This window comes from Triturus cristatus, chromosome 1_1, assembly GCF_964204655.1.
Source record: "Triturus cristatus chromosome 1_1, aTriCri1.1, whole genome shotgun sequence".
NCBI classification, from domain to species: domain Eukaryota; kingdom Metazoa; phylum Chordata; class Amphibia; order Caudata; family Salamandridae; genus Triturus; species Triturus cristatus.
Genome location: NC_140579.1, coordinates 599,131,663 through 599,203,751, shown reverse-complemented (window position 1 = coordinate 599,203,751; position 72,089 = coordinate 599,131,663). Strand labels below are relative to the sequence as shown.

Here is a 72,089-nt window from a genome sequence, read left to right as displayed (position 1 = left end):
CCAGACAAACATCACACACTGGCCAGTCCGAGCAAGGAGATGACAGTTCTTGACATGTAGGCCATGCCCGCCCCACCCACCCCCTACATGAGACAAATCTGTGGAGACACAGGAAGCACTTACATCTCTTAGTCTGGGTGAAATACACATGGGATGCAACAATTCAAGATTGCACACCAAATACCCAAGGTGCGCCTGTCCTAATAATAATCTACAAATGGGCATCATCAGATGATTGCAACAAGACACACAGGCAATGGCCACCGTGAGTTTGTACTTTGAAAATCAGGTCAGGCTGGACAGTGGACACTTGTAATACATCTCACGTCAAGAAACATGGTGCCAGGGGACAATGGCACAGAGCACAACCTATGCTGTAGACACAGAGATTGTCGACATACTCGGATTACACACATGATACCTAGGAAAAGATGCCCCTGGGGACAGTAGTGGCCACACAACTCCATTACCCTGAATGGGAATGACTGCAACACACGCTAACATCCCTGCACTATGCCTAACGCACACTCATGCACATCATGTCACAGGCCACCACATGGGACATGCCTGCTGGAAGGCCTGGCACTCGAGAGATTAACTCCCATGTCTGGACTCAGCATTAGTGCCAACTGACATGGAACCCAAAAGTCCAGAACTGGACAGGGCACAGGCAAGGTCACAAAACCTGTTACACACCACCCCCACACATGATGCTGCAGGCATTGTACACTTGGAGAAGGTGTCAGGCTACATAACCTTGTGATGGAGTGACTACACACAGACCAGGGAACACATTGCAAGGAGGGGAAGGGAGGCAGGAGAGCACTGCAATACTGTGGGGAACAGGATCTGCACAGCACCATAAACCCTGGAAGTGTATCCATGGAACAGTGCACTTACAAATGCTGGTGAAACACAACAAACACACACATGTACCTACCCCCTTCCGGCTGCTGCATGTCCTGTAGACGCCTGTCCAAGTCAGGAAAGACCACCGCCAGCACACACGTTTCTGGATGTGGGAGAGACGGCGGCGCCCACGGTTCTTGTGGCTCTCAGGTGAGTCCCCCAGCAGGACCCGTGCGATCCTCCGCGTCCAGCACCGGATATCCTGCCAGCGTTTCCTCACCTGGGACAGGTGCCGCCTCCGACCATCCGCACTCCTCACGGCGCTGACGGCGTCCAGCCATATCTGCTCCTTGGCAGAGGCGTCTACCTGTGAGGATGAACAAGTGACACTACATCAATACACCTTGCACATGTCACGGGGACACAGATTAGAACACATTTGCTGTTTACAACAAGGCATAGTGTGCATCCAATGCATTGCAACTTTGTCATAGGGACATGATCCTGTGGGGGAAGGCCAAAAGCAGTACGTGCCATTGAAAGGACACAGGTGGAATGAGGGCAACTACACAGTCAATGAGCCAGGCTCACACTGTGCATCACACCCACCCCTCCTGTCTCAGAGCACTGCTGGGAGGACTCTGCACCCACCCCTCCTGTCTCAGGGCACTGCTGGGAGTGATAGGCCCCCACCCCTACTGTCTCAGGGCACTGCTGGGAGGACTCTGCACCCACCCCTCCTGTCTCAGGGCACTGCTGGGAGGACTCTGCATCCACCCCTCCTGTCTCAGGGCACTGCTGGGAGTGATAGGCCCCCACCCCTCCTGTCTCAGGGCACTGCTGGGAGTGATAGGCCCCCACCCCTCCTGTCTCAGGGCACTGCTGGGAGGACTCTGCACCCACCCCTCCTGTCTCAGGGCACTGCTGGGAGACATCAGGCATTCCCCCCCTGGGACCCCCCCTACAGTACATAGCATGTGTGTCACACCTGGACACAATGGCAGAAGTCACAGTCACTAAAAAGGGACACAGTCTGTGCCAGTGGACACTGCACTCACCTGATAACCTGGTCGCCCATACAGCATGGGGTACCGTGGGAGGATCACATCCACCAAAGCCATGTTCTCCTCCAGGGTGAATGGCTGTGACCTCTCCACAGCCCTTGACATGGTTCCAGGGAATCAGTAGCAGCAGCTGGGTCGTGGAATACAAAGATGTGCAGGCAAGTGCTCCCTCATGGGACCTGGCTGCCTTATATCTGCCTTGCTGGCCCATCTCATGCACATTAATTCCAACTGACTTCTGCTGTGCACCTTCCAGAACAAATGCAAAATTTGAACTTGGTCTCCATGACAACCAGCATGCATGTAGGCCTTAATACTTGTCCCTCATGTGTCCCCTATGTAATTTGGAGCTTCACACACAGGTACGGTGCGTTCCGGGGCCCTAGGGCACCCCAAATGCATTGCAACGGCCCGTACACGCGTGCCTACGTTCACTATCACTATGGGTGTCCTCGCGTATGCGTACACGTAGTGATAGTGAGCGTACAGGCGTGTGTACGGCCCGTACCACTACGAGTACACATACTCGAGGACACCCATAGTGATAGGGAGCGTACAGGCGTGTGTACGGCCCGTACCACTCCGAGTACGCATACGCGAGGACACCCATAGTGATAGGGAGCGTACAGGCGTGCGTACGGCCCTACCACTATGGGTGTTCTTGCGTATGCGTACTCGTAGTGGTACGGGCCGTACACATGCCTGTACGCTCCCTATCACCATGGGTGTCCTCGCGTATGCGTACTCGTAGTGGTACGGGCCGTACACACGCCTGTACGCTCCCTATCACTATGGGTGTCCTCGCGTATGCGTACTCGTAGTGGTACGGGCCGTACACACGCCTGTACGCTCCCTATCACTATGGGTGTCCTCGCGTATGCGTACTCGTAGTGGTACGGGCCGTACACATGCCTGTACGCTCCCTACCACTATGGGTGTTCTTGCGTATGCGTACTCGTAGTGGTACGGGCCGTACACATGCCTGTACGCTCGCCATCACGATGGGTACACATACGGCAGCACTCCCATAGTGATATGGGAACGTACACAGGCCCTCTTAGCAGCAGTACGGCGGTTTTCACACATCACAGTGGTGACAGGCGCCACACAGGAAGGGATAGGGCGGACATACTTGTCCATGGATGGACATACTTGTCCATGGATGGACATACTTGTCCATGAATGGACATCAAGGCATCGTCTGTGCATTACTACATGTGTGGGGCACAGGTGTGACGGGCTGTGATGTGGAACATTACTCCTGAGTCGAGAAGGCACCAGATGTATGATGAGATGTGTACAGATGTACTGTGTGACGGTGCAATGTGTGCCAGGCATGCCCTTGACTCCTTTGACATGTGTGCATGTCGTACTGCACACTTGGGGTGAGCGTCACTAATGGCACGGACACCAACACACGGAAGTGTCCCCTGATGCCCGGTACAGGGGTTGCCACACCTGACTTGTCACTACCCACGGTGCACAATGTGACTATGTCATGTATGTGTGGGGGCTTCCCATCAGGTTGATGTTGGAGCACCCTCAAAAGCTGCAGCTGTTGCAGCAACCAACATGTGTCTGTGTGTAGATTGACATTGCACACTGTTCCGCACACCATGCCACATGTGGTATCGGATGTGAGGTGCACATGTATGCATGGGACACGGAGTAGCGTGACAAGGACATGTCTGCATCCTCACAATGAATGTGTGGTGAGTCATGACATGTGCACCTTCATGGCAAGGTGTGTGGGCTGTCCTAGTGTAATGTCATGTGACCTGTGGCTCTAGTGTTCCGCTACCAGTCTCTGCAATCGGCATCCTACTTCTGCTGATGTGTGGGCGTATGTCACTCCTGTCTTGCGTCTGGCTGTTCACTTGCACTGGGACACAGTTATTCCCATGGCATGGCATGGGGAGGTTCTCAATCTCCGTGTGTAGCTGGGTCTTGGTAGGAGTGTCACCTTGCATCCATACGTGTCCTGGGCATGTAGCACATACCTGACTCCCTATGTAGCATATGTGTATTGACAGATTAACATGTGCTCAGTACATATGAATTGTTGTCGTAGTGCACTCACTCTTCCTTGTCACTTCCAAATTACTGCAGAGCGCCGCCTCTTGCCCGACCAATTCCAGACTTGGCTGCCATGCGGGAGAATGACAGCATCCGGTGCTACCGCTTCCCCCAACCGTTGATTCTGGAGTTGACGGCGAGACTGGCACCACACCTGCAACCGCGGCACAGGTATCCTATGGCACTGACACCCCAGCTGAAGGTAATGGCTGCCCTACATTTTCTTGCCACGGGTACCTTTCAATATACCCTAGCTCATGTTGGTAGCATGTCCCAGAGCATGTTCTGCCGTGTGCTGCATGATTTCTTAGAGGCCATGTTGATTCACCTGGATGACTTCATCAAGTTCCCAACCCCTGAACAGTTGACTGCGGTCAAGCGTGGATTCTATGCCCTGGGAGGGATGCCCCATGTCATTGGGTCCATAGATGGGACACATGTAGCTTTGGTACCACCACACGCACGGGAGGTGGCGTACCGCAATCGGAAGCACTACCACTCCATCAATGCCCTTGTGGTGTGTCAGTCCAACATGGTGATTTCACATGTCTGTGCTCGTTTTCCAGGATCAGCACACGATGCCTACATCATGAGGCGTAGCAGGATGCCTGAAATGATGATGCAGCTGCGCAACGAAAGAGCATGTGTTGTTGGTGGGTACAGTCTGTCTGTCCTGTATTTTGCATAGCCTAGCAGCACGACCGCTTCACCACTTCTAACGATGTCCATGTGCTTCCCATGTAGGGGACGCTGGCTATCCCAACATGCCATGGCTGCTCACACCTCTCCGCAACCCCATCACGCCGGCCCAGCTCTGCTACAACACTGCCCATGGCCGGACAAGGCGAGTGATAGAGAGGACGTTTGGCCTGCTGAAGAGCCGATTTCGGTGCCTCCACAAGACCGGCGGCACGCTCCCATATGCCCCTGCGAAGGTCTGCAAAATCTTCATGGTCTGCTGCATGCTGCACAACATGGCAGTTGAGAAAGCTGTGCCACTCATCCTGGATCAAGATGACGAGGACCATCCACCCGTGGAGGACGAAAGGCTTGGCAATGGGGCTAGTGATGTGGAGGATGTGGAGCCGCAAGAGGACATCCGGACTCGGCTCATACGCGACTTCTTTGCTTAGTGGTGAGTACCAGTGTCTGAGTGTGCACGCATTGGTCCCCGTGTGGCATGTGTTGTGATGTGTGTCTCCACCTGCATGTATGGCACGTGAGTCAGAGGTGTGTGTGGGTGTGTCACTGGAGTGATGGTGGCAGTGATGGTTGTATTTCCCCAGTCATAATTGTGACCTAGCATGTTGTCAACCATACATGTGTCGAGTAAATGCACATGCAAGTGGCTGTGCTTTTTGTGGCTGACTTCTTGTGTGTCTCTCTTCCCCAGGTACTTGCGCATGCCGTCTGCTGGTTGCATTGTTGTGGCACTGCTATTCCTCATGGACACGTCATCGTGGGCTGACTCAGCGTTACAGGCACGGACACGTTTGGAAGTCTCCATAGGGTAAGGGATGCATCAGGGGTGTATTGGGTGTGGCAGTTGTTCACGATGTATGCACACTGCCCCTGTCGATGTTTGGTTCCTCTGCAGCCATGTAGCATCACCATGGGACACGACATGCAGCTGTGTACACCTGAATAGATGGTCTGCCTGGTTGACAGTCATCAGTGATGGGATAGTGGATTGTGATGATGGCATCAATGTGTGTGACACTGCCCTCGGACACATACGGTTAGCATTGGCTTGACATAGTGTGGGACTTCCACATCAGCGGATCAATGGTGTATGGCAGTCTCTCCGTGAGCAGCTGTGGGTGTTTAGCTGTTAGCCGACAATTGCGTGCCAGTTCCATGGCAAACACACATTTGTGCTGCAGAAGGGGGGTGCCAGTGTTGGACCCACATGTTACTCCACAAGATGTGTTCATGTGTACTTCAAGTTGCCTCTGCAATCCCGAAAACATGACTAATAAAGGTGTCCCTATGCCTCCAAGGTGCCTCTTCTCAGTCAATGCTGGTGTGTTGCCACGGTGCATCCAGCATGTCTGGCATGGTTTTCCCTGATAGTGGCTATGTGTCGATGTGTCGAGTAGCAAGATGCAAGCTGTGTGTGTGGGCTGAGACTGTGTATTGGGCATGATGTCCATGACTGTGTGGGTATTGTGACATGTGCCATCCCCATGCATCCAACGTTGGCCAGGCCCCCATTCTCTGCATCCACCGGACTCAAGCTTGCAGGACATGGTTCTGCCACCTGTCTACACATACCTGGGTGCCCCCCAGGACACTGGACATGATCCCTGACCTCTGTGCATGACTGTTGCTGTACTCAATGTGTCTGTCAGCACGGTTGTGCGGCCACCCCCTCAGCTGGTTGGGCCCATCACGGGTGTGTATGGTGCTCCATGTCTGTCTTGCCTAATACACTGTGACCCGTGTGTCCTGTGCCAGACTCAGGCCCCAGGGTGTGGATGGTTGGAGTCAAAAGAGAGCTCAGGCATGTTTAGACTTTACAACACACATGTAAGGTAATTATGCAACCAGCAGGCATCTTCTCTTCATGGTGTGAATTTTTATTTTGGGGGGGGGGGAGGGATGAAGTGAGGGGCTTTCCGGGAGTTTGGAATCCAAAGTTCAGTAGGGGAGTTGGTGTCCTTGCCATTGGAAATCCTCATAGTCCATGCCACAGTCTTTGTCAACATTGGTCAGACAGTGACCAGCAGGGCCATGTGGCAGAGAATGTCTCTTGATGCTGTGATGCTGTTGCTCCAGTGGGCCAGGTGCCAGGCCAGGTGTCCTGGGAGATGGTGATTTAGCGCCGACCCTCACGGTCCTTTCCGTGGAAGACCCGGCCTCCTGCGGGGACCCTCAGCAGCAGGCCGTGACGATGTTTGGGATGCTCCGTCGGATGTCTCCTCCTCCTCCTGATCCCTCCCTGTGGGTGGTGATGTTCTACGCCGTCTGGCACAGGGAGGGTTGCCCATGTTGTCGGCCATCCGACGGAGTGTATCGTGAATCCCCTGGAACACCGTCACTTGCTCAGCCTGTCTGTCCTCCATCCTCCGTTGGTGTTGCAGTAGACAGGCATGTTGCTCGGCATGTTGCTGGGCCTGCTGGGTCTTAATCTCATCGAGGATCCCCTTGATCTCATTGAGGGTGGACACAACCTGGGCCATGCCCGTGGTGTCCTGCCAGTATGTGTCCATGATGTTACGGACATGGGCAAATACTGGTTCCCCAGCCAACTGGTCAGGCTCGTGCCTCCGCCGTCCTCCACTCCCACCACCCCTGCCCACTTGCACCTGGCCTGCCCTTGTGGGTACATCGGGTCTCCGGGACCCCTGAGGGGTGGCATTGGCGTTGTCGCCTGCCTCCTCCTGGGTGCCCGGGACACCGTGTCCCTCCTGGCCAGCCTGGCTGCATTGTGGTGGTGGGGCAGGGATCCTGGGTGTCTCCTGGGATGTGGCAGGAGTGGGGGTGGTGGTTGGCACAGTTGTACCTGACGCAGGTGCTGCAGGTGGTTGGACACCAGAGGTGCCAGGTCGGTCAGGGTCGTCCACAGAGTGGTGAGAGTCGTCGCTGCCGGTGTTGGGGGATGAACCACGACGTTGACCTGTGTGTGAGAGAGACAATGTTAATTTTGGTCCATGCAACATCCATGTTTCATCAGTTTCAAAGTTGGCACTTTTCCTCTTGGAATTAGGATCTGTCTTGCATTCCACTCACAGTGCACTTGTGCATGGGTGTGTCCCTTGGGCACCACTTTGGCCCCTTTAACTATGTGTGGCACAGTCTTACTTGCTGCGTCAAGTGTGACTGCAGTCAGCAGTGGAGTGGGCAGGTGTGGCGAGCCATGCATTGGCGCCTTCCGTGTAGCACTGTACATGTGCACATGGAGTGGATCCACACACTTATATAATGCAGGTAGCTGTCGTTGTGCTCGTGAACAGGTTGTGACATGGCCCTGTGTTTTGCCATGGTGAAGAGGGGGGGTTCTGGCACTGGCCACCCTTGGCTACATGCACGCAGTCTACCTGCTGACGAGCAGACATTCCCACACACCACAAGGCTGATTTGCTCTCCCTGTGTCTCCCTCCCTCTCTGTCCCCCTCTCCCTCCCTCTCTGTCCCCCTCTCCCTCCCTCTGTGTGTCAGCCTCCTCCCTCTGTCCGTCTTCCTGTGTCTCCCTCCCTCTCTGTCCCCCTCTCCCTCCCTCCGTGTGTCAGCCTCCTCCCTCTGTCCGTGTCCCTGTGTCTCCCTCCCTCTCTGTCCCCCTCTCCCTCCCTCTCTGTCCCCCTCTCCCTCCCTCTCTGTCCCCCTCTCCCTCCCTCTGTGTGTCACCCTCTGTCACCTCAGCCCAGCTTCCTAGACACACACTTTTTCCAGTCCTTTGAATGGCCCTTGGCTTGTTGCTGTGAGTTTGTTTCTGATCTCCAGGCACCCATTGGGTGTAGTGTCTGTGTGTGCGCTGCTGCTGTGGTTGTGTGTGCTGCCACTCTTTCACAGTGTTGGCTGTTCATTAGCTGCTGTCATGTGCAAAACAGTGCCTTCACCCCCATGTGTTGATGCAAGGCGTCCGCCATTTGCTGGCGAGTCTTTCCTGTGTGGGGACACACTGTTTGTCTGGCTGTGACCTGGGCCATATGGGCAGAGGGCATTGTTGTCTGCTTCTGAGTTGCACTATGTGATTTTTGGGGCCCACCCTCCCGCCATCCGGGTTACCGTGTCATGTGTTGGTGTCTTCTGTGGCCTGTGACTTGACATTGTCCAGCTGGGTGCATGGGGCATGGTGGCGGCAGTGGCATGTGCGTGTTCATGGAGTGTGGTTGAGTCATGCGATAGGTTGGGGTGGTTGCGTGCCTGTTAGTGATTTTGGTTGTGGATGAGGTCCCCCCATGTGAGGTGCGTTGTTCGTGTACTCACCCAGGTCTCGGAGTCCTCCTAATCCTTCGAATGCCTCCACCGGCTGTATGGCCATCACCCTCTCCTCCCAGGGCTGGTAGTGTACGGGTCTGCGGGAGGGCCCTCCTCCAGTGGCGTTGGCCTGGTTGTGTTCCTCCAGCATCTTGGCTCGGACCCTCCTCCGCAGATCGTACCACCTGGCTTGGCATTCCTGCCTGGTCCTTCTGGTGTCCGCAATAGCATTCACAGCATCGACGATGGTCTGCCACATGGCTGTTTTTGCTGCAATGCTGGTCTATCTGACCAATGTTCCAAAGAGCTGTGGCTCGACTCTGAGGATTTCATCAACAAGGACCTCCAACTCTCGGTTACTGAACTTTGGATTCTTGTTAGTGGGCATGGTGAGGGGTGTGGGTGTAGATGGTGGGGGGTGTGTGTGGATGGTTGTGGGTGTGTGGGTATGGTTGTGCAGGTGTGTTTGTGTGAATGTGATGAGGGGGTGTTTGTGGAGGTGGTTGTGTGAAGGTGTGCAAGTGTAAGGTGTGGTGAGGCTTGTAGTATGGTTCTGTGGTGTCTGGCAGCAGTGAGTCTGTTGCAAAGGCTCATGGTTTGTGTGTGTGGGCCCTTTTTATTGGTCCATGGGTGGGTGTGGCTGTGTTTGAAGTTTGGGTGGGTGTGTTATAAGGAGTGGTGGTGTTTTGGGCCTCTGTTTGTTTTTGGCAGTTGCAGGTCAGTGAATGTGTTTTTTTAGTGTTTGTTGGCCATGTTTAGTGGCTTTGTGCCATTCGAATAGTGTATTCTTGTGTTGTTTTGTTTTGTCCTGGTTGTGTACGTGCGTTTTGAGCATGTGTACGGTGTGTACATGGGCCATTTGGTTGTACGGTGCTGTCCTTGTGTGTGGCTTGGTACGACTCGTACATGCGGTTGTGATGTTGGGGCCTGGGGTGCGCTCCGTACTTAGGAGGTTGTGTTGGGGATGCGACGGGAACGTACTGGGGTGTACATAGACGGTGGTACGACACGTACAGGGGTGGGGGTACAAATCGAACGTACTGGGGTGTACATACATGGGCGTCGGACACGTACAGGGGTGGGGGTACGACTCGAACGTACTGGGGTGTACATTGACGGTGGTACGACACATACAGGGGTGGGGGTACGACTCGAACGTACTGGGGTGTACATAGACGGTGGTACGACACGTACAGGGGTGGGGGTTCGACTCGAACGTACTGGGGTGTACATAGACGGTGGTACGACACGTACAGGGGTGGGGGTACGACTCGAACGTACTGGGGTGTACATTGACGGAGGTACGACACGTACAGGGGTGGGGGTACGACTCGAACGTACTGGGGTGTACATAGACGATGGTACGACACGTTCAGGGGTGGGGGTTCGACTCGAACGTACTGGGGTGTACATACATGGGGGTCGGACACGTACAGGGGTGGGGGTTCGACTCGAACGTACTGGGGTGTACATAGACGGTGGTACGACACGTACAGGGGTGGGGGTACGACTCGAACGTACTGGGGTGTACATTGACGGTGGTACGACACGTACAGGGGTGGGGGTACGACTCGAACGTACTGGGGTGTACATAGACGGTGGTACGACACGTACAGGGGTGGGGGTTCGACTCGAACGTACTGGGGTGTACATACATGGGGGTCGGACACGTACAGCGGTGGAGGTTCGACTCGAACGTACTGGGGTGTACATAGACGGTGGTACGACACATACAGGGGTGGGGGTTCGACTCGAATGTACTGGGGTGTACATAGACGGTGGTACGACACATACAGGGGTGGGGGTACGACTCGAACGTACTGGGGTGTACATTGACGGTGGTACGACACGTATAGGGGTGGGGGTACGACTCAAACGTACTGGGGTGTACATAGACGGTGGTACGACATGTACAGGGGTGGGGGTTCGACTCGAACGTACTGGGGTGTACATACATGGGGGTCGGACACGTACAGGGGTGGGGGTTCGACTCGAACGTACTGGGGTGTACATAGACGGTGGTACGACACGTACAGGGGTGGGGGTACGACTCGAACGTACTGGGGTGTACATTGACGGTGGTACGACACGTACAGGGGTGGGGGTATGACTGGAACGTACTGGGGTGTACATAGACGGTGGTACGACACGTACAGGGGTGGGGGTTCGACTCGAACGTACTGGGGTGTACATACACGGGTGGGGGTGTACATACACGGGGGGTACGTCTCAGACGTACGGGGGCGGGGAGGAGTGTTGGGCGCGTATGCGGGCACATGTCTCCATGGTTGCTATGGGAGTTCGGTGCGGACGGTGTTTTTTCCATACAGTTGTGACATCGGACGCACGGGATGGATCGTGATTCCTCGGTCGGACTTCACCTTTCACATTTGTACGGTGAATCGTCCGAGGACGTGTCGGACACATTTTCCGACCCGAGGACGTGTGGGAAATCATTCCCGATGCGGTTCGTATGGACTTTTTACCATGCGAATCGTGATTGCCAGTTCGTACGGCACTTGTACGATTCGTACGGTAAAAAGACCGGATACGAGTCGCACGGGTAATTTTTTTACCGGATCGTAATCGGCACCTCAAGGTGCAGTGAGCCAGTCATGTTGGGCATGTTTTCAGTATTACCTATGCAGCATGTGCCTCAAGTTCATGGATATGGTCCCTCCTCATCCCTATTTTCGGCAAAGCTGTGTGGTGCAGATGCAGTGCTGGATTGTCCCCAGGGCCTGGCTCCTATGTCAAACTCCATTTCATGTCATTTGCTATTGTGTCATGCTCTTCATGGATTTTCATTGGCATGGTGGGTCAACCAACTGTGTGTTGCATGCCCTACATCTGTACCTTGTTTTGTAGATGTTACTGATCTTTCTTTGCAGGCTATGCACTGTAACCTATGTAGATTGGACTCATGTGACATATGTATACAGGTGTGTAATTAATTGCTGTCTCTTCACCTTGCCCACAGCATCGTCGGGGGACACGGAGGGAGACATGAGCACAGACGGAGCGGAGGGACCGAGCACCAGTGCCAGCGTTGACATCGTGGCTGGCACATTGAGTGGTACTGAGGCGGAGGAGAGTGAGGCCGAGGACCTGTCCAAAGGCACGACAGAATATGAAGCTGACGGGTCCGAGGATGATCTCTCCGAGTGGGCGGAGGCTGCACCAGCAGCTGACAGCGGCGCAACATCGCACCCCGCCCCCTCCATTGCCATCAGCCGCCTCCCACTTGCTCGTGTCCCTTCCCAGCGTGCCCGGTCACCACATGTCTCCTTCCTGCCAGGCACCGCACCCCCTGCCCCTGTCTCCACTGCTGCCGCCAATGCCGAGTCTGTGGACATCCAGCGGCAGTTGCAGGTTGGTCAGGCTGCGATCCTTAATGTCCTCCATGGCCACAGCCAAGTGCTGCACAACATGGAGGCATACTTGGAGGGCATTTTTTCATCGCAGGCTGACCAACGCCAGTTGCTGAGGTCCATAGACTCGACACTGACTGCAGCAGTGGGTCTCCTGCAGCGCTACGTCCCACCCCCTACCCCTGCCCCATCCACACTTCCCACTCCCATGCCTGTCCCACGTACACCCAGACGTCAGCATGCACCCACCACAACAGACACAGGCACCACACGAGCAGGGAAGGTCATACACACACCTCCTGGCACGCACACACAGGGTGAAGTAGGCACACCCACTGGGTCGGGGGTCAAACGTAAGTCATGCAGCCAGAGTGGGAGTCCGCATTCCACCCAATCCACTCCCTCCAAATCCCCTCCCCTCAGCTCTCCTGGCCACATATCCGGCAAGGACTCCTTCATGGCCGCTCTGTCCCTGAGCCCCACTGTGACACCAACCCGCAAGCGGTCAAGGGAGTCCCCGGTCAGGGTGGTTGAGTCCCCCCCCTGTCCACACCCTCCCCCAGTGGCGCTGCGACCCATCCCTCCGCCCCCCCCTCCTTGGGGCCTGTGTTTCCTTCGGGTGCAGGGGAGACGCTGGAGGACCTTGCTAAGGTGTGCAGCGACATCCTGGCCTCCGCCTTTGGCCCTGCCCCACCCCCTGTGGTGGAGTCCTCCATCCCTGCACCCACAACGCCTACCCTTCGCCCTCATGTCCCTGCGGTGCCTGGTCCTTCCCCCCCACATGATGCCCTTCCCACTGTGGAAGACGAAGGAGTCTGACTGTGCAGGCAAGCTAGGGGACACGCGTCCCACTGTGTCCCCCATCCAGCTGTGACTCATGGACTGCCCTATGGGCTTTGTAAATATTGAACTTGATCCACACACAGGTGAGCAGCCAAAATATCGAAACTAAAATATCTACCTACACAAATATCGAGTTTTAAATATCGAAGGGACAGAATATCGATGTCAACAATATCTATGGACGGAATATCGATCCTAAGGTAAGTATTTTAATATCGATGTTAGTAATATCGAAGTTAGTAATATCGACATCAAATATATCGATTTTACTAATATTGATGTTACTAATATCGATATTTATATTATTGTTATGTATTTTATTATGTATTTAATATGTATGTGTTATATGTTTTTAGTTAAGTGTTCTACTGGTTTTAACATATATGTTAACAATGGTTGTTTAAGTCAATTTTGTGTTTTAGTACCGTAGTGGGTTGTGGGTTTATAGGGGAATAGGGTGGGAAGTAATTTAATTATATGGAATTAATTATACATTTTTAGGAATTATAAATTAATTTTAATTAATTTTTGCGTTTAAGTTCTGTAGTGGGTTGTGGGTTTATAGGGGAATAGGGTGGGAAGTAATTTAATTATATGGAATTAATTATACATTTTTAGGAATTATAAATTGATTTTAATACATTTTTGCGTTTAAGTTCTGTAGCGGGTTGTGGGTTTATAGGGGAATAGGGTGGGAAGTAATTTAATTGTAATTAATTAATAATTTATTTTCATTTATTGGTATTGATAATTATATTATTGTTAATTAAGTATTAATTGGTAATTATTGTTTATTAATTGGCAATTAGTTTTAATTAGTTGATTAATTGATAATTATGTTAAGTGTATTATTTTATTAGTGGAGTGTGTGGTGCGTTTATAGGGGAATAGTGTTGGAAGTAATTGAAATCTAATTAAGTGATTATTAAATTAGTTGTTGGGTATTGATAATTAATTAATTGGACAATAATTATTAATTGGTAAATATTTTAAATTATAATATGTTGGTTATGAAAAATAATTAATTGTTTATTAATCATTAATTGTGAATTAAATATAATTAAATATTATGCATTGATATTTCTAATTAATATATTAATAAGTAATTATTAATTGGTAATTAATGTGTAATATTTATTATTTTGGCGTATTAAAAATATTTAATAGTTCAATATTTTTTAATTGGTAATTAATGTTTCATAATTATTATTTTGCGGTATATATTTTTTTAAATGGTTAAATATATTTTAATTGGTATTTACTTTTTAATAATTCATATGTTTTTGGTTATGAAAACTATTTTATCGTTTAATATTTATTATTTGGTAATTAATATTTATTAATTATTATTTATTAGTATTTATTATTAATGTATTGTTAATTAATTATTCTTTGGTAGTTATGTTTGTAATAATTATTTATTTGTAAATAATTTTGAGTTATTTAATAATTAAATCACTAATTATTTTAAATAATTATTTTATTTATAACTATGTTATTTTTAACTTCTACGCTATCCAACACTTTCCCTACTGTTGCACCCTCTGGAGTTGGAATAGTACTTTTTACCCCTACGCTATCCAACACTTTCCCTTCTGTTGCACTCTCTGGAGTTGGAATAGTAATTTTTACCCCTACACCATCCAACACTTTCCCTACTGTTGCACTCTCTGGAGTGGGAATAGTAATTTTTACCCCTACGCTATCCAACACTTTCCCTACTGTTGCACTCTGTGGAGTTGGAATAGTAATTTTTACCCCTACGCTATCCAACACTTTCCCTACTGTTGCACTCTCTGGAGTGGGAATAGTAATTTTTACCCCTACGCTATCCAACACTTTCCCTACTGTTGCACTCTGTGGAGTTGGAATAGTAATTTTTACCCCTACGCTATCCAACACTTTCCCTACTGTTGCACTCTCTGGAGTTGGAATAGTAATTTTTACCCCTCCGCTATCCAACACTTTCCCTACTGTTGCACTCTCTGGAGTGGGAATAGTAATTTTTACCCCTACGCTATCCAACACTTTCCCTATTGTTACACTCCCTGGAGTGGAAATAGTAATTTTTAGCTCTACGCTATCCAACATTTTCTTTACTGTTTTTTTTTTGGAGCTGGAGTAGTAGTTTTATTGTCGGTGCTATTTAATATTTTTTGTATTATTTTAGCTAATGTAATATATAATTAATTTTAACAATATTCAAATTAAATGTAATTTTTTAATGTGTTATATATAATTATTTAATTTTTATTCATGTTCTTGTTTTATATGTATGATGTATTTGTAATTTATAATAATGTTTAACAAGTTATAAGTTATTAAAATAATTATTAACATTTATTATTAAGTAAGTATATATATTATATATTATATGTATATGTTTAATTAATGTTTTATTACATTATATATATTAATTATTAATTTTAAACATTATAACATATATTTAATTATGTTTATTTTATTTATAAGTATTATTTGGTTTATTTTATATATTTTTTTAACTAAAAAATACTTTATATTTTTAATAACGATATTTTTGACATTCTATATTTTATTTTCGATATTTTTGTACTTACCATGTTGTAGATAGGATCTCGATATTCTTGTCATCGATATTTTTGTGTCGATATTTTTGTAGGTCGATTTTCTGTCCGTCGATATTCTGTCAGACATTCCCACACACACATTATTTGGAAATGCTGAATAAAGCCTTTTTTTTTTCCTTAGAACACTACTGCTTTTGTGGTGTTGCTGTTGGTGTGGCTGCTACATGATTTTGGGTGGTGATCATGTGTTGGGTGTGTGGGAAATGTAGTAGTGTGCTGGTCATAGGGGGGACCCTGGTATCTGTGTGCCATCACAAGGTGTTAGCTAGGTTTCTCTGTTCATGTAAGCAGTTACTGCATCGTGAAAGTGTCCCAAGGTGTATTCCTTCCTCTGTGTACCCTGACATCTTCCCTGCAGGGTGTTACCAATATTTAGCGCTGAGCTGTGTGTACATTAGCTGGGTGTGTGACGGACCCCTTCAACTTTGGCCATGCATGCAGAGCGATGTCTTCACCTGCATCATTCGTGGCATCCTTGGTGATCACTGTACTTGTGTATGTAGTCTGTTGACATGACTTCATGTGGACATGTTCCCTTTTAGGCTGTATGCATGTGTGTACTCCCAGCCTCGCACACATGTGTTACATGTACTGCAGGGTCTTTGTGCACCTGACTGACAATTGTAGCAATTGGATCTGTGGGTACTCCACCCTTATTGTTTTCCATGGGCAATGCTGGGGGCCTCTGCACCCACCCCTCCTGTCTCTGGGCACTGCTGGGAGGACTCTGCACCCACCCCTCCTGTGTCTGGGCACTGCTGGGAGGACTCTGCACACACCCCTCCTGTGTCTGGGCACTGCTGGGAGTGATAGGCACACACCCCTCCTGTGTCTGGGCACTGCTGGGAGGACTCTGCACCCACCCCTCCTGTCTCTGGGCACTGCTGGGAGGACTCTGCACCCACCCCTCCTGTGTCTGGGCACTGCTGGGAGGACTCTGCACACACCCCTCCTGTGTCTGGGCACTGCTGGGAGTGATAGGCACCCACCCCTCCTGTGTCTGGGCACTGCTGGGAGGACTCTGCACCCACCCCTCCTGTGTCTGGGCACTGCTGGGAGTGATAGGCACACACCCCTCCTGTGTCTGGGCACTGCTGGGAGGACTCTGCACCCACCCCTCCTGTGTCTGGGCACTGCTGGGAGGACTCTGCACACGCCCCTCCTGTCTCTGGACACTGCTGGGAGGACTCTGCACCCACCCCTCCTGTGTCTGGGCACTGCTGTGAGTGTTAGGCACCCACCCCTCCTGTGTCTGGGCACTGCTGGGAGTGATAGGCACACACCCCTCCTGTGTCTGGGCACTGCTGGGAGGACTCTGCACCCACCCCTCCTGTCTCTGGGCACTGCTGGGAGGACTCTGCACCCACCCCTCCTGTGTCTGGGCATTGCTGGGAGGACTCTGCACACACCCCTCCTGTGTCTGGGCACTGCTGGGAGGACTCTGCTCCCACCCCTCCTGTGTCTGGGCACTGCTGGGAGGGATAGGCACACACCCCTCCTGTGTCTGGGCACTGCTGGGAGGACTCTGCACCCACCCCTCCTGTCTCTGGGCACTGCTGGGAGTGATAGGCACACACCCCTCCTGTGTCTGGGCACTGCTGGGAGGACTCTGCACCCACCCCTCCTGTCTCTGGGCACTGCTGGGAGTGATAGGCACACACCCCTCCTGTGTCTGGGCACTGCTGGGAGGACTCTGCACCCACCCCTCCTGTCTCTGGGCACTGCTGGGAGGACTCTGCACCCACCCCTCCTGTGTCTGGGCACTGCTGGGAGGACTCTGCACACACCCCTCCTGTCTCTGGGCACTGCTGGGAGGACTCTGCACACACCCCTCCTGTCTCTGGGCACTGCTGGGAGTGTTAGGCACCCACCCCTCCTGTGTCTGGGCACTGCTGGGAGGACTCTGCACCCACCCCTCCTATGTCTGGGCACTGCTGGGAGTGATAGGCACACACCCCTCCTGTGTCTGGGCACTGCTGGGAGGACTCTGCAGACATCCCTCCTGTGTCTGTGCACTGCTGGGAGGACTCTGCACCCACCCCACCTGTCTCTGGGCACTGCTGGGAGGACTCTGCACCCACCCCTCCTGTGTCTGGGCACTGCTGGGAGTGATAGGCACACACCCCTCCTGTGTCTGGGCACTGCTGGGGGACTCTGCACCCACCCCTCCTGTGTCTGGGCACTGCTGGGGGACTCTGCACACACCCCTCCTATTTCAGGATATGTACGCTTAGAACATACACGGGTGTGGGTTCGCTCCATGCATACGAGGTGGGGGTACGTGTCATACATACACGGTTGGGGTGGGGGTACGCTCCATACGTCCGCGGGTGAGGGTACGGGTCGTACTTACACTGTTGGGGTGGGGGTACGCTCCATACGTCCGCGGGTGAGGGTACGGGTCGTACTTACACTGTTGGGGTGGGGGTACGCTCCATACGTACGCGGGTGAGGGTACGGGTCGTACTTACACTGTTGGGGTGGGGGTACGCTCCATACGTCCGCGGGTGAGGGTACGGGTCGTACTTACACTGTTGGGGTGGGGGTACGCTCCATACGTCCGCGGGTGAGGGTACGGGTCGTACTTACACTGTTGGGGTGGGGGGTACGCTCCATATGTACGCGGGTGAGGGTACGGGTCGTACTTACACTGTTGGGGTGGGGTACGCTCCATACGTACGCGGGTGAGGGTACGGGTCGTACATACACTGTTGGGGTAGGGGTACGCTCCATACGTCCGCGGGTGAGGGTACGGGTCGTACTTACACTGTTGGGGTGGGGGGTACGCTCCATACGTATGCGGGTGAGGGTACGGGTCGTACATACACTGTTGGGGTGGGGGTACGCTCCATACGTACGCGGGTGAGGGTACGGGTCGTACATACACTGTTAGGGTGGGGGTACACTCCATACATACGCGGGTGAGGATACGGGTCATACATACACTGTTGCGGTTGGGGGTACGCTCCATGCATACGGGGGTGGGGGTACGGTCCGTACATATGCATCCCCACGCTTTGTGATGCTTGTGCGGGCCGTACCCAGGCCTTTGCCACGTGGGTACAGCCGTCCTGCCATTGTTGGGATGACGTAGGTGGGGGCGGGGTTTGACTCGTACCCACGCTCTTAAGGCGTGGGTACGGGACGTACCTGTATTGTTGTGTTGCCGGTTCGCGTCGTCAAGCACTTCCGTTGTGGCGGTTGCTGGCTTTGCTGGACACGCCCCCACCCCCTCGTAGTGACCAGGGCCTGGGGGTCAGGTATGTCCAGGGCATGTGTGCTGTGTGACTTTGGTGGGGGTTTTGTGGCCTGCCCCTGGTCCTGCCCCCCCCCCTTTTCCCCCTCCCTTTGTTGTTCTGACCTTCTGCGGCGTCTGCGTCCGAACCTGTAGAGGAGGTCGACTGTTATGAGGGCCGGGATGACACGTAGGTTTGGGTCCATGTCTGTTCGTCGCGTACAGGTACTCCTTGTTCGCGGCGTCCTGATTTCCCGGCAGTTTTTGGCAGCCGGAAAATATTCACCGTGCGGGATGACGTTGGTGCGAATCGTGATTTCAGGTTCGTGAATGGCAGGCTGCGTGCGTCCCGACGCCACGTCGGCGCTTTCCCGGATCACATTTGTATGTTTATTTACGTCGGTCGGTGTTTTGTACGATTCGTACGGAAATGGTGTTTCCGTGAGAATCGTAATTCCATGTTTGTATATTTTGACGACCGGGTACGCGTCAGACGGAGAATATGCTCCGTCCGACGGTTCGTACCCGGTTTTTACCGGATCGTGATCGGCACCTATGTGTATTGTGGAACATATATGCTTATGTGTATACATATGTACTTATGATTATGTGTAAATTGTAATGCATGTGTATGCATAGATATGTATGTGCGTATATACATTTGCATAGATATGCAAATTTATATTAATGGCATAGCAATAACTCGTAGGCGAATGGGTTTTATATATTTTTTATTTAATTTACATTTTTTATTTTTTTGTTTGTACATTGACTTATTGTTTATCTGTTTGTTTAAGGTAGGTGTTCATCATCTTCAATTATTTCTCTTATGCATCCATTGCAAAATATTACATTCAATTTTTTGGACAAGTGTGGCATCAGAGCATCTCCAAAATCATCTATGTCTGCCTCTATATTTAGAATGTCCATCAGAATGGTGTTGTCGATGTCCATTGACTTATGTAGTTCTGTGTCTTTGACTTGCACTGTTATAGTACTTTTTTCTTGTGCTGTATTTTCAAGTCCATATACGGTGATTGTTAATTTTTCTTGAGGTGGTTCAATTATCTGGAAAGCAAAAAAAATGAGTATTAATGCATATAGTGTAGATATGTATTGTACGGGCTGTGGTGTTAGTGGGCTGAGTTGATTTTAATGGTGTCTTGTGGTATTTTTGAAGTTTATTGTGTGGTAGTTAACACAGAGGCTTACTGGAGGAGTATATGTAGTGAATATTATTACTACCTTTACTTGTGTGGATACTTTAGTGTTTATTGTTGATGTTACTATTGTAGGGCATGGTAAGCTTTTGAAAAGGTCCTTTCAAAGTTAGCAGTCTGTGTTTTACAGTGTACTTTTAATGGCTCTTTTGGATAGTCTTATGGTTGAGAAAGGAAGAGGACTAATAGAGACATTTAAAGGAGCAGATAGTGAGCGGTAGAGTGGGAGCTAGTGGCAGAGTTAGGCTGTCAGATAAAGACAGACAGAGAGAGAGAGAGATATAGAAAGACAGGTGGCAATAGATAGAATCTGAGTTATGGAGAGAGAATGGTATTGGTGGGTAGATAGAGCGAGACAGTGAGTTTGGTAGAGTGACATAAAGGGGAATAGATATATATGGAGAGAGTGAGGATGATAGAGAGTGAGGGACACAACGAGACTTATGAAGAGATGTTGAGGCAGGGAGTGATGGGGAAGGTAACAGAGGGAGGTAGAGATGTGAGGTCCTTGGTGTGGTGGCTTACTGGTGAAATGTGCCCATTGTTGGGTGCAGGCTTTATTTATTGGTATAGTTATTTGTTCTTTTTAGACTTGTTCTTTATAGACTGATTTATTCCTACTGGTGTGGTGTTTGTTCATGAACTTTACTGCAAATTTGCCTGTTTGTGAGACAGATAGGCAGAGAAACAGATATAGAAATGTAATGGTGAGAGAGGTATAGAGTAATAGTATGACAGAGATAGGCGCAGAGATAGCTTGGCAGGATTAAGATAAATATAGGGAGTGAGAGAGAGAGGTAGGGTGACAGAGAAATAGAAGCATAGATATGGAGGGGAAATGTTACATTGTATGAGCAATTTGGATATAGAGATAGTGAGATGAGAGTTAAAGTTAGAGAGAGATAGAGAGAGTGTGTGAGACAGAGGGTAATAGATATACATAGTGAGACTAAGGTAGAGATGTAGTGACAGGTAGGTGGAGGGTTGGAGACTGAGGGTTATAGAGGTAGGGTAGTACTTGTTCTCTCTGAACGCTAGTGTGATTTGCATCCAAGAGACCTGGTGTGCTAGTAGATTGTGTGTAGGGAGAGATTATTTTGTCCTTGAGGCAATGGCCTCTCCTTCGAAGAAAGGGCATGCAAAAGGGGGAATTGCGTGCCTTCTGTCCAACAGATTAAAGTGGAACTTCACTCATTATGCTGACCCAAGCAACCTCTTTCAGGCGGTGACACTTTGTAGCCTAACCAGTAGGGGAAATAATAATCCTCTGGTAATAATAAATGTATACATCCCCCCGGATGAATGTTTTAATATTCTATTGAAGCAAGTCTTTTCGTACATTAAACAGATTAAAGAGTTAGAACCTCCCCCCTATGTGTTGTTAGTAGGTGATTTTAATTGTGAAGTTTCTAACTCTAGCATAGAGTTATTTAGAAACAAATTTAAAGAAGAAGCCTATCTTATTCCTCAATCTCTCCTCCCTAATAAAATTAAAACAAATAAGAGAGGGAAGCTGTTGCTAGAAGAACTTTCAGCGGCGGAGGGGTTAATAGTGAACGGTAGGCTTCCCTCTGATGTCCCTGCAAAATATACTCATAGATCCTTCCAAAGTGAGTCAATTCTGGACTATGTAATCACCGACTATTGTACTTTTTCCTTAGTGAAGGATTTGGTGGTCTCTCCGACATCATTTAGTGACCACAATGTGATTACTATAAGCCTCTTATTACAACCTCCTAATTCCGATTCATGGTCCCTTAACAGTGATGTAGTTAACTTTCATAAGGACTCTGGAAGATGTTTTTGGAATTTTAAAGCCAAGAAGGGCTTGGAGTGTATTTTAGGTAAAACAATTCTAGAATTGAAGGATTGGCAGGGTTCTGAAATAATTCACTTTGAGAATTTTATGAAGGAGGTTATCCGTGTTGCCAAAAGGTCTAGCCCTTCTGTAAAAAAGATTTATGTTTCTAGACCGATTACCCTCCTAAATAGGGAAATAAATAAATTAGTGCGGGAGCAATTTTTGCGTAGATCTATTGAAATAAATAATAAAATATACTTGTTAAAAAGAAGGAGAAGCAGAATTAGGCAGAAACTTAAAAAAGAAAAAGGAGATTCACTCTGGATATGTCTACGGGAGGCCGCAGTTCATGGCAAAGTTAGACAATTCTGGTCACTCATTGGGGAGGGTTGTGGAGCAAGAGTTACCCCCCTCCCTATTCCCATTGCTGAATTGTCATGGGTCACTTTCATCTCCAACCTGTATGCTGGGAACGGCGTAAGGGTGGAATGTAAGGGGACTACTAAAGAAGATGAGTTTTCTATTGAAGCCCCTTCGGAGAAAACCATTGAAATGGCCATTAAGGATATGCGTTCCTCTGGAGCAATGGGGCCTGATGAACTTCCCATATCGGTATTGAAGCAGGATCCTGTCTTATGGAGCAAGATTCTTTTTCCTTTATTTAGATCTTGCTTCATTAGTAAAACCGTGCCCTCTTCTTGGAAAGGGAGCATATTGGTTCCATTACTCAAGAAGGGCGATAGGGATAAGCCAATGAATTATCGCCAGATAGCCCTTCTTGATGTCATTGGAAAAGTTTTTTCCAAATGTCTCCTATCGCTAATTACCGATTGGGTTGATGCGAATCAGATATTACCCCTTGAACAAACCGGCTTCCGTAAGGGGCATGGTACATTGGATAACCTTACAGCCCTTCAGGTTATTTCGGACAAATATATAAGAGTTCGGGGAGGAGGAGTGTATGCGGCTTTCATTGATTTCTCCACAGCATTCGACAAAGTTGATCGTCCCTTGCTGTGGAGAAAGCTATCTGACTTGGGCATGCCCCCTCTTCTATTAGATCTGGTGCGGTCTTTACACACGGACACTTGGTGCAGAGTGTTACAAGGTGGAGAAAGGGGTTTATCGTGGGTTATTCCCTCCATTAATGGATTAAAGCAGGGTTGTCTACTGGCCCCATTACTGTTCTCCCTGTACATTGCTGACCTTCCTGCTTCGCTTTCATCTTGTGTTGGCATAGCCCCGGTAGTGGGGGGATCTTCTATTTCCTGCCTTCTATATGCAGACGATATCCTTATCCTAGATTTAACACCTAAGGGATTAGCTAATCGTCTGCAGGCTTTACATCTTTTTGCAGAGACCCACTACATGAGGATAAATGCCACAAAAAGCAAAATTATGTGCATTACAGGGAAGAAAAAATCTAAATCAGAGAATTTTGGTTGGTCAGTTGGTGGTCAGAAATTGGAGGTGGTTAAGACTTATACCTTCTTAGGAAAAATAATTTCGGCCAACCTGAGTGAGAAGCCTCATATTGATAATAATTCCTGTAAAGCCCTGTCCCAAGGCAAAAGTCTGAGCGCCCTTTATTCCGCCACAGGGAGAAGACATTTTGCTTGTTTACTGGAGGTCTTTAGGGCAAAAATTCCATCAACCCTCCTGTATGGAATGGAACTGGTTGACTTAAAGCACAGGGGTTTTCTACAGACGGTAGAAGGAAAATTATTAAGGTCTATAACTTCTCTCAACCCCGCCTGTTCTGTGGCTGCCTGTAGACTTGAATTCGGTCTCCGTAGCAGTTGGGCGCAGGGCCTGTCCGCTCTAGTACGATGGGTTGCCAGCCTGGCTAGAGGAGAAACGGGGACTTTGAGATCCCTTCTCAAGGGGGAATTGCTGGGTAGTTTAAGAGAGTACTCCCAAATTATTAAGAATTTTAGAAAGGCTGTGGCACTTCTTGAATTGGAAGAGAGTACCCTTTTTACTATTTCTCCTTCCCAGCTAAAATCACTTTTGAAACAGGCTTCTTGGGCTCTCTGCTTCTCGTTGGACAAGAAGCCCATGCTAGTAAAGAGGGGAGGTGATCTCCTTGCTAACACATTCTCAATGAAGCTTGCTCAACCCTATGTCATCTGGAACCTACCACATGGTGTTCGGAGATTTTGGTTCCTTCTAAGGCAGGACTTGCTGCCCCTAAATACTCTTATGGCAAAATGGCATGGGTCTTCTCCCACATGTAACTTTTGTAATATGTCTGCTCAGGATCGTTCTCATGTACTGTTTATATGTCCTGCATTGCGTCCACTTCGTTTGAAGTGGTTAAGACCAATATGCTTGCAATTGGGTATCCTCAATGTGAATTCTTTTTTGCAGGCCTTATATATTCCTCCAAATGAAATGTTTTGCTTCAATATTTTTAACTTTTTTAAAGGTTTTTAGATATTTATTGATGAAATATGGAGGTATGTGTCGCTGATTATCTTGTTCAGTGGAAAATGCTGTAGCTGTCAATTTTACTTTGAGAATGTGTATTTGTATTTGTGTATCTTGTTTTATGTGGACCTCTTTGGAGTGCCAAAACATAATAAAATAAATTGAATTGAATTGAATTGAGTAGATGGGGGAATAGAGGGAGGGGAATTGAGGGAGGGAGAGAGGGAGAAGAGCGTGACAGAAGGTTTGTGAGGAAGGGTGATGTAGGAGGAGAGATGAATGGAGATATAGTAGGATAAAGATGTGTGTATACAGAGTGTGGTGGCTTATTGTAACTATGCGGTATTGCAGGGCCTTGTGTTGTATGTTATGGTAAAATTAATTTGGTATCCTGTATCTTTGGGGCTCACTCTTATTTTATTCCTATAGGTTTGGCTTTTGTTGAGAAACAACCTATTAACTTTGCTGTCTATGAGAGAGACATAGGGCTAGAGAGAGGTAGAGATATTTTATGGCAGAGACAGAATGACATGTAGAGTAAGAGATAGTTGCATTAATGTGTCAGTGTTAGAGACAAGTTTAGGAACAGAGAGAGATAGACACAGAGCGCAATATATTGGTGCAGAGTTATAGAGAGGCAAAGTAATATTGTTTGGAGACAAAGAGTTTCAGAGAAAAGCAGACCTAGAGAGAGGGTGGGACAAGTGATGAAGGGATGGAGAGACAGTGAGGGGTAGAGAGTGAGAGAGTGAGGTAGAGGAAGAGGCTGAGAGACAGTAATGTTAAGGGAGAGATGGTAAGGTAGGCAGGGAGTAGAGTGATATATAGGGTGTTTGACAGAGGCAGCAGTGTGATTAACAGATGAAGTTAGAGTGATTGTGAGGTAGTTGGAGGGATGCAGGGAGATAGGAGATATAGAGTGGGATAAAGAAGTGTTTGTTTATTGTGTCGGTTGTTTTAGTGTATGTATGTGTTCACTGCAAATCCTGTGTTGTACCTTATGGGCACAGGTATTTGGTTGTTAAGTTTGGTTTTTTTATTACTGTTTTTAGAATGATGCAGCGATCTTTGTCCATATATCATACAGCAATTTTGGTTGTTGATTGTTAGTTCATGCTTGCATGCTGTTATTTTTCTGATATTTATTTTGCTCTTTGTACTTACTTGGTATTGTGTATTCCGAGCTGAATTTAATACTTTTTGCCCATTAAACTCATGCACAGTTAGGTGAGTCATTTTAATGTATCTTCCAAGCTGCATTGGGAAATCTGTTGCTTCTCTCCATAGAGTTATTTTAACGGAGTCTGTTGTATCATTTACAGTGATGGATTTCAGTTTAGTTTCTTGACCTCCAATAAATATCGTTTTAGTTGTTTCTTCCTGCAAAATAGAATTATATTGTTAAGTGGTTGTATTTGTATAACGATTGTTACAATTCAATGTTGGTGCGCTTTAGGATGTAATTACAATGGAGGAGTGCTTAACAGTTGTAAGATACATAAAAATAGCGATGTTTTGGGGTGTTTACTAATAAGTACCATTGTGTATAATTACAGGCAAACAATATTGGCATTATGGTGTTGGTAATTATTTACAAAATGAGAAGGTAACATTTGTAATTTATATACTCTATGTAATAAGATAGCAACTGTAAACTTAATGACATCCTTCATATTGGTGATGTACCTAAGTAGTTTTATTTAACTTAGTTGTGGCGTTATACTTTATTATAGTGTAGTAGGATTGTTCTTAATTTGTGAAGGTAGGTAAAACAAGAGATGTTTGTGGGTGGGGTTATTTTTTATTACTGTATATAAATTATGTGAAATGAGAATGTTATTATTTAACAAAGGAAATATAGGCTTTATTAAAAGATCCCTTACTCATTAACCTAGTTGGTGGTATGCTTCATTATTGGGGTTCCACCTTTGGATTTGAATGCTATTTAAGTGTGCTTCAACATTTGATGAGAGTGGAGCAGGAATGTTTTTATCACTTTTTTGCTAAATTTAGAAAGAGAGCACTTTTGGGTGTGTTTTGGGGGGGGGGGTGGAGGTTAGTTTCAATCACTGTGGGGCATAGGTACTTGTTAAAGAAAGTATTAATTTCCAGGTTATTATATGATCTGTTCTTGTAAGGAACATAAAAAGTGATATTTTTTGGGTGTGGCTATTATTAATTACTCTGGGGTAGATGTACTTATAATTAGTTGTAATATGGTTTTGGAAATAATCTATAAGATGATAAGCTAACTATAAGAATGTCCTAATAGCTTTTGTAAAAAGATCCTCTAACTTTTAATGTGATTGGCTACATGCTTTTTATGGGGTTCTACTTAAGTATCGCTTTAATTTGGTTGTGCCCTAATAGTTTATTATAGTGTAGGATGATTGTTTTTAACAGTTTGGGGAGGTAGGTAATATGAGTGCAGTTCTTGGGGTTACTCTTTATCAGTTGATATAAAATATCTGAAGGTAATTTTGCAAGAAAGGAAACACAGGCTTTAGTAAAAGACCCCTCACTCATTAACCTAGTGGTGACATGCTTCATCATTGGGGTCCCACCTAAGTAGCTGAATGCTATTTAGGTGTGCTTCAACACCCGATTACAGTGGAGCAGGATTGTTGTATTCCTTTTTGTAAATAACTTAGAAAGAGACCATTTTGTGGGGGGTGTTGTGGTGGGGGAGGTGTTGCTTTAATAATCCTGGGGTTATAAGTACTTGGCTAAAGTAGTTATTATGGTGATGCAAAATATTTGGGAAGCCTACTACCCTATATAGGTAATACAGTCTGTATTAAAAGAAACCTTACTCTCCAACTTAGTTACATGCTTTATTATTGTGGTTCCATATAAGAAGTTGTATGCAATATATGTGTGCAAAACCTGTTACAGTGGAGCAGGATTGGCTGTATCATTGCGATGAAGCAGTTTAATAATAGCTTTTTTCCAGAGGTGGTGGGTGGTGTGTTCCTGTTAATCATGCAGTAAAAAATTGCTTATAACAATAGGCTCAATTATGCTTATCTAAAATGCGAATGAGATGAGGAGTTTATTATCCTAAGTGGGAAATACAGCCTTTGTGTGAATACAGTTACTTATTCATTTCGTTTGTATATGCTTTATTATTAATGCTTTTTCCAAGTAGCTGTATACAAGTGTGGTGGGCTGCAACACCTGTTTACAGTGGAGCGGGTTTTTTTTATGATTCTGTGAAAGCAGCTTTAAAAGAGAGGTTTGTTGGTATTTTGCTTTGGGGGGGGGGGGTTAACTTTAATCACCCTGGAGTGTTAGTACTGGAATAGGCAAGTAGTTATTATGTTGCTGTAAATGATGTATGAGATATGCTAAAAAATCTTATAAAGGAAAGCTGGCCTTTATTAAAAGACCCCTCACTCATCAACCTAGTAGTGACATGCTTCATCATTGGGGTTTGAGCAAGTAGTTAAATGCAACTTAGGTATGCTTTAACACCTGATTACAGTGGAGTTGGCTTTTTTTTTTATAAGTCTATGTATGAATAGTAAAATCATAGTTTGGGGGGTTTGCTTTAATTTTTACTCTTTTTAGTACCGTGGAAATATAGTATACATGCAGATATGAAATATTGTACACAAACTGAAGGTTTTGTTATACAAAGGTAATGCAGCTTTTGCTAAAACACGCATCATGTATGGAGCTATGTTATGCTTCATTTGGGGTTTTATTCAAGTTGCTGTATGCAACTTATATGTGTTGTCAGCCGTGATAACAGTATGTTATCTTTGTGATATAAATACTAGTTTGTTTATAGGTGTGTTTGTTTGCAAGTAAGCGTTTTGTGTTAATTTAGGTCTTTGTTGCAAAAAGTATTTGTATAGTAAAGGCATAATTTAAGTCTCAAAAGTAACAGTAGTTAAATTGCTAACCTGTAATATGTTGTTTTTTAATTTGGAATGATAGCGTATGACAGAGAAACTTTTATCATGATATTATGTGTGTTAATTGTTATATAGATATTTATGCTTACATATATACTTGCTTATATTTACACATATATGTACATATGTGTATATATGTGTGTATATTTGTTATACATGTATATATATACCAAAATATATGCTTATATATGTGTTTATATGTGCATATACATTAATATATATATGTAGACACACATATTGTATATAAACATGCCGAGAAAGCAACTTTTGTATGCAATTTTATTGTATTGTATTTACTGTAGCTAAATTTCTGTTACTTTTTAAAGCATATTTATTTAGTAATTAACGCACCTCTGATATTGTCCCAGATATGCTCATTAGTGATTTTAAGTTTGCTTCTCTGATTGTTTTGATTGGTGATAGTGGTGGCGCAGGTGGTTGCAGAATGTATTCAGCTTCTTGAATAATCGCCTGTGGTATACTTAATGCTGGCATTCTGGATATTTTGGTCTGCTTGGTTAAGATTACAACATTGTTCTTAATAAGAAAATTTCGGATGATAATTCCATTGTTTTCTTTTGTTTGGCTGAAATAATCGTCATTGTAGCAAGTAGCTTTAATTGATGCACTCTCGTCTGCTAGAGCCAGATGATATAATATTCTGTTTTCTTGTTTAGCATTTCTGTAGTGGGTTTTGCTCGAACATTTAATTATGTTAGCACGTATAGCCTTTTGGTAAGGTTTGCTTTCTTCGTGCTTTGTTTGCTTAATTTCTTCTATGGAAATCATCTGAAATGAGAAAAAATATGTGAGCATACATTCTGAACAATAATTTGCTGAATAGTTTATGTATCTGAAATCAGAGAAGCATAGTAATCATACATATTGCATTTCAAACAGCTATCCATAAGGCTTTATGATCACTGTAATATGACTCTAATGTACCTTAGTGCTGTAAATCTCCATTAGTATATATACGATCTAGTATTGAGTTGTAGTCTGTGTGTAGTTTTGTATTTTTTAGTCACAGTTAAATTGGTTGTGCATATACTGTAATAGTAGTGTTGTGTATTGTGTCTCTTTTGTTAAATCTATGTTGAAGTAGCCCATGATAATATATTTATAATCAGGGTAGAAGTTCAATATGGGTGTTAATACTGTTAACAGTGTTTGTATATGTACATGTGGTGGCTTGTATAGTATTATAAATAAGTATTTGGTATTATTAAGCTGTTTTGTGAAATGTAAAATGTCAATATTGTGGCGTGTTTCATATATTGGCAATAAGAAAATCTCTTTTATAATAAATTGCTATTCCATGCTTTGTTTGCTAATTATGGAACTTATCAAATATTAATAGTTGATATTGCGCAATTTGAAAATTAGTTGCATCTGCTTTCTTAGTTGTGTTTATTTCTGTGAGGCATATGATATCAGCATTCATGATATTATTGTCTGATATTATTGCAGTGTAATTTTTTTTGTAGTGAGCGTATGTTATGTACAATTATATATTATATTACAATGTTGGTTGTACTGACTGATTTGTGGGACTGATATTTGCAATTGTCTATTAGCTCTTAATCTGCTCATTTCTTCATGTACTTTTGGATGTACAACTATCTTGTCCTTATTAAAGTTTTTTATATATATGTTGGATAATGATTTTGCTCTGCTTAAAGCTACATAATGTAAGTGATGTGTTTTGCTATTGTTAAAGTGGATATAAAGTGGTTCTATGGTTTCCCCTTGTGTCCTATGTATAGTACGTGCAGATGATTGTCGTAAGGGGAATTGCTTGCGTATAATAGTGATGCATTTTTGTGTAAATTGGAAATGTCGTGATATAGCATGAATAGGTGTCAAATGTGGCAAAATGGTTCTGTGATATATGTGTCTATTTTCCTGCCTTGTTGTTTTTCCAACGTTCTCATTATCAAAACTAATCCATATAACATTTAGGGTGTTGTTGATAGTTTCTACTAATTCCACTATACCAGTTGCACCATTAGATAAACCATTAACATTTATATTACAAGTTAGATCATATCACAATTTCAATGCAATATGTAATATGTATGGAAGGCCCATTGTTTTAGTTGGATCTGTGGGTAATTGTTTGAGTATTTTTTTTCCTTGCTCTGTTAGATCAGATGCAACTGTATCCACGGTGTTTGATGAGTAAAGAGGGTAGTTGACTATATGTACTTCATTATTAACGTTATTAACTTCTTTGTTTGTTGACATAATATAAGGTATAGTTTTGCTAATGTCTATAGGTGGGTCTAATTCTCGTGATTGTATCTGTATTATGTTTGTATTTGTTTGTTTTCCTTCTCTTAATCTGTTCAGTAGTTCAGCAAATGGCAGGTCATTTATTTGCATCATAATTTTAGTTAGTTCATAAAGGTTGGAAATGTGTTTGCCATAAGTTAGTACTTATTGGCCGATATGAATGTCTTGAATTTTCGAATATGTATGTGTCAAAAACTGGTTTTAATAGATATAAATCTCCAATAGCTAAAATGGAGATCCCTCCAAAGGGCATGTTAGACATTTTTATTTCATGCAATCTATTATGTATAAAATTGAACATAATTGTTCCTACCATTGATATTTCATCAATTATTAGTAACTTAAGGGGCATTAATTCGTTTTGTAGCGTACTCCTGTTTTCATTAGTTAATGTTTTCCCATTAATGTTATGTGCTGCTTTGCCTGTTAGAGCCATCAGTAAAACATATGTTATCTGGATTTTCTCCTGCTTTTGTATTGAAGTAACGTATTAAGGTTTGGTAAAGTGCAGTAATAAGGAAGCTTTTCCCAACTCCTGCACCACCAGTACAAAATGTGTAGCAGGGTGTTTCTTTGGTTTTTATCCAATGTAAGTGATGGTATATAAAGTTGAGTTGTTCTGTAGTGAGATTTTGCATTATAGTATTGTATTGATCATTTGGTAGTATAATATTAGTTAGTGCTTCTTCTACAGTTGTACTTCTTATGCCGAAATCTAATGACAGGTCATATATTAGTTGTTCATTCACTTGGCCTTCATTACATATGGTGTTTAGTGTTTCTGTAGACATTGGATCTATTGGTAATGTGGGCATTGTATCTTTGTCTGGATTGCTATTAGGTGTGAGTGTTTGATTATGCTCATTATATCTGTTATAATTTAAGTCAACTGTGTCTTTAAATTGTAGATATTGTTCATAATATGTTTCCTTATTACCAATTGCAATTCCCTATGATAATTTCCAGAGTCAATTGTTTCATTAAATCGGCAATATCGAATGATTTTGGGTTTTTTGCGTTTTACATAGTCTGTTGCTGTTGTTTCATATTGGAAATTAATCTCAAGTTCTTCCTCATCTGAGGCGTAAAAGTTATTTTCAGTGAGGAAATTTTCATTGTCAGTTTCTTTTTTATACCTTATACCTTTTAGTTGTTTTTTTGCATTATACATGGATGCATAGTAAGCTAATGTACATTTTTCCAATGGTTTAGGTCGTTTGCTCTACTTTACAATAACATTATCATATTGTATGCTACTGGATATGTATCTGGCAATGAATTTATAGTATGCATGTCTCTCAATAAGTATGTACGCTTTTCTGGGGGGCTAGTATTAATGAATATAAATGATCTTGAACTTTTACGTAAAGGAATTTGTAGTATTAGATATGCTGCTTCCTGTACACTTATTTCTGTACAGTTTAAGAATTTGTTTCCTATGTGCTTAAGTTGTTCTTTAATATCTGCATTATGATATACTTCTTTTGCTGCTTGTGCAATTATTCTGCTCCTTCCTGTAGGAAGGTGGATATCTGACTATGGTTACCCCCAACTTTTTGCCTAGTGTCTAGCTGGTTTTTCGACTTAGTTGGCCTGAGATCCTGCCATTCAGGGTCTCAGGCTGTCCGTTCTCTCTTTAAAATGGACTCCATGTACCCTAGGTACATTCCCAATTGGTAAGGATCACCTTATTGGACCCTGTACAGTGTACCCTAGGTACCGAGGGCATAGGTGTACCCTAGGCCTCCCAGGGGCTGCAGCATGTATTATGCCACCCCTGGTCTGGCCTTCCAATCAGACACCACTGACTGATCACTCAGCTGGGGCAAGGTCGTGTAATCACCCCTTGCTTAGATATAGTATGCCTATATCTACCCTTATATATAGACACATGTGTACCTATCAGTCACTCCTATGGCAGGCCTTAACAATCCCGGAGGCAGAGTGCTTGGTCACCTGTGAGATGGTGCTCTAGCATGAGCTGAGCCTGTCTGCAGCTTTCGGAACCATGTCCTTATAGCTGTTCTATGATATAGCCTACCATATACTCTTAAAGTGCCTTATAATCTTAAACGGTTATGGTAACTATGGTTTGGCTTTATCAAAACATGCCGTGTAAGGTGTCTAACACTTTGGAATAATACCCCCATACCATTTCTGGTGATGAGGATATTATTCCTCCCTTCTAGAGGGAGAGACATGTTAAAATCCTAATTTGCTGTTTAACTCTAACCAAAGCCTCAGCATCACAAAATGGATGCTGCTGCCACAGACACGAGTCTGACCTCCTGCTGCTGGGAGTGATCCCGGCAAGGGAGGCTTGGACAATAGGTTTCCTGCTTGGGGAGGTGCTAGCACCTCCCCAGACAGACTTTAGTGTATTGGGGCAGGGAGGGCTGAAAGGAATGAGACATGCCTGGGGCACACAAGGTGTCCCATGCATAGTCCAGTTCAAACCGGTGCTGGGGCACACCAGCCCCAGTCCTGGCACGAAACTGGACAAAGGGAAGGGGGTGTAACCACCCCCCTCCCAGGTCCCACCCATAAGGCGTGACCTAGCAGGTAACCCAGCCCCCCAGATTAGTATAAGAATGGTAGCTGGGCCCCAGGAGATTAGATTATCCTGAACCTGCAACTTGAACAGAAACTCTGGACCTTCGACATTCGACGAAAGAAGAAGACTGAAGAATCTCCCTTGTGGCCAAGGAGTGGCTACCCTGTGCAAACAGGCACCATCAAGAGACTACCCTTTGCTTTGCTGAAGTTCTATGAGGGACCGACTGCAGAGCCCGACCAGAGCCTTGACTTCCAGACTTATCCGACCCTGATCCACATCCACAGCCGAGCTGAGATCCGTGGAGGCGACGAGAGATGTGGGACCGGCTACCTGGGAAAAGTGGCTAGTATCTTCCAGCGCAGCTTCTGAGGCACCCTTGAAGTTGTGCACCGGGGATTGAGAAGCCCCAACCCCAAGCACCATCTGCACCGAAGAGCAGCCCCCCACACTCCACGAGTTCTGCGTGGGGCCCTTCTGCATTTTCCTGCTTGACGCGTCTGTCCGGTTGCTTGCCCGTTGGCTAGTGGCCTTTGTGACGACGCATCCAGAAATCTTAACCACTGGTTTGGCTCCTCCAGACTGGCTCCCGCTTCCTTGCAAAAGAGAAGCACCCCAGACCTTCCTGGTCTGCACCAGAAGCAAGTCCTCCGTTCTTCGTGGGTTCCGCTTGCCAAGGCTTGGTGAGTCCTAGTCCATCTTCGACGCCGCCGACAGCAAGAGCCTTCGTGGGACAGCTCGCCTCCTGGTCCTGGTCATCCTCGACATTCCCTGGTCCTCGTGGCTGCAGCGACAAGCTTCACCTTCACCTGCAATCTTCACGACATCGCCTGGTTCCTTCCTGGTTCCACGTGGTCACTGGCTAGTGACCTTGACTCTGTCCCTTCTGCTTGCAGGTCTCCTCTCTTCTTGATCCCAGCCTTGGGATCCACCGGACACTCTTCACTGACTGCCTGTCAGCAACTTTCCTTCAGGCATCCATAGAAGTCCACGACGAAACCCGACGCAAGTTCACACCTATGCACCCGCAGCCTGTGGGCTAGGTAACTTGGGTACTTTGGTGCTCACAAGGGTAGTGACTATCCTAGGGTCTAGTTCCCGAGTCTCGACTCTCTAGCTGCTTCAGAAGTGTCCTTAAACTGTTAATTGCTAACAACTACTATTTCTATTGACTTTTACGCATTACGCGTGAGTGTTTCTACTCTGCACCTGAATCCCGTGGGCCTCCCACTTCCTAACTGTTGCTAGTGTAGTGTAGCCCCAGCGATTCCCTAGGCCTAGGCCTATTCTATTTCCGTGACAGTGGTCCTTATTTCACTTACTTAGTATATGGTTTGCGTGGCCCCTAGGGCCTAACTGTATTACTTACCTGTGTGACTTAATGTATGCTTAAATAAGACTGTGTTGTACTTACCTCTAATCTCATAAAGAGTGCTGAGGGTTTGACTAGAATAAATACACTTTATTTTATATATATATCTGTTGTGGTGTCCTTTCATTTGGTATTCAAGGGATTATATATGGTATCACAGCTGGCTTCACATGCCATTCAGAGTTTAGCCTAAGACTGCTCTTGTCCATGCTACCACTAGGATAGCTGGTCTATAAGGTTGACTTTACAACCAATCACCATAAGGGTATTTGGACTGATATAAGGTGTACACTAGAACTAGTGACATCCTACATCAGGCCAACTTCTCACATTGGTGAGCAGCGGTTGGGATCTGAGCTTGCTGTTGTAATACCATTGTAATCATGAGATACTAAATTGAAAGATCACACAGATATTGTTTAGGTACATATAACATAGATTATAATACTTAAGTCCTACTGGACTTAGTGGTTGTAGGTTGAAGGGAGTAACACACCCTGACTACAACTACTAGAGAGGTTTAGTAGATACAACTAGTGTAGGTAGGTGCACACACCACACCCTCACTAGAATCATGTCCCTGAATGGAGATCACACTGATACTCCCTCAGGAGAGGAGAATCCTGGACAGATTCCCTCTAGATATGATGCATTCACTTTCCAGGAGATGAGACAACTGTGTACCTCCAGGAGATTAAAACAGGGTTCCAGCCCTACCCTTAGACAGCTAGTGGAGCTTCTGGAGGCCTATGATGCTGAAAGAGCTGACAAGTATGGTGCCATAGCTGTAGATAAGGGCCTCCCCTCCACAGAAGAGACCCCTGACTTAACTGATATAGATGAGTTAGAAGAGACCTCAGAGGAAGAGGGAGGTAGCAAGACCCCAGTCAGAAGACTTAGTCAGGCTAATTTAAGCTTGCATGGGAGCTTGCATGGGAGCTTTCCTTACAGGCCCCCAAGTAATCTTAAAAAGAGAGATAGGAGGGGTAGATCTCCCTCAGGGGACTCTCTCCACTCCTATCACTCAAGAAGCTCCAATGCTTCATCCCACAGGGGGATGACTTCCCCCCAAAGGAGAGAGCATGAGGCCAGAATGAAGGAAGCCAAACTGAGGATTGAAAGGGAAGAACTTGCCCTTGCCAAAGAGAAGCTTGCTCTGGCCAGAGAGCAAAAATTGTGTGGGTCAGAACCCACTGGTGGCAGCAACATTCCTAGAGATAGGGATAGGTCTTATGACCATAGAAACCTAAGCAAGATAGTCCCCCCTTATCAGAATGGCGATGACATCCACAAGTGGATGACTGCTTTGGAGAGGGCCTGCAAAGTACAGCAGGTACCCCAGAGTCAGTGGGCAGCTATCTTGTGGCTCTCCTTTTCTGACAAAGGTAGAGACAAGCTCCTCACAGTCAGTGATGAGGATGCTAACAATTACAAAGTCCTGAAGAGTGCTCTGATAGATGGGTTTGGCTTAACCACTGAGCAATATAGGTTGTTGTTCAGAGACACCCAGAAGACACAGACACAGGACTGGTCTGATTTTGTGGATTGTGCCACTAAGGCTTTGGAAGGTTGGTTAACTGGCAGCAAGGTGCAGGACTATACAGGATTGTACAACTTGATTATGAGGGAGCAGATCCTTAGTAATTGTCAGAACCAGCTTCTCCATCAACACCTGGTAGACTCAGATTTGACCTCTCCCCAAGAATTGGGAAAGAGGGCAGATAAATGGGTCAGGACCAGGATTAGGCCTAAAAATCAGGGTGGTGACCAAAAGAAAGATACCACCAAGCCTCAAGAGAAGGGTGGGGATACATCAAAAGATAAATCTTCCTCAGGGCCCCAAAACTCCACACAGGGTGGTGGGTCCCAAGCTCCCTCCTCTACCACAGTTAAAAAGCCTTACTGCCATGAGTGTAAAACTCCTGGGCATTGGAAAACTGACAGCAGTTGCCCAAAGGCTAAAAACAAAACTGTTCCTCCAACTACTCCTGTCACACCACCTATTACTGTCAGCAGTAATCCCCCAGGTGGTGAGAGTGCCCCCAAAAATTTGGTTGGGTTTTCTTGGGAAACACAGGGGGACCCTGGCTTAGCCAATTCCCCTACAGCAGCTACTCTTGTCTGTGATGGTGGCATGGGGTTTGCCAACTTCACTGCCTGTCCCAACACTTTGGGTAGGTACAGACAGGAGCCCTACATCAATGGTAGAAAAGCTGAGGCCTACAGAGACACTGGAGCTAGCATCACTATGGTGGCCCATAGGCTAGTTCCCTCTGAGCAGCTTTTGCCTGGTTTCTCATACCAGGTAACTAACATTGATGGCAAACAGAACAGTCATCCCATGGCAGAGGTATGTCTCAGCTGGGGAGGTGTCACTGGCCCTAAAAGGGTGGCAGTGTCTCCAACCTTGCCTGTGGACTGCTTACTGGGGAATGACTTAGAACTCTCAGCTTGGGCTGGAGTTGAACAAGACACCCATTCTAAAATGGTAGGCCTTTCACAAAAGGGTAGTGGGGTTGTGCCAGCCACAACCCCTGTCCAAGTACATTTCCTCCCTGAAAAGGTTGGAAGGGCAGTGGTAGCCACAGCCCAGGCAAAGACAGACTTCCCTGTAGAGATTGGCAGAGCTGTGACAGTCACAGCTCAAACCCAAACTGAGTGCCTCCCTGAAAAGGTTGGCAAGGCTGTAATGGTCTCAGCCCATACTCAGACTGACATAGGTGTAGTGAAGCTTGAAACTATGGATCACTCCACACAAACAGAGAGTAGTGGGGAGGAAGAAAAGTCTCCCTCTCCCCAGACATTAGGAAAAGGTCAGCCTCCTCAGGGATCTGACCTCACCCCTTGTGAAGGAACTGCCCCAGAGGTAGCCAGGCCTGGCCTGGCAGAGCCTCTGATGTCAGTGGCCCCTTCCAAGGTGGGACCCAGTCTGGTGCAGGTAGCCTGCCTCTCTCTACCCTGCCTCAGTCAGCCCAGGGCTGCAGAGGGCAGGGAGGTCAGTGGACCCCAAGAGGGCCCCTGTCCACAAGAGCCCCCCATCAAAAGAATGAGGATTGCCTGGCTAGTAGCCCTAGCCAGGTGATGGGTAAAAACATTCCTGAGGGATCCCCTTTACAGGTAGTTAGGGACCTCCCCCAGAGGGATTCTGTTGGGCACAGGCAAACATGGGACCTTAGGGCCCCAAACCTGACCTGTCCCTCCAGTAAGCCCACAAAAGGGACCCAGCCTCCAGCTTTAGGTAGCCAGAGGCTGACCCTGAGAGCACAGTGCAACTCAGTGAAAGAAAGAAAGGCATCCATGGTGGAGGATAATTGGAGGAAGCTGAGGCCTCACTTTGAGGACACTCACTTCAGTACTCCATCTCAACACCAGCCTTTTACTTTGCAAAGACACACCAAAGGTAGAGATTCCCTATGGTGGAGACCCTATGATACCTTTAGGATGAGGGATTGCTTAGTGGACCATGAGACAGGGGGTAACCATGCCAGTGCTGGTTCTTCCTTATATGGCCACTTAGGCAATAGAGGCTTACCTTGTCAAGGCCAGCCTTATCTCCTTTCGTTTGGGGGGGGGGGGTTGTGTAGGAAGGTGGATATCTGACTATGGTTACCCCCAACTTTTTGCCTAGTGTCTAGCTGGTTTTTCGACTTAGTTGGCCTGAGATCCTGCCATTCAGGGTCTCAGGCTGTCTGCTCTCTCTTTAAAATGGACTCCATGTACCCTAGGTACATTCCCAATTGGTAAGGATCACCTTATTGGACCCTGTACAGTGTACCCTAAGTACCCAGGGCATAGGTGTACCCTAGGCCTCCCAGGGGCTGCAGCATGTATTATGCCACCCCTGGTCTGGCCTTCCAATCAGACACCACTGGCTTATCACTCAGCTGGGGCAAGGTCGTGTAATCACCCCTTGCTTAGATATAGTATGCCTATATCTACCCTTATATCTAGACACATGTGTACCTATCAGTCACTCCTATGGCAGGCCTTAACAATCCTGGAGGCAGAGTGCTTGGTCACCTGTGAGATGGTGCTCTAGCATGAGCTGAGCCTGTCTGCAGCTTTCGGAACCATGTCCTTATAGCTGTTCTATGATATAGCCTACCATATACTCTTAAAGTGCCTTATAATCTTAAACGGTTATGGTAACTATGGTTTGGCTTTATCAAAACATGTCGTGTAAAGTGTCTAACACTTTGGAATAATACCCCCATACCATTTCTGGTGATGAGGATATTATTCCTCCCTTCTAGAGGGAGAGACATGTTAAAATCCTACTTTGCTGTTTAACTCTAACCAAAGCCTCAGCATCACAAAATGGATGCTGCTGCCACAGACACGAGTCTGACCTCCTGCTGCTGGGAGTGATCCCGGCAAGGGAGGCTTGAACAATAGGTTTCCTGCTTGGGGAGGTGCTAGCACCTCCCCAGACAGTCTTTAGTGTATTGGGGCAGGGAGGGCTGAAAGGAATGAGACATGCCTGGGGCACACAAGGTGTCCCATGCATAGTCCAGTTCAAACCGGTGCTGGTGCACACCAGCCCCAGTCCTGGCACGAAACTGGACAAAGGGAAGGGGGTGTAACCACCCCCCTCCCAGGTCCCACCCATAAGGCGTGACCTAGCAGGTAACCCAGCCCCCCAGATTAGTATAAGAGTGGTAGCTGGGCCCCAAGAGATTAGATTATCCTGAACCTGCAACTTGAACAGAAACTCTGGACCTTCGACATTCGACGAAAGAAGAAGACTGAAAAATCTCCCTTGTGGCCAAGGAGTGGCTACCCTGTGCAAACAGGCACCATCAAGAGACTACCCTTTGCTTTGCTGAAGTTCTACGAGGGACCGACTGCAGAGCACGACCAGAGCCTTGACTTCCAGACCTCTCCGACCCTGATCCACATCCACAGCCGAGCTGAGATCCGTGGAGGCGACGAGAGACGTGGGACCGGCTACCTGGGAAAAGTGGCTAGTATCTTCCAGCGCAGCTTCTGAGGCACCCTCGAAGTTGTGCACCGGGGATTGAGAAGCCCCAATCCCAAGCACCATCTGCACCGAAGAGCAGCCCCCCACACTCCACGAGTCCTAACTGGCTAGTGACCTTGACTCTGTCCCTTCTGCTTGCAGGTCTCCTCTCTTCTTGATCCCAGCCTTGGGATCCACCGGACACTCTTCACTGACTGCCTCTCAGCAACTTTCGTTCAGGCATCCATAGAAGTCCACGACGAAACCCGACGCAAGTTCACACCTATGCACCCGCAGCCTGTGGGCTAGGTAACTTGGGTACTTCGGTGCTCACAAGAGTAGTCACTATCCTAGGGTCTAGTTCCCGAGTCTCGACTCTCTAGCTGCTTCAGAAGTGTCCTTAAACTGTTAATTGCTAACAACTACTATTTCTATCGACTTTTACGCATTACACATGAGTGTTTCCACTCTGCACCTGAATCCCGTGGGCCTCCCACTTCCTAACTGTTGCTAGTGTAGTGTAGCCCCAGCGATTCCCTAGGCCTAGGCCTATCGTATTTCCGTGACAGTGGTCCTTATACCACTTACTTAGTATATGGTTTGCGTGGCCCCTAGGGCCTAACTGTATTACTTACCTGTGTGACTTAATGTATGCTTAAATAAGACTGTGTTGTACTTACCTCTAATCTTATAAAGAGTGCTGAGGGTTTGACTAGAATAAATACACTTTATTTTATATATATATCTGTTGTGGTGTCCTTTCATTTGGTATTCAAGAGATTATATATGGTATCACAGCTGGCTTCACATGCCATTCAGAGTTTAGCCTAAGACTGCTCTTGTCCATGCTACAACTAGGATAGCTGGTCTATAAGGTTGACTTTACAACCAATCACCATAAGGGTATTTGGACTGATATAAGGTGTACACTAGAACTAGTGACATCCTACATCAGGCCAACTTCTCACACTTCCGCGTTGTGATTTACTAATATATGAAACAATATATACTGCACATGCATATGCATCTAGTATGTATTGTATATCTATGTTTGCTTGCCATGCTTGTAAAATTGTAGCATTGTAGTTATTAATAAAGTACTTTTTTCTATAATAGATTGGATACATATAAGATATTGTTGTATATCTAGTTGCATATAATCTAAAAATTGACTAAATGTGTAACTTTGAAAGTCTTGTGTGTTTATAGTTGCATGTATGACTTCTATTTGCTGTAGGAGTTCTTTATTTGTTTTGTCTAGTGGTAATGGTTCTAGTATAAAAGTTTCTGGCATTGGATATTTTGGGTACTGATACTTGCATGTTCTTTTTTGCTTGATGCGGCAATATTTTGTATGGCCATGTCGCTGCAAGAGTAGTAAAGGTTCTATATATCGATCTTGTATTTTTGCACGTCACATACTTATTTGTGAAAGTGATAGCTTTGTTTAGTTCTGATGTTTCATATTGTGGAGCATTTTCTATCCATATTAAAGCGTGTATATGTGGGGATCCGCGTTGTTGGAATTCAACTCTATAAAAGTAATTATTATTTTTCCAATTGGGTTCCTAACTTGGAAGTCAAAATGTCTTGCACATGTTATTGGATTCTGTTGTATTAATGTGCATTTTGTTTCCCATGCCATGTTTTGTGCATCCTTTCCTTTTTTCAATGCGCAATAATATGTTGATTAAATGATACCATTTTGTTTCTGCAGCTGATAATGTTAAAAAAAAAAGGTTGGGATTCCTATTTGTCTGATCATAGCAAAAAGGTCTTTTTTGCAATGCTCCCAAAATGGTGGCGAACTGCGAATAGTTTTAAGTATTTTGTAACCCTCATTAAATTGCAAAATGGAATCTAATCTTTGTTTGATGTCTTTTGCAGTTATGACTGCCCTTATTAAAGTATTTTCTAAGTGATATGTATATTTTGCTTTGTATTTGTTTAATATGTAATTTTTTAATTTAAAGAATACATTTGTAATGGATTTTGCTACTCTTCTGTCTTGACTTCTTAATTCCCATTGACAGATTGTGCTGTAATGTATTGGTACACGCCTATCTTTATTGGTAGGCCTTCGCTCTCCACAAAATATTGTTGGAAAAGCTAAATATTCAGAGTCTTTATCTTCATATGGACCTCTTGGTGTGTTATATTCTGCAGGTGCTAGACTTAAGATATTAATGTTTTCTGTAGTAATAGTTTCATTAGTTAACATAGTATTCAAGTTTCCTGCTGCAATGTTATCTGAGAAATCAGATGTATTGTTTGTATCAGTAGTTTCAGTAGAAAGCATTATATTTTCTGGTACATATTCCCAATCTGGATTATTAGTGACTCCATATTCTTGGTACATAGTGCTCTTATTTGCTAAGTATAGAGCAGCACGCTTTACTTTATTTGGTCTAACATTCTCAAAATGTGTATAAGATTTGTAACTTAATTTTCTTTTTAGTTTTTTGGGAATTGTCATGTTATCATGTATTTGCCTAAGTAATATAGTAACTGTAGTCATTACATCTGCACCTGTAAATGATTTTTGGAACCCACGAGGCAGTGTTCTGATTTGTAAAAAGGGTATTCTTGGTGAGACTAGTCTTTCCTCATTGTAGATTGCTGCTCTGCATCCATTATTATGTGTTTTGCTGATATTATTTTTAACTGTTTCTATACGAGTTCTGACTATGTGTGTAGAAGATATTGGACATGCTTCAGTAGAATGCACATAAATGGGTTTGGTTGTTACATTACCTGCATTTTTTTTTATGAGGTAGCAATGCCTTATGCAGTGTATTTATTTTAATTGTATTTATATTTATGGGAGTTAGTTCAAATGCTACGCAATTAGTATTTGGTTGCTTTATAGCATTTGCAAGTTTAGTAATGTATTCTATCAGTTTTTCAAAAGCCATTTGTATAGTAATACATGTTCCATTTGGGTGAGGCACCCCTTCGTTATCACGGCTATGTGAATCAAATACATAGTATGAATTGTTATTGTTTATAATGGATATGACATACATATCCATACAAAGTAATACTGCTGGACGTAAATTTAGCGAAGTTTTTAATGCTGTTTGTATATTTGGATACAATGGATCAAATGGTTGTAATATGTTCCAATAATAAGGTTTACTAAGCTTAATAGAGTAGATGTTATTATTGTGTCGTATAAAACTTGGTAAATCATCTGGATGCATAAGTTGTTCTTTATTAATAGAATGCATTTCTGTATATAAAGCATCACCCAAGTCCATAATGTAAATCTTCTACAGTCCATGTATTTACCAGCTTGTAGTAGTTGTGTATTATTGCAAATGTGCTATTTGGTAAGCATTGTTTGCCTCTTGAATTGTGCGCAAATTTTTGATTGCCTTGGTGATAATCTGCTTGTATTAATTTAATCATTTCTATATTAATATTAAATATGTGTTTTATGATTGTTTAATAAAACAGGATCCTATAAGTATGGTACAGATATTTGTAATTGTATCTATGCTATTTTATTTAGATACATATACATATGTTTGTGTATTTTGCTATGTGCATATATAATAATGTGTGTGTTGAGAGATTCTTTGCGTGCTTCCCTAGTTAGAGGTGTGTAAGAAAAAAAGGAGTAAATTATTTTTACCGTGATGTTTTGATAGTGTATTACAAACCTGTGGAAGAATAAGAAAAACAAGTGTTAATTAAGTATATATTAATTAACATTAATTCAATGTATTAGAACAAAGAATGAAAGACAAAGAGCACGAATGAGAATGGAACAGAAATAATCAAATGAAAGAGTGAATAAGAGTGAGTAATAAAGAAAGGAAGAAAGAGAAATAATATAGGAAGGGAAGATAGAGGAAAACAGGGAATTGCAAGAAAGATATAATAGGAAATGTAGACAGGAATGATCGTAAAGAGGGGAAAAGAAATGTATCTAAATAAGTAGAAAGCTAGTAATGGGATGTGCACTAATGTTACCCTCAATCACAGGGGGAAGATATGCTACATATCTGAATGTAAGAGAGAGAAAGACAGAGTGAAAGAAAAATAATGAAAAGGAAATTGCAAGAAAGCAAAGGCCAACCAACGAATAGTTTAATGTGATGTTATATGTACAGTTTGAAAACAGTGCAAATATTAGCATGGTGTGTAGTTGTGTTAATGGCATATGTGTGTTTAACTTGTCACAGGCACTTAAGTGGGGCATGCTCCATGGTAGGGCTGCTTGTAAAAGTGTTTGGCATTGGTGTTGGTGTTTTTCCAGTTTGTATGCTATGATAGCAGCTCAAGCAAGGTAAGTGATGGTGGTTCACATACTTTTTTGTGTTTGTTTTGCAGGCGGAGAACAGGCTGTGTATGGAGAAGAGAGTAGCATGGAATAAGTTTTGGTATGTATGCGTTGATGGCAGTTCAGGTAAGGTACATGATGGTGGTTGTGATACTAATGTTCTTTTTTGTTTTTTTTGCAGGCAAAGCGTCAGTTGTGTATAGAGAAGATTATAGGGTATGGACTGTGCGATTTTTGTGGTACGTATGCCCCAATGCCAGCTGTAGTAAGGTAAGTGATGGTGGTTTGACTAAGCTCTCCTTTTGTCTGTTTTGCAGATGGAGCCTCAGCCATGTATGGAGATGGAATGGCGTATACTGTGGGTTGTACACAGTAGGTATGCATTGATATTAGTGTATGTTTGTAGTGTTGTATATTAAGTAAGGTAAGCAATGTTGGGTCTGTGTTTGTAATGTTTTGTTTTGCAGGTGGAGCCGTGGCTGTGTATGGAGGGGTGAGCAGCGTGGACTGTGGGTTCTATGTGGTAAGTATGCACTGATACCAGTGCATGGGTTAGTGATGCTATATTAAGTAAGGTAAGCAATGTTGGATGTGTTTGTTGGGTTTTCTCTGTGGTTACTTTGCAGGTGGTTGTAGATGTTTTAAATGGAGGGACAGTAGTGAAAATTGTGTGCTTTAGGTGGCATGTTTTTTTTACTAGACATGTAAAGTAGATGGCACTTAGTTGTACTGCTTTGTAAATGTTTTGTTACAAATGTGTTTTGTTATAATAGCCTATTTTTGTAGCTGATAGGGAAAAGTATGTGTTGTAGATAGGCAGAGTACAGCAATGTTAGTGTAAGTACAAGAAATTGTAATAAAAGAAAATAAAAAAACTAGAAATAAAGATAAAGAATTTGAATAAGAGAAAAAAAAAATTATTAAAGTTAATAGTGACATATTGAATAGAAAGAAATGTGATAGAAAGGAGAGTAAAAAATGAGAGCCTAATTGAAAGACAGAAGAAAAAACAAGAGAAAGGGAAAGAAGTGCTTAAAAGCAAGAATGAATAAAAGAAGCAGAGGAGAGCATGAAAGAAGAATGGTTAATAATTAGAGGGAAGGTGTAAGAGAAAGAGTAAGAGTTATTGTTAAAAAGTAAGAAAAGATAATTATAAAGTAATAAAAGGACAATAAAAAAGACAGAAATAGAGAAAGAGAAAGATAGAAAGGTAAAATTGGAAAGAGGTAAAAAGTAAAGGAGGACTAAAGAGAAAGAAGAGTGCGCAAACATAGTGTTTTATGTTTGATGGCATGCGTTGTGTGTTGTAATACTGCCCTCACTCACACAAGTGTGACTTGCTTCATCATAGGGCTGCTTACAAAACACCCAAACGTAGCCACGCAACGGGTGGAGCAATAGGGATGGGGGAAGGATGTAAGAGAGAGAGAGAAATGTAAAGTAACTGAAAAGTAAGAGATGAAGTTTGAAAAAACAAAGATAACGCAGAGAAAGAAAAAAAAGAAAGGGAAAGATAAAAAAGAGAAAGAGCAAGAAAGCAAGAGTGGAAATAGAAGGTGAAAGAGATCGAGAAAGGAAAACAATGGAAAAAAGGCAAACTTTTAAAAGAAAGACAGAAAGAAATGAATGTTAAAAGCGAAAGCAATAGTGATGAGGAAAGTGAAAGCAACAAATAGTTTTATGTGATAAATTTTGTAGCACTAAGTTGAAATGTGAACATTAGCATAGTACGTAATTGTGTTTGATAACATATGTTGTGTGCGTTAATACTGCCTATAGGAACTGGAGTGCAACATGCTCTATGATGGGGCTGATTGCAAAACTGTTTAACATAGGCACAGAGTTGCAGCAATAGAGAGTGTGGAGTTGATACAGTTTGAAATGAACTAGCATAACAATAGCAAATTTGGAAGATAGCAAGGAAGAAAAGTCCTGTGGCTATAAGCTGTGTATGGAGGAGAGAGCAGTGTGGACTGTTTGTTTTGTGCAGTAAGTATGCATTAACGACAGCTCTAGTAATGTAAGTAATGGCGGTTTAGTATTAATGTTTTTCTTCTGCTTGTTTTGGAGTTGGAGCCCAGGTTGTGTATGTAGGAGAGAGCGAGGTGTACTGTGTGTTTATGTGGTCTGTATAGATCAGGGGTCTCCAACGAGTAGCTCGGGAGCTACTGGTAGCCCGCCAGTACCCTGAAAGTAGCTCTCAGAGTTGAAGACAAGCCAAGACAATCTCAGAGAGTCTATGCATATTAAAGAAGGCAGCACCGCTCATCTCAAAACACTTAGAGTGAAATCGAACCAAACCAATAGCAGACCCTTTTAATAACACTCAAACACAAACTGAGTTGGGTTATGAGTCTGCCACATGACCGTCTGTATCCACTCTAACTCTAAATCACAAGGAGATTGGCCATGTTATACGCCCTGCTCTTTCAGTCCCAGCACATATGTGAACAATTCATTATCAAAGAATGACAGTAGTAATCAGTGCTGACCCACCAAAGTGTAGGACTTAGGAGCCAGAGAGAAAATTTGTTAGGAGCATGATCAACCCAAGAGCTGAGAGGAGCAGTGTATGGATCCAAAGCAAATAAAAAATAATAGCCTCATCTGCATTTATTTATGTGTTGTCTGTCTGACATGGTGTCGCTCCCTGATAAACAGTGTTTCCTGGAAGCTACGTCTAGAGTCCAGGACCGTCAAATGTGTATGTTGGCCTGCATCATAAGGGTTTTATCTTTGGAGCAATTGTTTCCGTTCATGGCATAATAGTGCCCATGCTGTAATAATGGTCATCCTGGACTATTACGGGTATTTTTTAGTGTAGTTTTCCAATACCGGCGGATATCATTGACATATTGACTGGCCTACTGTTAGCCACCCCTGACAAAATGATGACTGTTTCTTGCATAAAAATAGCCATAACTGATATACGTTGGGCATCCTGGATGTTATGGCGCCCAGCCTTGGTACGTTGGCCCTGGTATAACTGTGGGCATTATTTGCATACCAAAAGCATACTTGGTACCATGGTGAAAATCCATTACCTATAATTGTAATACCTGGGCACTTTAAGCAGAATCTGTCTATGTGAGGCATTTTTACATGATAGTTCTGATATTTGTGGATTGTGTGTTTTCTAAAATTGAAAACTGATATTTTAATGCCAAAATATGTTTTTTTAGAAAAGTTTTTTATTCTGGAAACTGAGTTTGTTTGCCCAAAATGACAAGTGGTATTTGATGGAAAAAAAATTGTATTTTCAATAACTAATATGCTGACGAAGACAAAATATTTTATTTCAAAAACACATTTAAAGTTGATAGCCTAATGCTAATTCCGGCGGGTTGTGGGGGACTTACTGCTCTAGTTCTGTCCTCTGTGCCGCAGAGAATTTGATAATTTGAATGTAACTTCATTAGTGAGGGGGTGGCATTTAATAGTGAGAAATGCTTTCCTGCTATTTCTGCTGGTAACCTTATCTTGAATGCTTGGGTGATTACTACTGACAATCCTGCTTAGGGTGGTCATAGTGTAATGTTAACACATGTTACCGCTACTTTACAGAGATGACATATGCTAGTAGCTCAGCAGGACTTTCCTTGAGCAGAAGTAGCTCTCAACACAGAAAAGGCTGGAGACCAATGGTATAGATGATGCCAGCTCAAGTAAGGCAAGTGATGGCAGCTGTGTTACTAATGCTGTCTTTATGTTTGTTTTGCAGATGGAGTCCAAACTGTGTATGGTAGAACCTGCATGGACTGGTGTTTTTGCAGTATGTATGCTATAATACTAGCTCTAGTAAGGTAAGTGATAATGGTTTTGTTACTTCTTTTTGTTTGTTTTGTAGGTGGAGAATAGGCTGTGTATGGTAGAGAGTGGCAAGGACTAAGTTTTCTGTGGTATAAAAAATGAAAGACCAAATGAAAGACAGAAAAGAAAAACAAGAGATAGGAAAAGCAAGAGCTTAAAAGCAAGACTAAGTAAAAGAAGCAGAAAGAAGCATTTAAGAAGACTAATAAAGTTAATAAATGTGAGAAAAAGTGTAAGAGAAGGAGTAAGAAATATTGGGGAAAAGGTATGAAAAGAAGATGATTATAAAGCAAGAAAAAGATATTAAGAAAGACATAAATAGAGAGAATGAATGATAGAAATGTAAAATGGGAAAGAGTCAAAAAGGAAAGGAGGGCAAAGAGAAAGAAGAAGACAATGTGGCGCAATAACTGTTATTATTTAAAGAAGTGTGCATGAGCACAGTGTGTAGTTGTGTTTGATGGCATGCGTTGTGTGTTGTAATACTGCCCTCACTTACACAAGTGTGACATGCTTCATCATAGGGCTGCTTACAAAACAGCCAAACGTAGCCATGCAGAGGGTGGAGCAATAGGGAAGGGGGAATATGTAAGAGAGAGAGAAATGAATAGTAATTGTAAAGTAAGAGATAAAGCCTGTAAAAACAAAAATAATGCAGAGATAGGAAAAAAAGAAAGGGAAAGATAAAGAAAGAGAGCAAGAAAGCAAGAGCGGAAATAGAAGGTGAAAAGATAGAGATAAGAAAAGAAAAGGAAAAAAAGAAAGCAAATTTTCAAAAGAAACGTCGAACAAAATGAATGTCAAAAGCAAAAGAAATAGTGATTAGGAAAGTGAAAGCAACAAATATAATAATGTGATGGTTTTTGTAGTAATGTAAACATTGGCAGTATGGTATTGTGTTTGATAGCATATGTTTTGTGTGCTAATACTGCTTACAGGCACTGGAGTGCAACATGCTCCATGATAGGGCTGATTTCAAAAGTGGTTAACATAGGCACACAGTGGAAGCAATAGAGAGTGTGGAGCTGATACAGAATGAAATGATAGAGCATAATGATAGCAAGGAATAGAAAGATAGTTAGAAAGAAAACAATTGTTTCAATAAGTTGTGTATAAAGGAGAGCGCAGTGTGGACAGTTTGTTTTCCGCAGTAAGTATGCAGTAATGCCAGCTCAAGTAAAGGTAGTAATAATAGTTTAGTATTAATGCTTTTCTTCTGGTTGTTTTGCAGCTGGAGTCCAGGTTGCGTATGTAGGAGAAGCGAAGCAGACTGTGTGTTTATGTGGTCTGTATAGATAATGCCTGCTCATGTAAGGCAAGATGGCAGCTTTGTATAATACTGTCTTTATGGTTGTTTTGCAGGTGGAGCACAGGCTGTGTATTGTGGAGATCTGTGTGGACTGGTGGTTTGGCAGTAAGTATGCTATGATAGTAGTTGAAATAAGGTAAGTGATGGTGGTTCTCTTAGTTCTTTGTGTTTGTTTTGCAGGCGGAGAATAGTGAGTATGGAGGAGAGAGTTGCATGGACTAACTTTTGTGTGGTATGTATGCTTTGATGCCAGTTCAGGTAAGGTAAGTAATGGTGGTCCTGGTAGTATGTTGTTTTTTTGTTTGATTTGCAGGGAAAGCCTGAGTTGTGCATAGAGAATATTATGCGGTGTGGAGTGTGAGGTTTGTGTGGTACATATGCTCCAATGCTAGCTGTAGTAAGGTAAGTGATGGTGGTTCTGAAACTAATGCTCTCTTTTTGTTTGTTTTGCAGGTGGAACCTTGGCCACATATGGAGGGGAGAGCGGCGTAAACTGTGGGTTGTAAGCGATAGGGATGCAGTGATATTAGTGTATGTTTGTCCAGATGCTATATTAAGTAAGGTAAGCAATGCTGGGCATGTTTCCAAATGTTCTCTTTTGCAGGTGGAGCCGTGGCTGTTTATGGAGGTGGGAGCGGCATGGACTGTGAGTTGTATGCGGTAGGTATGCACTAATATTAATACATAATGTAGTGATGCTATATTAAGTAAGTTAAGCAATGCTGGCTTTGGCTGGTTATGTTTTCATTGTGGTTACTTTGCAGGTGAGCGTAGATGTTTTAATGAAGGGACAGTAGTGAGAACTGTGCACTTTAGGTGGTATGATTATAGCTTCCTAGACACGGAAAGTAGGTGGCATTTAGTTGTACTGCTTTGTTAATGTATTTGTTACAAATGTGTTTTTGGTGCAATAGCCTCTTTGTAGCTGATAGGGAAAAGTGTGTGTTGTAGATAGGTATAGCACAGCAATGCCAGTGTAAGTACAAGAAATGGCAATAAAAGAAACTTTAAAAAGCTAGAAAAAAAGATAAAGAATGTGCAACAGAGGAAATAATTAAGTAAAATGAATAGTGACAGATTGAATAGAAAGAAATGTGTTAAAAGGAGAGTAATACAGGAAAGACCAAGGGAAAGACAGGGGAAAAAACAAGAGAAAGGGAAAGCAAGAGCTTAAAAGCAAGTATGAATAAAAGTAGCGGATGAGAGCATGAAAGAAGATTGGTAAAGGTAATGATAATAGGAAAAGTGTGAGTGAAGCAGTAAGTGATAATGTGAAAAAGGTAGGAAGGGAAGATGATTATAAAGTAAGAAAAAGATAATAAAAAAGACAGAGATAGAGAAAAAGAAAGATAGGAATGTAAATAGGGAAGAGTTAAAAAGCAAAGGTGGGCTAAAGAGAAAGAAAAGGATAATGTGTTGCAATAACTGTTATTATTTAAAGATGTATGCATGAGCACAGTGTGTAGCTGTGTTTGATAGCATGCACTGTGTGTTGTAATACTGCCCTCACTCACACAAGTGTGACATGCTTCATCATAGGGCTGCTTACATAACACCCTAACATAGCCATGCACAGGGTGGAGCAATAGGAAGGGGGGGGAGTTTGTAAAAGAGAGAGAGACATGAAAAGTAACTGAAAGTAAGAGATAAAGCCTGATAAAACAAAGAGTGTAGATAACAAAAAAAAAGGGAAAGATAAAAAAAAGAGAGAGCAAGAAAGCAAGAGCCAAAATAGAAGGAGAAAGACAGAGAAAAGAAAAGAAAGAATTAAAAAAGGCAACTTTTGAACGGAGACAGAAATAAATGAATGGTAAAAGCTAAAGAAATAGTGATAAGGAAAGTGAAAGCAACAAATAGATTAATGTGATTGATTTTGTAGTACAAAGTGAAATGTGAACATTGGCATAGTATGTAGTTGTGCTTGATAGCATATGCTGTGTGTGCTAATACTGCATACAAACAGAGCGCAACATGCTCTATGATGGGGCTGATTGCCAAAGTGTTTACCATAGGCTCACAGTTGAAGCAATAGAGAGGGTGGAGCTGATATAGAATGAAATGAAAGAGCATAATGATAGCGAGAAATAGTTTGATAGTTAGAAAGAAACAATTGTTTAATAAGCTGTGTATGGAGGAGAGAGTTGTGGCTGTTTGTTTTCTGCAGTAAGTATGCATTGATGCCAGATCAAGTAAAGTAATGCCCGTTATAAAATGCTTTTGTTCTGCTTGTGATGCTAGCTTAAGTAAGGTAAGTGATGGCAGTTGTAGTAAAGCAAGTGATGGCAGCTCTGTTACTAATACTGTCTTTATGTTTGTTTTGCAGGTGGAGCCCAGGCTGTGTATGGTGGAGATCTGTGTGGACTGGTGTTTCTGCAGTATGTATGTTATGATACTAGCTCAAGTAAGGTAAGTGATGGTGGATTTCTTATTACTTTGTGTTTGTTTTGCAGGCGGAGAATAGGCTGTGTATGAAGCAGAGAGTGGCATGGAAGTTTTCTGCAGTATGTATGCCTTGATGGTAGTCCAGGTAAGGTAAATGATGGTGGTCATGATAGTAATGTTCTTTTTTTTGTTTGATTGGCAGGCAAAGCCTCAGTTGTGTATAGAGAACATAATGTGGTGTGGACTGTGAAGTTTGGGTGGTACGTACACTCCAATACCAGCTGTAGTAAGGTAAGTGATGGTGGTTCTGATAGTAATGCTCTATTTTTGTTTGTTTTGCAGGTGGAACCTCGACTATGTATGGAAGTGAGAACGGCGTTGACTGTGGGTTGTGTGCGATAAATATGCAGTGATACTAGTGTACGTTTGTACTTATGCTATATTAAGTAAGGTAAGCAATGCTGGCTCTGGTTTGTTATGTTTTCGTTGTGGTTACTTTGCAGGTGGGCATAGATGTTTTAATGGAGGGACAGTAGTGAGAACTGTGCACTTTAGGTGGTATGATTATAGCTTCCTAGATATGGAAAGTAGGTGGCATTTAGTCAGACTGCTTTGGTAATGTTTTTGTTACAAATGTGTTTTTGGTGCAATAGCCTCTTTGGTAGCTGATAGGGAAAAGTGTGTGTTGTAGATAGGTAGAGCACGACAATGCCAGTGTAAGTACAAGAAATTGTAACAAAAGAAAGGTAAAAAAGCTAGGAAAAAAGATAAACAATGTGCAACAGAGGAAATAATGAAGTAAAAGTAATACTGACAGATCGAATTGAAAGAAATGTGGTAAAAGGAGAGGAATAAATGAGAGACAAAGGGAAAGACAGGGGGGAAAAACAAGAGAAAGAAAAAGCAAGAGCTTAAAAGCAAGAATGAATAAAAGAAGCAGAAGAGAGCATGAACGAAGAATGGTAAAGTTAATGGTAATAGGTAAAGTGTGAGCGAAGGAGTAAGAAATATTGTGAAAAAGGTAAGAAAAGAAGATTATAAAGTAAGAAAAAAATATTTTAAAAAAGACAGATAGAAAAAAAGAAAGATAGTAATGTAAAATAGGAAAGAGTTAAAAAGTAAAGGAGGGCTCAAGAGAAAGAAGAGGATAATGTGTTGCAATAACTGCCATTATTTAAAGATGTGTGCATGAGCCCAATGTGTAGTTGTGTTTGATGGCATGCGTTGGGTGGTGTAATACTGCCCTTACTCACACAAGTGTGACATGCTTCATCATAGGGCTGCTTACAAAACACCCAAACGTAGCCACGCACAAGGTGGAGCAATAGAAAGGGGGGGATATGTAAGAGATAAAAAGTAACTGGAAAGTAAGAGATAAAGCCTGATAAAATAAAAATGTAGAGGAAGTAAAAAGAAATAGGGGAAGATAAAAATAAGAGAGCAAGAAAGCAAGAGCACAAATAGAAGGTGAAAGAGATACTGAAAAGAAAAGAAAGAAATTAAAACGAAGGGACATTTTGAAACGGAGACAGAAAGAAATGAATGTTAAAAGCGAAAGAAATACCAATAAGGAAAGTGAAAGCAAAAAAAAGATTGTGATTGATTTTGTAGTATTAAGTGAAATGTGAACATTGGCATAGTATGTAGTTGTGCTTGATAGCATATACTGTGTGTGCTAATACTGCGTACAGGCACTTGAATGTAACATGCTCCATGATGGGGCTGATTGCCAATGTGTTTAACATAGGTTCACAGTTGAAGCAATAGAGAGTGTGGAGCTGATATAGAATGAAATGAAATAGCATAATGACAGCGAGAAATAGAAAGATAGTTTGAAAGAAACAATTGTTTAATAAGCTGTGTATGGAGGAGAGAATGGTGTGGTGGTTTGTTTTCTGCAGTAAGGATGTATTGATGCCAGATCAAGTAAAGTAAGTAATGCCCGTTATTAATGCTTTTGTTCTGCATGTTTTGCAGCTGGAGCCCAGGTTGTGTATGTAGGAAAGAGTGATGCGTACTGTGTGTTTATGTGGTCTGTATAGATGATGCTAGCTTAAGTAAGGTAAGTGGTGTCAGTTCAAGTAAGGCAAGTGATGGCAGCTCTGTTACTAATACTATCTTTATGTTTGTTTTGCAGGTGGAGCCCAGGCTGTGTATGGTACAGATCTGTGTGGACTGGTGTTTCTGCAGTATGTATGTTATTTTGGCTCAAGTAAGGTAAGGGATGGTGGTTTTCTTACTTCTTTGTGTTTGTTTTGCAGGCGAAGAATAGGTTGTGTATGAAGGAGAGAGTGGCATGAACTAAGTTTTCTAAATGTATGCCTTGATGCCAGTTCAGGTAAGGTTAGATAATGGTTGTGATACTAATGGTCTTTCTTTGTTTGTTTTGCAGGCAAAGCCACAGCTGTGTATAGAGGAGACAATGCGGCATGGACTGAGATTTCTGTGGAACGTATGTTCCAATGCCAGCTGTAGTAAAGTAAGTGATAACGGTCCTGATACTAATGCTGTCTTTCTGATTGTTTTGCAGGTGGAGCCTGGGCAATGTATGGATGTGAGAGCGGCGTGGACTGTGGGTTGTCTGTGGTAGGTATGTACTGATACCAGTGTACGTATGTAATGATGCTATATTTAGTAAGGTAAGTAATGTTGGTTCTGTATTTTTAATGTTTCCTTTTGCATGTGGAGCCCTGGTTGTGTATGGAGATGGGAGCAGCATGGACTGTGGATTCTATGCGGTTGGTACGCACCGATACCAGTGCATAATGTAGTGATGCTATATTAAGTAAGGTGTGCAATGTTGGCTCTGGTTTGTAATGTTTTCTTTGTGGTTAATTTGCAGGTGGACGTTAATGTTTTGGAGTGGCGGGAGAGGTGAGAACTGTGCGCTGTAGGTGGTATGAATATAGCTTTTATACACGTAAAGTAGGTGGCATTTAGTTGTACTGCTTTGTTAATGTTTTTGTTACAAATGTGTTTTTGGTCCACTAGCCTATTTTTGCAGCTGTTACGGAGGAGTATGTGTTGTAGATAGGAAGAGTACAGCAATGCTGATTTAAGTACAAGACATTGTAAGCAAAGAAACCTAAAAAGCTACAAAGAAAGATAAAGAATGTGAAACAGAAAAAAAAATGAAGGAAAGGGAATACTGACAGATTGAATAGATGAAATGTGATTTAAAGGAGAGTAAAAAGTGAGAGAGAAAGTGAAAGACAGAAAAGGAAAACAAGAGAAAGGGAAAGCAAGAGCCTAAAAGCAAGAATGAATAAAAGAAGTAGTAGAGAGCATGAAAGAAGAATGGGAAAGTCAATAAACGAGAAGAAAAGTGTAAGACAAGTAGTGACAGATATTGTGAAAAAGCTAAGAAAAGAAGATTATATAGTATGAAAAAGATAATAAAAAAGACAGAAATAGAAGAATTAGAAAATAGAAATGTAAAATTGGTAAGAGGTAACACGTAAAGGAGGGCTAAAGAGAAAGAAGAGGGTAATGTGTTGCAAGGCTGAAGAGAAAGAAGAGGGTAATGTGTTGCAATAACTGTCATTATTTAAAGATGTGTGCATGAGCACAGTGTGTAGTTGTGTTCGATGGCATGCGCTGTGTGTTGTAATACTGCCCTCACTCACACAAGTGTGACATTCTTCATCATAGGGCTGCTTACAAAACACCCGTACGTAGCCATGCACAGGGTGGAGCAATAGGGAGGGGGGAAGTATGTAAGAGAGAGTGAAATGGCAAGTATTTGAAAAGTGTGAGAAAAAGTTAAGAAAACAAAGGTAATGCAGAGAAATAAAAATAAAAAAGGGAAAGGGCAAAAGAGAGTAAACAAAAAACTAAGACTGGAAATAGAAGGCGAAATAGATAGTAAAAAGAAAATAAAAAAAATTAGGCAAATCTTGTAAAGAAAGACAGAAAGATATGAAGGATAGAAAGAGACAGTAATTGTGATAGGAAAAGAATAGCAGTAAAGTGAAAGCAACAAGTAGACTTATGTAATGCAAATTGTAGTATTGTTGTAAAATGCAAACATTGGCATAATACATAGTTGTGTTTGATGGCATATGTTGTGTGTGCTAATACTGCCTACAGGCACTTGAGTGTGGCATGCTCTATGATGGGGCTGGTTGCAAAAGTGTTTAACATAGGCACACAGTGGGTGTAGCAACAGAAAGTGGAAGCTGATACAGAATAGTATGCAAAAAGATAATGATAGCGACAAATAGAAAGATAGTTAAAGAGAAAACAATTGTTTAAACAAGCTGTGTATGGAGGAAAGAGTGGTGTGGACTGTGTTTGCAGTTAGTGTGCATTGATGGTAACTCAAGTATAGTAAGTGATAACGTCTAAGCATTAATGCTTACCTTTTATTGTTTTGCAGGTGGAGCCCACGTCGTGTATGTAAAAGATAGTGGTATGGTCTGTCTGTTTATGTGGTCTGTATGGATGTTGCTAGCTCAAGTAAGGCAAGTGATGGTGGCTCTATTACTAATACCGTCTTTATGTTTGTTTTTGAGGTGAAGCCTAGACTGTGTATGGAGGAGATGTGGATGGACTGTGTGTTTGCAGTTTGTATGCTACAATACCAGCTGAAGTAAGGTAAGTGATGGTGGTACTGGACAAATGGTTTCTTTGCGATTGGTTTGCAGGTGGAGACTAGTCTGTGCATGGAGGAGAGAGTGTAACGGATTGAGTTTTTTGCAGTACATATACCTTAAGTGTAATGTGGTAAGGTAAGTGATAAAGGTTCTAATATTAATGCTCTTTTATTTGTTTGTTTGCAGGCAAAGCTTCAGCTGTGTATGTAGAAGAGAATGGTGCGTGGACTGTGAGTTGTTTGTGGTAAGTATGCCTTAATGCTAGCTCAAGTAAGGTAAGTGAAGGCTGTACTAATAGTAATGTTCTGTTTTTGTTTGTTTTGCAGGTGGAGCCCTGGTTGTGTATGTAGGTAAGAGCGACGTAGACTGTGGGTTTCATGCGGTACGTATGCACTAAAACTAGTGCATGTTTGCACTGATACTATATTAAGTAAGGCAAGTGATGTCGGCTCTGTTTAGGTTGTGTATGGAAAGATGTACATTGTCTGTGTGTCTGCAGTATGTATGCTATCATACCAGCTGAAGTAAGGTAAGTGATGGTGGTTCTCTTACTAATGCTTTCTTTATGTTTGTTTTACAGGTGGAGACTAGGCTGTGTATGGAGGAGAGAGTGGCATGGATTGAGTTTTGTGCAGTACGTATACCTTGATTGTAATGAGAAAAGTTAAGTGATAGCGGTTCTGATATTAATGCTTTTTTTGGTTTGTTTTGTAGGCAAAGCCTCAGCTGTGTATGTAGAAGAGAAAAATGCGTGCACTGTGAGTTTTTGTGGTAAGTATGCCTTAATGCTAGCTCAAGTAAGGTAAGTAAAGGCTGTACTAATAGTAATGTTCTCTCTGTTTGTTTTGCAAGTGGACATATTACCAACACTATGACAAATTGTGTAAAGCAAGCAAAAAAAGCAAACAAGGCAAAGTAAAAGAGCTTGCGAATTGAAGGTAACAGGCAGGAGGGGAATTTGGGCAATAAGTGCAAGCGCCAAAGAAGCATTTATAACTGAAAGAAATATGCATAGTGTGGCTCTAAGGAGAAGCAGGTGTGCACCCATGCGTAATGGGCCACAACAATTAAAGAAAGTGGAAAAATAAAGCTGCTCAGTAATGCCAAATGTATGTATGCGGATGTGTCATAAGGCAAAGGAATGTGTGCCAATTAAACTTTGCGTGCAAAATAAATGTGCGCGTCGCACCCACAAACAGTGGCAGAGGTTGTAAGGTTGTAAAGTGCAACGGGTAAATTGTATTTGTTGTTTGCAAATCATAGAACAGCAAAAGTAAAATGCTTGAGGTGGTTGTGTACAGCTGTATAGCGCAATGCTTAATTAAACATTATGTTTAACATACTTTTAATAAATATGTCGTTAAAGGCTGTTTGAAAACAGGAAGGAAAGCTTACTTTGTTTATAATGTTATAAGTTACTCACCGTTATACAGGCACAGAAGTAGATTAGCTTTATGTACGTCTACAAGATGGTGCAGTCAGACAAAATGCCTTGTATGTTGTCTTTTCCTGTTATAGGATATAGGCAAGTAAAAAAATTTAGTTAGTTGAAAGGAACAACCAAAGATCCAAACACTTATAGTTTATGCTGCATGCAGATGTAATGATTAGTGTAGATTTATCGTGAAATAGGTGCGAACTTGCATATGTATTTGCTATGTTTAATTCCGGATGTAAAAAGCAACACAATGGGTTGTTGGTGATTTAAGGCGGTTATGTATGTTATCACAATGCAACGCATAAATGAAAGCGATAGGAAAGGGAAACATACAAAATCATTTAAATTTAAGAGGCTCCAACTTCGACATCCCCACCCCCCTGGTTGTGTATGGCAGCGCTGGATGAGACTGCTTCCTGGCGGACAGAAGGGCATTTGAGTACTTGTCAGGTGTACAGAACACCTATCGCTGGTTAATGCGAGTCTGTTGTTAGTTAATATATTGTAAGAGCTCCTGCAGCTTTACTTTGCGTGATTTAATTTAAGATGACCTTCCCCAAATCTCAATAATGCAGACCAGTAACTACTAAAACTGAAGGCGGGTATACAAAGGTAAAGTTGGACGCAAAAGTAACACGGTGAAAATGAGGAACTCCCCTAGTGCATATTGAAGGGTGCTGGATAATGCACCAAGGTGCAAAGTGCGATGTCGAAAATAAACACAATCAAAAAGAAAAAATGTGCAGCAAGTTTCCATGGAAAGAGGTGTGCATACATGTTGGAAAGCACGATTTAAAAAGCAGCATGTTGCAAATACCAAAGGTGACACTGAGTGCGTACGTTAAAGGCGGGTGTGTACACCTGCCAATCTGTGTAAAGTGTAAAAGTGCTGAAGGTAAACAATTGCAAAGTTTGTGATAGATAAGGTATATAAAAAAAAATGTGCGGTAACATAAAATGTTTATAATGCCTAATATCAAGCATGCTGTTTAAAAGTATCGCCGCTTTAGCGAAAGCGACAATAATTGTAACCCTGTGACTTGATAATATGCTGCATTTTTTTTCCACTGTTTGGTAGGTGTACACAACAGATACGGTAAGAAAAGTCGACTCATTGCTGTTGTAAATTGTAGAGCAGATACAGGTATTCTAATGAAAGATAGCGGATTAATATAGGCATTAAGAGAAACATTGTTGTTTATTTGTCAACCGAAAGATATGTGTATTATGCATAATTGTAAGCACAGCGTTTAAATTATCGCCGCTTTAGAAAGCTAAAGCGGCAATAATTGTAAGCCCGTCCTTTGTAAATAGGCCCCAACATATTTTACCACTGTTTTGAAGCTGTGCACAACAGAAACAGTAACAAAAGCGAACGTATATGTTTCAAACTGTAGAGCAGATACAAGCATTCAAATGTGAGGTAGCAGATCGACAAAGGCATTAAGAGATACATTGTAGATTTTTTGTCAAACTGAAACATAAAATGCATATGGGAGATAATATCGAGCACGGCGCTTAAATTTGTGGCGCTTTAGCGAAAGCTAGAGCGGCAATAATTGTAACCTTGTCCTTTGATAATATAGCCCAACATTATTGTTATCACTCTTTTGAAACTGCAGAGAACGGAAACGGTAACAGAAGTGAGTTAATTGGTGTTGCAAACTGGAGAGCAGATACATGCATTCAAGTGGAAGGCAGCGTAACGAGAAATGCATTTAGAGATACTTTGTTGTGTTTTGACAAACTGTAACAGGTGCAATCGATTTGTGTGCTACGAATAGAGACTTGTATTTGCGAAGGCCAACAAAAAAATTCTGACCGTAAGAGCTACACTGTTTCGCTGAGAATAACACGAAGATATGAACACTATTTTTTGGCTTTACGAAACATATACAAGTATTGTAATCAAAACCCATAAAAAAAAGATAAGGGCGGTGAGAAGTACATTGTTAAGTGTACCCACAGGTAAACAGATGCAAGTTAAGAGTTGGTATTATGTAATGATACATACATGTTGCTAAACTACTCGCACATATTTGCGTGATTCTACATGTAAAGCACACGTGTATATTTTACATTCGAAGTAAGATTCTTTTCATAGAAAGAAGATGGCGTCAGCGTGAGCGGTCGCAGCAGCAGCAGCTCTGTGACACTGGGCTAACTTTTTTTTTGCAGAGAAATGCTTCCAAACAAACAACTTAACTAAAACGATTTCTACATGATTCTACATTCACTCTACGCTCATTACTTCAAGAAACATCAAGAAATAACAAGAAATAACATGATGAGCTGCAGAGGGGGGAAACTGGAGTTCCGGGAAAGGCTATGCTGGAATAAACAGCGTTTCATTTGAGCATCACATTGTGGATGAAACAAAATCCCGGCCTATACTGATTTTGATCTGACCTCGACCTCAGCCTCGGCCTCAAAGTCTCTGCTGAAGCTCTGCTGAAGCTCCAAACTCGTAAATCACAAAGCCACAAGACGCAAGTAACTTTACCTCACGTATTTTCTCTCTTTTGCTTTCTACCGAGTAATTGACATTTTGGCACTTCTGCTGCTGTCAACTATTGAGCTACGGTGCTACAGTGTCTGTTTATCCTTTCTGGCTTCGACCTCTGTTAAAAGCCCTGTAAAAAAGCATTTACTTGATTCGCCCGCCTGCCTGATATTAGCTTTCCTGTGCCTATTCCGGTGCTGGTGTCTTTTTGTGCCTCCACGCCTGGGGGGGAAAATTCAACTATCTCATGCTCATGCTTATGCCCAATCTGCCGCTCGTAATACTTTTTTTGTTTACCGTTTACCGTTTCATCTATGCTGGTGCTCCTTCTCATCCGTCTGTTCCCCTCTGCTCCCGGATGTCATCTGCAGACAGGAGAGCGTTGATTTTTTAGCCTCTCGCGTCTCACACGTCTCACGTGATCTGTTGCCAAGGAGACACTCGGAGGTGATCAGGGGAGAAAAAAAAATATATATATATAGAAGAAAAGGGACCTAGGAAAAGTAAATGCAGATGAGGCCTAGGCGTAACAGCAGCAGTAGCAGCATCAGACTCAATCTAAAAACGAAGGAGAGGCACTGTTTTTTTCGACTGCTCTGCACAGTTGTAACTAGTGCTGGGGCTGGGGCTGGGGCTGGAACTGGGGGTGGAGCTGGCACTCGGGTTTTTCCATTAGCTCCGTCTGCCCCTTATGTTTCATTGTCATTATCGGGGATCGGAACAGCGATCAATACTGTTTCGCTATCGGTGTGGGTGTCTACATCTTTACCTGGCATATTAAATCAGGGAAAACTTCAGAGAGGAGATCAGCGGGGTGTACTGACTTCTGCAATATATCAGGCACAGATAGTTACGCCTCTTAGGCCCTCTAAAGCCTATAAAGCCTCAGAAATGGGGGAAAAAAATGCAGGAGAGAACTTGAAGGACAATGAGTTTAGAAGAGACGGAGGGGAAGGACTCACCCTGGCAAAAAAACAAGTAGCAAATAAAGACACCCTTAACAAGGAAAAGGGGGACGAAACAGGTGAAGCAGGTGAACCCTTACAGGGAAAGACATCGTGCTCATTGAACCCACAAGATTTTGAGAACACAGTAATTGAGCTGACATCAGCTCAATATACAACTAACAGACACAAGGGTCCTGAAACCAGAGGAATTAAAGCAAAGGAGAAAGAACTGGCAAAGGACCCAGTTAATGACCCGTCAAGAAAAGAGGCGCAGGAAAAAAGCAAAATTAAAGATAAAAATATGGAAAAAAAACTGGAAAAAGAAAGAGAAAAGATCAAACGAAAGGAGAGAGAGAAGGAGAAAGAGAATGAGAAAGAAAAGGAGAAAGAGGCTGCCAACACGAAGGTGAAAGGAATTGAAACCGTGGAAGATGCTAAACTGGAACTGATGGCTAAAAAAGCGCAGAGATTGCAAACGATAAAAAATTTAAAAGCAACAGCAAAAAACACTGGCTTAATTGAACCTTCACAACCAAGAATCTCTAATATATTTAGCTCCTTGCATAAGGATTGCCAGAGCGACAGAACTATGAATGACCAGGAAATGAAGAAATTGATCCCCTTCTCCAACTTCTCTCATCTACAAAATCCTTCAGCGGGGGAAGAAGTAGACTCTCCCTTGGATGAAGACTCTGACTCAGAAGTATACGAAACAGGGATGTCTATCTCTAGCGGCTCCAGTCAACTAAGTAATTCAAGAGAATCAAGTCCAAGTGCACGAAGGGGAGCCGTATCTCTGGAGATCTCCGGTCCCAATGATTCAAGAGTATCTAGTGAAATCAACATCAGGGGGAAAAACAAAAGTGGGGAAGGGAAAAAAAGGTCAAAACACAAAAGAGAGCGAAACGTGTTGAACGAGGAAACTACAGACCCTGGTAATAACACGGACTACGCCAGCAGTAGACCTAATCCCCCTCGGAGAAGCCCAAAGATTAAATTACCAGAAGAAAGACCATGTCAAAACCCGGGTACACAGGGAAATCAAGAAAAAACCACTGAACCCTCGTTGTCCCAGGTGCTCTCCTCAATAAAAGACTTTCACGAGGATGTTAAAAAAGAGAGCCAAAAGAACCGCATGGCTATTGAAAAATTACAAGGCGCTGTGAAGAAAGTGGGCAGTATCTGCTCCGAGATCTCAGAAAGAATGGCCAGCGTAGAAACTCGTACTGAGAACCTGGAAACCGATGTTGCGACGCTCCAAAAAAAAGAAACAGAACAGGATGGAATAATAAGGGATCTCATGGCCAAAGTGGAGGATCATGAAAATAGATCGAGAAGAAATAATTTAAGGTTTCTTGGTATCCCGGAGAATTTTGAGGGAAGAGATGCCCGGGGTGCAATGATCAACATACTCAAAACATCATTTCCGGAACTGGATGCTTGGGACATGGAAAGGGAAGTCTAGCGGGCCCATCGCTTTCCCCTAATGCCATCAAAAAACTTTAATAAGAAAAATCAATATCCAAGGGCAATGCTGGTCTGTTTTGGGAACTTTCTCCTCCGTGAAAAAATCTATGATCTTGCTAGACCTACCACCCAAAGAGAGCACAAGGGGTTTAAATTCTTCGCCAGGCCAGATTTTGCTCATACTACTGTGGAGCGAAGATGGAAAATGCGTCAGCTAATTGAACCATTTGAAAAAATCGGAGCAAAAGTATTCCTCCAAAATCCGGCACGCTTAAAAATTATATTTAAAGGTGTAACAAGAAACTTTAATAGTGAAATACAGGCGGAGGATTATCTTCGAGAAATTTCAGAGACAGTTTCTCAAAAATCAGGGAAATAATCTAAACCAGATATCATTTGCAGTAAAGAAAAGAACACATAAGAGTAATTAACTATTACAATGTGTATTTTGTAGAAGGTATATTGTGGGGAATTTGTGGAATTATTGTTTGATAGGCTATAGAAATTTAAAAGTCTCAGGTAAAATAACCTTTGTGACAACTATAAAAGAAAAGCATATTATATATCTATATCAAATTAGCCTAGCTCACAGGACCCGTTTGCGCAGATGTCACACCCCTGGACCAAACCGGCCCAGATAACCTTCAAAAGTGGGGGTGGGGGGGGGGGGGGAAGGGGAAGGGGGAAGGCCGGACAGGTCAGACATAAAAGATGGCAAATCTATGTCAAGAATAAATAGGGATACGACAGCAGGGACTACAGGAAACCAGATCGTCTGGGATACAAAACATGGCACTTTTATTATAGCAGCATGGCTGGGATAAAAGTATTATCTCTGAATATTGGCGGTCTGAATGATCTTAAGAAAAGGCAAATGGTTGCGATTGGGCTACAAAACTGGGGAGCTAATATCGTATGTATGCAGGAGACGCATATTGAAGGGTCCCGGAGCATGCTATTAAATACACTAGGGTATGAATTGGTGTGTGCTACCTCACAAGGTGCTAAAAATCGGGGGGTTGCTATCCTGGCTAAAGGGAGGGGATTGATGTTTAAGAATTCCAAAACTGATAAACATGGCCGTTGGGCTATCACCGATTGCTGCTATGAAACTGGACAAAATATAACAATTTGTGCTATTTATGGGAGTAATAAAGATGACCCCGGGGTCTTCGATGAGGTCTCAAACGAATTATCACACTGGCCTCTTCCGGCTTTGATCTGTGGGGACTTCAATATAAACCTTCCGATCAACTGGTCCTTAAAAGATGACTGGGTCTATAAAGGACGTAAGCCTAAAGTATATCACTCTCTTAAAGATATGTGTCTTGTACATGGACTTGTGGATAGCTGGCAGACTTCTAATATTAACACTGGCGACCTTGGTTATACCTTTTATTCAAACCCACATCGCACGCATACCAGAATCGACTATATCTTACTTTCTAACTCATTAATCAAGAACTCTCAAACTTTTAAATTGCCCCGGGTATTATCTGACCACAATCCTCTTTTTTGCACATTGACTATCAGCTTAGCTAAATCAAAACCTACTCTGTGGTCATTTGAAAAAGCATTACTGAATGACCTTCAGTATCGTATTCATATGAAAGATTGGATACCCAAGTTCTTAGCAGAAAACATTAATAGCACATCAATAGAGGTTGTTTGGGACACATTGAAAGCAGGGGCCCTGGGTGAAACTATCTCATATTCATTCAGAGCAAACAGACGAGAGAAAGAGGAGCTACGGAGGGTACAGGATGAACTTAAGTTAGCAGATGTAGGACTGATTAGTGCTACTAGCAACACAGACTTATCCGGGGATATTTCTAATACCTTAGCTCAAGTAGCAGTCGCCAAAGCAGCAATTACTAATATATTTTCAGAGAAGGCAATTCGGAAAGCCACGGCCCGAAAATAATTAATTTATGAAGTTAATGAGCAAGTGGGACATCAATTGGCAATGCGATTACGACAGCAGGCCAATGTTAATCTAATAAGGGAGATTGTAGATCCAGTAGAAGGCCAGCTAAAAGACTCAGAACAGATTAAACAAGCATTTTGGCGGTTCTATAAAGAACTATATACGGATAATGGTAATGGAGATATTATAGAAATAGAAAGATACCTAGAGAATTGTGAAACTGTAAAGCTCGAGGTAAATACACAGCTGGCTCTAGAGGAAACTCCAAGCATGGAAGAGATTTTGATTGCAGTCAAAAGTCTCCCTAAAGGAAAGGCAACAGGATTGGACTGTATTCCATCAGAATTCTATAGTATATTTATAGAAGAAATTAAACATATACTTAGGGACTTAATTATACATATCTTCTCTGGGGGAGAACCTCCAGGCTCTTGGTCTAAAGCCAAAATTGTCATCTTTGCCAAAAAGGGGAAACCACTAGAACAGTTAGGATCATACCGTCCAATAACCCTTATAAATGCCGATTCAAAAATATATTCCAAAATCTTGGCAAATCGAATAGCACCTATAATACATAAAGTCATCGCTAAAAGTCAGCATGGTTTTGTTCCTGGAAGGTCAACGATTAATCATATCCAGAGGGTCATTACACTTTTTGACGGAACAGAAACTACCGGAGACCCTATGGCCCTGATACTTCTGGATGCAGAGAAGGCCTTTGATAGAGTCTCCTGGCAGTTTCTCTGGAAAGCTATGGCGACGGTGGGATTTCAAACTAAAATCATACAGGCATTACAAAAAATGTATAATAATCCTAGAGCTGTTGTATCTGTTAATGGAAGTTTAACCAAGGAAATCGCAATTTCCAGGGGAACTCGGCAGGGATGTCCTTGCTCGCCATTGCTTTTTGCAATATACATTGATTCCTTCATTCGCTATTTGGAGAAAAATAAGCGTATAACCCCTATTATATCACAGGGATATGCAACAAAAACATTAGCATATGCTGACGATATTGCTATAGTTACTGCTGACCCCGGAGTAGCAATGCTGATCATAGAGGCCGAAGCCAAGAAATTTGGGTTGGTCTCTGGCTATGCATTAAATCAAGGAAAGACACAAATTGTTCTAAATCAAAAAATCTCTTTGGACGATCCTAGGGTGGTAAAGGGAGCGACATACCTGGGTGTTATAATTTCCTCCAATTTAGAGGAAGTTGTGGACTTAAATTTTAAGCCATTACTAAATACGATACAAAAAGATCTACGACGGTTAGATACTCTCCACCTGTCTATTATTGGAAGAGCTAATGCAATTAAAATGGTGTACTTTCCTAAGATATTGTATCTATTCAGGGCAGTTTGCCTAGAAATCTCTAATCAGTGGTTTACAGTAATGGAACGTACCTTTTCTAGATTTGTATGGTCTTATGCTCAACCCCGACGGGCATATAAATATCTTACCCTTGCAAAGGATAGAGGAGGGCTCGCACTCCCCAACTTAAGGAGATACTATTGGTCATGTGTATTATTGTACAGTAAGGAATTATTACAAAGTCCAAATAACATAGAGGAACATACCGCTTCAATTTTTCAATTATTGGTGGGGAATTCCTGCTATGGTTATTTTTGGAAATACATACATGACAGTTACCATAAAAAAGTCAAATTTAAGACTCTCTACAGTTGTTTTAAGGCATGGAAGGCTGTCAAAAAAGTACTAGGAATCGGACGATTCTCATACTACACCCCAGTATTAAATAACCCAATACTTCCAGCAACTATCTTTAAAGATAACTGCATTAATAAATGGTCTAATTTGGGAATAACACAACTAGGTGATTTTTATACTAACCAGGGTATTAAATCTTTCGAAGTTTTGAAGGGAGAATTTGGCTTAGACTGGCAGGACTTTTTTAAATATCTTCAGATCAGGGCCTTCCTAACTCATAAACTTGGATTAAAAACATTATGGGAAGAATCTACTGTAGTAGAGACAGTTATACATTCTAGGAAACACACGATTGGTGGAGTTTATGAGTTATTGTTGGACAAGCTCCCTGACGATCTAGATAAAATGGCAATAAGGTGGCAAAGTAAACTTGATATATCTAAAGAAGGATTTTTTGGCTCTTACCAATTAGCACAAACATTTCTTATTTCGACTAAACTTCTGGCACAATTTTATAAAACCTGTTTTTTTCTCTACTATACACCTAACAAGATTGCAAAATGGGAACTGGTACTGGGACTTGCTGTCCAAGATGTAATCTATTTAAAGCAAACTCTATCCATATCTTCGCCTCTTGCCCAGTGCTAATGCCTCTGGTACAAGATATAGAGAGGTTTTTAACCGCTGTTCTTCATAGAAAAGTTGTCTTGTCACCAGAGGTAATGGTACTTGGGGTGGAAAACTCAGATAAACTTGAAAACGGCTATGATTTTATTTTTGTTGCCATGGCCGTCTGGCGCTTATGTCTAGCCTCGGCCTGGCTAGACCCGTTACCACCCACTTTTCAACAGTGGCTAGCTAGGCTACTAGCGGTGCATAACATCGAGATAGCTATATATAAGAGGAAAGGGAAAAGGAGACGTGAAAGGGGCATGAATATCTGGTCTCCTCTCACATCTTGGCGAGAGCAACAAATCTGATTTATTATCAATGCCACAATGTATTTATGTTATTGTTTGGTTTGGGGGTTTCTTCCATGTGAAGCCTTGAATATGTCTTGCAAAATTTCCTTTAATGCTTATTTAAGTTTGACATACATAAAGTACATGATATTAATGTACAGAATGCTTACCTGTCCGGGGGGGGGGGGGGGGGGGGAAATATGTTAAAACCAATAAAAAATATTTTTTAAAAAAAAATGAAGTAAGATTCTTTTAAAAATATCGCAAAGGCGTACTTAAACATTAACACAAAATCCTATATTTTTTGCAATATTATAGGCAACTTACCATGTTGTAGCAGCAAAACTAGTTCAGCTCACGAGGTCTGCGGGATGGCGTCGTTCCAAGAAATAATGTGAGGACTTGCTCGCCTTGTTTAAGTACACGTAAAGGTAATAAAAGGTCAGTGACCGAAATGGAATAACAAAAGGGTGCAACACTTGTTGTTTAGGTATGCATGTTGGGAAACTCTTGTCTAGACGCATGCTAATTTTTGGGTGGGATCCTCCTAGTAAGGATGTAAGGGATGTCGAGGCGGGAGTTGATTCAAGCGTTAGTGAACCTGTCTGCATTACGTCTGGAACTGTATTAAAAGCGTGTATCAAAGGGGTGGCGCTGCTAAAAAGGCATTGGGCTCCAAGTTGTCTGAGTGCTGTATAAGCACATTTGTTTACTTGTACGTCTAATGCACGTATAGCATAGGCTAAGGAAGCATGTACCTAAAAAAAGCATGCACGTAAAAAAAGAAAGCACGTATACAACGCCCCCCAAAAACGAAATTGTACCTTTTGGTAGTTGCTGGGTCTTTTGTTGTTGTGCATTATAGTCAGATAGAGGTAAGCATAGCAAACGTTAGCATATTTAATAAAAGACGCATGTGTATTAAAAATGTAACCACACGTCAAATTTAGAGTCCAACATAAACTAAGATTTCAAGCCTTACCTCCGTATTATTCAGGTCGACATTGCTTTGTCTTTACTGTAATGAGGCATTACACCAACGCACATGTGGTATAATTTAGCCTAAAAAAAGCATTACTAACAGATAGTAAAACAATACTGTTGTTACTGTAAATAATCGCAAACAGAATATACAGAAATGAGGGTATGAAAACAATTCGCGGATAGCAAATTAATCGTACTTGCATCGTACAGATACTTTACAATACAAAAAGGATATAATGTTACCTTTCAGTGTTGCAATGATTCTGTCGTGTGTTGCGTAATACTAGGTGCATCGGAGGATGTGGTAAATTAGTAAAAAAAATATACAAATGGCAGCAGTTAAACAAAAAGAAAGCGTACTTGAAGTTTCTTTGAAAGTTAACGGAAAAAAGCATTTTTTTAGGTAGTAAAGGGGTGATAAACAGGTAGGTGGTATTACTTAGCTTTCGTGCTACCTGCCTAATATTGTATTGTGTCTCTGTTTAAAAAGAACAGCTATAAAAGTAGGCAAGTATGTATTTTTGGAAAATGTAAGCCATGAAGTGAGGCTGAAAGGGTGTAGCAGATGTACTGTGTTACAACCACGCTGCTCAAATAAATATATAGGCAAAGATAAAAACTGCGTAGTCCGGCTGCGTGTCTATATAAAGTTAATCTGAGTAGTAATTTTAAACAAAATAAGCGCAGGCACTAAAAGTATATATTTCTTTGCACTGGATGACGCTTTAAGCAAACAGCAATAATAATAGATGCAGGCTAAACAACCTTTTCCTAAGAAAACGCCATCTAATGGGAAAGAAAGCGTAACATCCCATAGTAAGTAAAACATATCTATTTACAAACAATGTCTTTTAAGGTTACATTTCCACAATATTTCCATAGAATGACATTGAAAAAGTCCCTACAGAGAGCTACAATCAACATAAATTGTATTGTAAAGTATACATAATGTTGGAGGGCCTAAAAAGTCTATACGCCCTAGTTTGGAAAGGAAGAAGCTGAGTATTAAAGGGCCAACATATGCACGCTAAACATACCACTTGGCTTCTACTCGCTAATTGGAAAGTGAGACAACATGGTGATAAAGATTAGAGATTCCTATCCCCGACCACGCTCCTAACATCTAGCTGTAAAGATTGTATCTGCGGGGACGGAAATGTCTGCCTAGACACATGTTGCCTAATAAAAAATACAACCCTTGTCTTAATGCTAATAAAACACCCTTTTAGTTTGTTCTAACGTAAGCATACATTTAAGAAAAAGCAAACAAAGTATTCAAACTACATCTAGTTTGCTCTAATTGTAGCGGCATCTTAGTAAGTTCAACATACATGACAAATGTGCACCCGTTCTGGTTTACCGCTACCCACAAACATTAAGGTAGATAAAAAAAAAAAATGCAGATTCGACTGAAAACAATGTACATCAACAATGTAAAAAAGCATTTGTAAACATGAAAAACAAATGAAATTTGCTTACACTAAGCATAGTGGCATGCACACTGTTATATTCTTCACAAAATTCAATGAGTGAATTGTATACAGATAATTATCAGTCTGCAAGAACTGTAACTTATCCTTGTAAGGTCGATGGGACTCCCCTGAATATATGAATGACTGCTGCTCCCACACAAACAACATACAAGCAACTCAAGTTTCTTGACTTTAGGCGAAAATATTTGTGAAAAAATGCAAGTACTTTAATACACACGGAATCTGTTAACTTTACCTTCAAAACAACTACCCTCCCCCCCTGTATACCGCCGACGAAATCTTTGTAAAACATGCAAATTTAGGGGGAGAACATGGCGGCCGTGAGCTGAGCGGACGTAGACCGGCGCTGGTAGCTCTTCTGCTCCAGGATATATGCATAATGCTGTGTGCTAAGACGAGTCAGCTAGTTCTTTTTTTTACTGTTTACTTTTAAAAAAAATGTATTCCGGAATCTGTTCTATTACCTGAGGTGTGTCGAGGTGTGTTGAGATGCGCTGGGAGTTCCCGTCTCCGTCGGATCTCCCGCGCTGCATTCGAGTGGAGGAGAGGCCGGGGGCTTGTGGTGCGCGGGCTCCTACGTGGCGGTCTTTGTTGCGGCGGGAGTGCGGTGGGCAGCGTCAGCACAGGGAATGCGGCTGCAGCCGTAGTACTCACGCTGGAGAAGGAAGAGGCAGCGAGAGGAGAGAAAGACATCATTGCCATTGCTGTGGAGGAAGGCGGACGAATTTTGACTGCCATTGATGAGGAGCACCAGGATTGTGAGGTATTGGGGCCCGGGGTTCCATTAACCCTGGTAAGTCCTCCCAACCGTACTGTTTGAGACAGGGGAGTCAGAGGGGGGCTCTGGAACAGTAAGGCATAGTGTATTGTCGTCGACGTCCTCCACAGTATCTATACTGCCCCCCCTGCCTAGTAGCAATTTACAGATGGTTAAAGATAGGGCAATAGAGAAAGTTTTCAAGGCTAAAAAAACAAAAATAAAACAACTAAAAGGGGCAGGAAGCGGTGGGCAGCCCAAGATACGGTTAATCAAGAACCTAATCAATTGGCAATGCGATTACGACAGCAGGCCAATGTTAATCTAATAAGGGAGATTGTAGATCCAGTAGAAGGCCAGCTAAAAGACTCAGAACAGATTAAACAAGCATTTTGGCGGTTCTATAAAGAACTATATACGGATAATGGTAATGGAGATATTATAGAAATAGAAAGATACCTAGAGAATTGTGAAACTGTAAAGCTCGAGGTAAATACACAGCTGGCTCTAGAGGAAACTCCAAGCATGGAAGAGATTTTGATTGCAGTCAAAAGTCTCCCTAAAGGAAAGGCAACAGGATTGGACTGTATTCCATCAGAATTCTATAGTATATTTATAGAAGAAATTAAACATATACTTAGGGACTTAATTATACATATCTTCTCTGGGGGAGAACCTCCAGGCTCTTGGTCTAAAGCCAAAATTGTCATCTTTGCCAAAAAGGGGAAACCACTAGAACAGTTAGGATCATACAGTCCAATAACCCTTATAAATGCCGATTCAAAAATATATTCCAAAATCTTGGCAAATCGAATAGCACCTATAATACATAAAGTCATCGCTAAAAGTCAGCATGGTTTTGTTCCTGGAAGGTCAACGATTAATCATATCCAGAGGGTCATTACACTTTTTGACGGAACAGAAACTACCGGAGACCCTATGGCCCTGATACTTCTGGATGCAGAGAAGGCCTTTGATAGAGTCTCCTGGCAGTTTCTCTGGAAAGCTATGGCGACGGTGGGATTTCAAACTAAAATCATACAGGCATTACAAAAAATGTATAATAATCCTAGAGCTGTTGTATCTGTTAATGGAAGTTTAACCAAGGAAATCGCAATTTCCAGGGGAACTCGGCAGGGATGTCCTTGCTCGCCATTGCTTTTTGCAATATACATTGATTCCTTCATTCGCTATTTGGAGAAAAATAAGCGTATAACCCCTATTATATCACAGGGATATGCAACAAAAACATTAGCATATGCTGACGATATTGCTATAGTTACTGCTGACCCCGGAGTAGCAATGCTGATCATAGAGGCCGAAGCCAAGAAATTTGGGTTGGTCTCTGGCTATGCATTAAATCAAGGAAAGACACAAATTGTTCTAAATCAAAAAATCTCTTTGGACGATCCTAGGGTGGTAAAGGGAGCGACATACCTGGGTGTTATAATTTCCTCCAATTTAGAGGAAGTTGTGGACTTAAATTTTAAGCCATTACTAAATACGATACAAAAAGATCTACGACGGTTAGATACTCTCCACCTGTCTATTATTGGAAGAGCTAATGCAATTAAAATGGTGTACTTTCCTAAGATATTGTATCTATTCAGGGCAGTTTGCCTAGAAATCTCTAATCAGTGGTTTACAGTAATGGAACGTACCTTTTCTAGATTTGTATGGTCTTATGCTCAACCCCGACGGGCATATAAATATCTTACCCTTGCAAAGGATAGAGGAGGGCTCGCACTCCCCAACTTAAGGAGATACTATTGGTCATGTGTATTATTGTACAGTAAGGAATTATTACAAAGTCCAAATAACATAGAGGAACATACCGCTTCAATTTTTCAATTATTGGTGGGGAATTCCTGCTATGGTTATTTTTGGAAATACATACATGACAGTTACCATAAAAAAGTCAAATTTAAGACTCTCTACAGTTGTTTTAAGGCATGGAAGGCTGTCAAAAAAGTACTAGGAATCGGACGATTCTCATACTACACCCCAGTATTAAATAACCCAATACTTCCAGCAACTA

At 42.9% G+C, this 72,089-nt stretch overlaps 1 protein-coding gene across 2 annotated transcripts; it reads right to left on the bottom strand.

Annotated features, from left to right (window-relative positions):
• Positions 1–19,680: 19,680 nt before the first annotated feature.
• Positions 19,681–60,282, bottom strand: LOC146870692 (uncharacterized). 2 transcript variants are annotated; one of them, XM_085599705.1, is made up of 6 exons: positions 60,148–60,282; positions 57,326–57,411; positions 43,156–43,183; positions 28,689–29,126; positions 25,582–25,797; positions 19,681–20,034 (listed from the first exon to the last, which is right to left on the bottom strand). In XM_085599705.1, exons 4-6 carry the CDS (start codon positions 29,124–29,126, stop codon positions 19,759–19,761), a joined length of 930 nt encoding a protein of 309 aa, XP_085455831.1. In that variant the 5' UTR covers positions 43,156–43,183; positions 57,326–57,411; positions 60,148–60,282; the 3' UTR covers positions 19,681–19,758. The 2 variants fall into 2 exon arrangements, with proteins under 2 accessions (XP_085455831.1, XP_085455832.1); XM_085599706.1 differs by having other exon boundaries at positions 60,141–60,201.
• Positions 60,283–72,089: the final 11,807 nt, after the last annotated feature.

Excerpts from the sequence above, each read along its gene's own strand:
- LOC146870692 (XM_085599705.1), bottom strand. The coding sequence starts at position 29,126 with ATGATTTCCATAGAAGAAATTAAGCAAACAAAGCACGAAGAAAGCAAA. Across the intron at positions 25,798-28,688 it reads TATCTGGGACAATATCAGAG|GAAGAAACAACTAAAACGAT; the intron begins GTGCGTTAATTA and ends TCTATTTTGCAG. Across the intron at positions 20,035-25,581 it reads CTCGGAATACACAATACCAA|ATAATTGAACCACCTCAAGA; the intron begins GTAAGTACAAAG and ends TTTGCTTTCCAG.